A 68,762-nucleotide genomic window follows, 5' to 3' on the forward strand; every position below is an offset into this window, starting at 1 on the left:
TTGTAAAAAGCATAACAATCATAGTAATAAAATGAAACCAGAGATTCATTTTTTCAGAAGCATTTTTCTTCTAGGGTAAGGTACCGCCCTTGTGGACTAAATTAGTTAAATTACAAGTTAATATGCTTCTACCCATAACCCATTTATTATGTAGAAACACAACTAATTAGCGTAAGATTTAAGTCCAAAGTTATGCTGATTCCCCTCACACACTCATTATAAATATAAGATCTCCCCTCACCATATGATCACCACCCTCTTTCACCTTCGCTTCTAATTCTTTTCTGTGAAAAACTCTGCAATGTCTTGTCTGAATTTGAAGAGGCTGCTGCCCCACAGAAGGTTGTGGAAGGTCTTAACAAACAAACTGCCCCTCAAACTCATCACATCAAAGGTGAACAAGAAGCAGAAACACAGATCCTACAAATCATCCAAGAAACTTTCCTTGCCATCCCTTTCCATTCAGCCCAAGAAGTTCAAGAAACACACTGTCATACACCACAAGAACCATCACTGCTACTCCCAGAGGCGGCCGCCCCCTGTCTTCATCGACCACCTCTTCGTGCAACCTGTTTCTCTAGTTAGTGAGCATGTTGTTTCACCCGGACAAACAAGCAAGCCTTCATCCTCCAGCAGCTTGAACAAAAGCCAGAACCCCAATCAGACAACCTTCAACGATGACTGTGGCGAGCCAGAATCCGGTAAGGAAGAAACAACTACCAATGGTGATTATGTGTGGGAGTCCTTGGTGCTCAGGCCAGAATCCAGTAAGGAAGAAACATCTACTAATGGCGATGATGTGTGGGAGTCCTTGGTGCTCAGGCCAGAGTCCAGTAAGGAAGAAACATCTACTAATGGTGATGATGTGTGGGAGTCCATGGTGCTTAATTCACCACAAATGGATGGGATCGATGCAAGGGCAGACGAGTTTATAGCTCGATTTCGGGCTGAGATGCGACAGCAAGAAATTCTGGCACGCCGGTTGTAGCCTTCATTGTTATCTTAGGTTTTGTCATTTTAGCAACTAGGAAATGCAAATAAATTCTTGCTAGTATTTCTGCAGGAGTATATCAGGAAATTGAGACATCAATTCTTTAGAATTATGTATTGCACTACCCAAATTCTCAAGATCATTCTGTGTAAAGATAATAACTAACAATTCTCTAAAACTTAAAACGGCAATTCTTTCTGCTTGCAACCAAGTTTGGATTTGTGTTCTTCAAACACTAATTAATTCAGGAAATCCTTCATTGGATCGTCGTGATGGACCCTCTTCATCCTGAAAGCTTCCATATCTTCAGGTGTAACCTGAACGGCGAAGAAAGGTCAAAACCGGAAGAAGTATATATTACTATTATAGTTGACAGAAAGTTGATTGCATATGTATCAAAGTACCTCATCGTTCCACTTCACGTTGTATTTCCGTTTCCTTTCATCCCTCTCCTCTCTCTTCCGTTCATCCTCCTATCATAAGAAAAAAAGTTACAACCACCAATGAAATAACAAGGTACTACTAGAAGAAGAGCACAACAGAAAATGATTCAAGAACTGGACTGTTACAAAACATTATTGAATTAAAGAATTTCACCTTCTGAAGTGCCTCACTAAGTCTTTTCTGGTCTAGAACCAGATCGTCAGGTACCTCTGATCCCCATGTAGCAATTCTTTTCTCCTCGGCTGCTGCAGGTGCTTCTGCTTTCAAAAATAAACTATCAGATACCCTGCAATCTATATACATGATTCTAGACATACAAAGTAGCATGTGCAATAGCTAACTTCTTCGCTGTAAAGAACTCACTTTCTCCAGTACGTACGTTAGATAGATTTAATGAGAAATACTATCTGGTTTTGAGAAAATGGTTGGTATATGTTTTGAGTGGAAAAGGGTAATTACCAAGGGTCCCACTATGCAGTAAATATGTGATTTTTGGTAAATAAGAGGTGTTCATACGGTTGAAAGATAAAGAAGACTGTGGGGCCATGTTCTAAAACGGGAAGTGGTATACTTTTGTAGGACACCAAATAGAGTAATTGTTGCATAGGGCGATAGGGGGTAACATTTAAATTGCATTTAAACACTTCAAAAGAACTAATCCACTTGAACAATTTTGCTTGCAAAATTTTAGGCAGCTACACATTGAATATTGAAGCAGGCATTAATTGTTTTGGGTAAAGAGTTACTCTAAACAAGGTTGTGAAATATGTAACTCCATCTCAGATTATGACAACATTCAAATAGCTTAATGCAGTAATTAATATCGAAGTTATTACCTTCAGTAGCCTCCTTACGAGCTACATTAGCTTTCATAAGGTCTGCTGAAGCTTCAGCAGCCTCAATACCAGCAGCACCAGTACAATAACTGTTCCTTACTGTCTGGTGGCAACATTTGTAACCCCATTGATTATCTTTCCACCATGAGCCCCAAACAGTTGTGTGGTTGTTTATGTAAACATCTTCTTCATACTTGCTCTTTGGAAGAGCCATCTCCTGCAAATATCATGCAATCAACGTGTCATTACCACTCATGGAATGTATGCCAAGATAGTAAACAAAGTGAGCATAAAATTTTCTGCAGTCTAAGTATGGGGGCAACACAAAAATTTCATACTACTCAATTCACTTTTATCTCTCTCGATATGCAGTCACAATAAGAAGTGTCTACGAAATAGAAATCCAAGTGGAACACAGCAAATATACAATGCTACCAGATGAAATTCTAGTCGAAGGCACATGCAGGAAATATGAGGGGGAAAACACACATTGGATCATCATTACTGTAAAAAAAGAATTCACAAATAATTCCAAGAATCTAATGAAACAGCAGCATTTTGGGAGCAGTTTCAATTTCACTTTTGCACCACTGTTAGACCAACACAACATTTTGGAAAATAACTATGCATTAAAGCATCACATGACATAAGCAGTTACAATTTCTGAATGTTAAGAGAAAACTACAGAGACATGGAAGCATTTCAGGGAGAAAAGAGATGGCAACAACTCAACAACATCTTATCAAGGAGACAGAGGCACAGTTGGTCCTTACCTGGCCTTTTATGACCCTACCCGCACGATCATATTCAACCTCCCGCTCGCTTTGGCCCAGTAAAAGTTCTCGTGGAAGTACTTCGCCAGCAGCAGCATTACCATACTTCTCCATGATTTTGTCTTTAGTATGGGACTTCAACTTCTCCTTGTTGATCTTGAAATTTTTATAAAGCAACTCGGCTTGTGAAGGAGCAGCTTGCATATGAACATCATGACCTTTGTCAAATGCCTCCCAAGCATGAACATTCAGTTGTTTGAACTCCAAAGCTTGACCACTAACTCTATTCTGGTTGTCTCCCTATAATTTCCATATGTTACAAATTGTGTGAGCAAGAATCATCATGCAAGAGCGATAGCAGCAACAACATCTTGCACGGATAAGTAAACTTACAGCATAGAACTTCTCATTCGGATCCATGTCTGGAAGAGGGTCCTCACGCATAGAACGGGTCTTGGGGTCGTAGTGGGCAGAGTTAACATCAAGATTGAGAAGATATTTTGCAGTATCCTCTCTAATACGTAAATTCCTGATAACAAGAGAATGATAATCAGGTATAATTTTCAATTTAAGCTTCAAAGTGCTTGAAAACAGTTATTTCCAAGAACATTCTAGTTTCATCTCCTCAAGAATAATGTGAGAGTAGATATGTTTCTGCGGAGTAGATGCATATATGTGGTGGTGGACGAAAGAATAGACATATATACCTGACAGTTCCTGTGCTACCACCACCCGTAGTACGCACACGCTTCTCAACCTTTGCGAAGTCCATTTGCTTGCTCTCATCAACCTTGGCCTCATCAACTTTTAGATTGTCTTCATTATCCTCATCATCACTAACACCATCTTCTTTGTTTTGATTATTATTTTTCTCCTCCAACTTCTTGAGCTGTTCATCCTTCAAATATTTGCTTCTTGCTTCATCCTTGGCTTCATATCTCTGAATAACATGTTTATAAGATGCAGCATCATATCCATTCCATCGATCTCTCTTCCCATCATAATCAAGCTCAAAGGTCTCTATCTTCTCATCTGGGGCAATATGCTTGCCTGTCCATTTGGCTCCTAATTTCCGTGGTCTTTCCACACAAGCCTTCTTGTCGTGTGTTAAAGCCCCACAGCTGCAGCAAGCATGAAAGCTCAGAACCAGCATAACATTAAATTTGATCTAAAACTACAGTCACCAGTAAACTTAAACTTGTACATGCTTATTTGGTGTTCCCCATCACAATCATAAAAACAGCAATCCATGGTTTCCGTTCCTATCTATGGTGGCAAAGTCTAAAATGACATTGTGATATTTGTAACTAAAAAGTGGACATACAAAAACCTAAGAACACACAATGCAAAGTTCAACATGGAATTCCTGTTTTTAGACTATAACAATCTTTTCAATAACTATCACGGAGCATACAAATGGACACTTCGTTTCACTTACTTTTCACAAGCACCCTTCCTGAATTTTTCAGCTTGAAAAGTCTTTGCACCTCTGTCATACCACGACTTGGTATAATTTGGATCAGATTTCCACTTCCTTTGATGCTTCAAACTCTGAAGATAAAAAGAAGCTAAACAATGAGCACTCCATGAAACCACTCTGCCGAGTACAACAAAATAGGACAACTGCACATGACCACAGGACGTACCGGTCTCTCCGCATTGAGATACCAAGGGGCAGAAGACATATACTGTGGAATGTGAGGATTGATTTCCTTTCCATCTTCATCCACTTCAGCCGGTGCGAGCCCAGCCTTACGGGCCTCTTCTAGTTCAAGTTGCTTTCGGTGATCCTCCCTTGACTTAAAGGCCACTGTGATCCCAAAATCCAAAAACAACATTAACAACAAATCCAATAGGAAAATTTTGAAAAAAAACAATGACGATTAATCCTGAAAAAATGGGCAGAATCAAGATGCCCAAATAATTGAAGGAACAAGCAGTCGAAGAACAAAAGGCATGAACTTGATCGACATCACAGGTCACTTATGGAAAATCGATGAGTTGGTGTCATTTATTTCCGGTTAAACAAACAATCGAATAGATGGGGGAACAATCGATTGATGTAATACAGAGAGAAAAATCACGACATGGTGATGAATCAAAATTAGAAAGTGCAGGATGTACCTGACGCAGTCGCCATGATTTAGAGAGCGAATTGGGAACGAACTTGATTGAATTATGGAACCCTAGCAAGAACTTGGAGGAGGATTAAAGAGAATTTGTGGAATTTACAGAAGAGAAGAAAAGAGTAAAGGGTATTTAGAGGTCTCAATTCTATTAATTTCGTTTTCGTGAATATATAACATTATCCACCGACTTTACTAAGACACGGCCAAAGCTTTCCCTGATAAATTGATTCATCTCCAAATAAGATTAATACTTAAATAACTAAATAAATACAAATATTAAATATAAAGTCGAAAATCAAATATTAAATATATTTCATCTATAATTCATACTACATGAATTTTGGGCGTTACTAATCAATCACAATCCCGAGGATAGATTGAAGATTAACATAGTTTGGCATTTTTAAGCTTTATACTTGATATTTATTTACTATGAATTCAAATATTTAAATTACTTTTGTATTTTGAGACTCAATAATATGTGAAAATGTCATGAAATTCATTTTTCAACTCGCATTGTTGTCGTGGTAAAATTATAAGGGCATTCACAGTTGGGCGGACGATAGGTTGCCCGATGCCTCGGGCGCGCCATCGTCCGCCACTGTGGGTGCGCGGACGATAGACGATGCGTCGTCCTCGCCCTAAGCTTAGTCCGCAGACGAAGCGCGGACGATAGGGCATCGTCCGCACCATTGGCCGCCCATTGTGGACGACGCGGACGATGCAACACGTTTTTTATTTTTTATTTTCAAAATTTGTCTATTTAAACCCCGATTCTCATTCTATTTTTTGTACGAACATTTCTCGCATATCTCATCTCTCACATTTCTCCATCTCTCACAAACCAAAATGAACCACGACGACGACCGGAGTTCCTCGGAGGGCGGTAGTCCGACCTTGACTCAAGCCTTAAATGCAGTCGTTCAAGACGCAATGGCGGAATGCTTAGCTGAAATGCAGCGCAAGGAGGCGGCGGCAGCGGCGGAGCAGATCCCCAGGCCTATTCGACGTCGGACGTTTGTCCTCCGCGAACACGCCGCAGCTCACGAACGTCTAGTTGCAGACTATTTTGCCGAGCAACCACGGTAGGGCCCGACTGTTTTCCGCCGCCGGTTTAGAATGACTCGTTACCTTTTTCTCAGCATTGTCCAGACGTTGGAGTCACGTGATTAATACTTCCAGTATCGGGAAGATGGCATCGGCAGACCCGGACTTACGTCGTTGCATAAGTACACAGTTGCACTCCGTCAGTTGGCCTACGGCACCATGGCGGACATGTTCGACGAGTACCTCCACGTCGGTGAGACAACAGGCCGCGAGTGCTTGAAGAGATTTTGTAGGGGAGTTGTGGAGGCTTACGGCGACACATATTTGCGACGGCCGACTGCTGTAGATTGCCACGGTCTGATGAAGATGCACGAGACGGTGCACGACTTTCCTGGGATGCTAAGGAGCATCGACTGTATGCACTGGGAGTGGAAGAATTGTCCGACGGCGTGGAGAGGCCAATTCACTAGTGGATACAAGGGCAGCCACCCGACGATGATCCTCGAAGCCGTCGCTTACCATCGGCTCTGGATCTGCCATGCTTACTTCAGTGTAGCCGGGTCGAACAACGACATCAACGTCCTCAACTCATCCACCCTCTTCACCGAGCAATGCAATGGCAACGGCCCCGCCATCGAGTTCACTGCTAACAGGCACCAATACCACATGGGGTACTACTTGGCCGATGGCATATACCCAAGGTGGCCTGTTTTTCTGAAGACGATCAGCTGCCCAATGGGTGAGAAGAGAGTTTTATTTGCGCAAAAGCAGGAGGCGGCGCGGAAGGATGTGGAGCGGGCATTTGGTGTGCTCCGATCACGGTGGGCAATAGTGAAAGGGCCAAAGCGTCTCTGGTTCAAGGAAGTCCTCGCCGATGTCATGTATGCGTGCATAATCTTGCACAATATGATAGTTGAACACGAAGGTGGAAGCGTCACCGATTGGGCCGATGATGAAGGTGGGTCTAGCTCCTCCAGCACGGCGACCCCGCTCAAGGATTACCGACGGGCTTCAATGAGGTTCTATCTAGACAGGCCTCAATGTGCAACCAACAAGACCATGCTCAGCTCATGAACGACATGATTGAAGAAGTGTGGGCCTGTAACCGCCGTCGCTGAGTTTGCGTATTTTTTTTAATTCGTATTGTAATGTATTAAATGAAATGAAGATTTTTCCCAATTTTTGTAGTTATTTAAATATTCAAATAAAAGAAAATGCTTAGGGCGCGCCTTAGGGCGCCCCACTGCAGGTGGATGGGTAGGAGGATAAAATGCTGACGTGGCGGTGCATAGGGTGGGCTTTAGGGCGCCCCACTGCTGATGCCCTAATTAAACTTATTGAAAACTGGCCCAATCCAGGCCACTTCAGTTCATTCAACAGGACCTCTGGGTTGTGAAGGTATAGATAGCCAATTGGTAGCCCAATAAGGATTTTATATGACTACTTTTTTCATTATATATATATATATATATATATATATATATTCAAAAGGAGAAAATATGCAAAAAGGAAATGAATATATCCCTATATATATATATGATCCTTCCTAATTCAGGGACGGTGCAAATCTCATTTTCTCGAGATCAACTTCAAAGTTAATAGTAGAGTAGTAATATATTATGCGACTCACATCAATACTGCAGAGCTATAATATGTATTAACTATTTATAATTCTATTAACTTAATTCAAAATGATAGTTTCTGAATATTTATCATCAATAATTTTATTAGGTAAATAATCATGCAATTTGTCTGAAAATATCTCCCTTCACATACCAAGAAATTTCTAACATCATTGTACTAATAAATAAATAAATAAGTGACTCATTACAGAACCATATCCACAGAATCAATTTGATCTAAGCGATAGTGATTCTAAAATCTCCCACTGATGAACTATATGTACATAACTAATTCATCAGCTCTATTAAACACGTCCCGCCAAAAACTGCTATCTTCCATATGTAATTCCGGGTCAGCAAATTGAGGCTGTGCATCGCTGTTGCCACATGAGAAATCACTACTGCTGCCACTCCATTCCTCCGCCGTCAAAATCTCCGACCAGAAATTATTGTCCCACAAATCCGACATCAAAGCGTCGTCGTAGCCACCACCATGACCGTCATCGGAGGTGACGACGGATGAGACCTCACTGAGGGAATCCCCCGGCGATCTGAGCTCCACTTTTCGGGAATAATCAGATGAGTAATCAGCTTCTCCATTCTTGATTTCCGTTTTTCCGGCAACACGCTTCTTCAAGTGGGTGTGCCAAACATTCTTGATCTCGTTGTCTGTCCGCCCCGGCAATCTCGATGCAATCACAGACCACCTTAACAAAACAAGATTTAAAAATTCGTTAGAAAGGAATATCATTCGAGCAATTATTCGAATTTTTTATAAAGTAGTATTTTCACTGTCCTATAGAAATAGATTGAATTTCTTTTTCCGTTCATTCCATACAAATAGTCTTTATCATTTATGAATCATATCATTCACTACATTATTTCAATTATTTCACTTTTTATCCTTCTCTCTTATATTTTGAATTAAACATTAAAGTTTATGTCATCTCCAATCAGCCTATTTCTATTGGACGGAGGTAGTATATCAAAAGTGATTGAAAGAAATGTATAGTTTAATTCATAGTACTACATACTTGTTTCCCAATTGTGCATGCAATTGAATGATGGTATCCTCCTCTTCTCGACTAAAATTCCCTCTCCTAATATCGGGCCGCAGGTAGTTCATCCAGCGGAGGCGGCAGCTCTTACCACACCTCAGCAATCCTGAAAAGGGACAGCGACAAAGCCCGTAAGTAAAGCCCGTGTTTTGGTAGAAGAAAAATAATGCAAAATGGGGTCGTACTCGTACCGGCCCGTTTGGGAAGAGCTCGCCAATTGGGATGGCCATTTTGGGTGATGAAGTTGATGAGAATCAAATCTTCTTCCGCAGTCCACGGGCCCTTCTTCAGGCCCGTTTTTTGGCAACATGGAGCTCTCACCATTATGAGATAAATCAAGTATAGTTTCTTTTTTCTTGGGATTTTTTTCTTCTACTTTCTTCTTCTTCTTCTCCTTCTTTAATCTTTAGTAAGGAACTGTTTTGAGTTGAATTTATGCTCCGCTGATGAATGATGGAGGTGGAGAAATGGATATTTATATATGTGGATTAGGGGAAAATGGTGGACCCGTTATTAGTAACGACACTAAAGAAGGGTGAAATTGTCGATGCCCACATTTTCCACGAAACACAACTTATTCACGCCTCGGATTTGTTATTTGAATGGTCAAACCACACGTGGGGCCTTCTACTTGCAGATTTATTTTTATTATTGATATGATTATGGAGTATTATTATTAGGTGGCGGTGGGGGCAATTTTATTGTTATTGCATGTGTGTGGGTTTTTAAAAAAAATCACCATGCAAGGAAGTAGTACTAATTTGTAGACTACATATTGTAATGAACAAAATTGAATGTGAAAAGATCTCAGTTTGGTTTCTATTAAATTTTGCTACTTCACTTTTTTAGGAAATTAAGTGTAACTGTTATTGTATTGTTTAAGGGTAGTAGTTTGTCGACCTCAATTAACCATAATGTTGATCGTACGTGTTTGGAATTGTCCAACTTCTAGATTATATGTATTGTCTATATTTTCTACAATTTCTTAAAATTATACTCCACTACATTCATCCATTAAAAATAGTAGTCTTACTTGTGGACGCCACATATTTTAATGTGCAATGAGTAGTTCATGAAAAAGAAAAAAGAAAAATAGATAAAATAAGAAAGAAAATGACAAAAATTTGTGGAAAAGTTTCCATATATATAAACGGGACTAATTTTGATAGAAATACTAAAATGAAAAATAAAATTATATTTTTACTAACAGAAGGAGTACATGTTTGTCCGGGATATGGAATAAAAGGAAAGCTAATTAAGCTGAAAATTTCAGCTTCTAAGTTCTAATTAATTAATGATTGATTGTAACAATAATGTCATTTAGTATCACAATTTACACGCACACACACTTCGGATATAGCTTACATAAATACGCGTACATAAACATTATTTATACTTAGATCCATATTTAGAATAGTAAAATTAGGTTTTGTCAGAATAACTTTGTAATAATCAATGACTAAATCCGTTTAGAATGAGTCGAAGTTGCTAATTAGATACTTAGATTTAATTATGCTAACCCCAACTTGCTTTCATTTCAAATGACTCGGTAAAATTGTACTTATAAAAACTCAGTCTACAAGGTTTACAAAATAATCTTCTATTGATGTCCTAATCGCACATTTTCCAAATACTGGGTGAAAAGTTCGTGTATTCCCATGTTAAAACGCGGAGTATATTTTATAAATAATTTTATTAAGTGTTCCTAAATTTTAGTACTACATTTTATTTTTAAAATTATTTTAATATTTATAAGTAGTTAGTATGTATACGGATTTGTGGGAATATCCAATACTAGCCAAAAATGGTTAAGTGGGTGATTTATTTATTTATAATATGTAAAAATAATATATTTCTAGTCATATCTAAGGAAAAAACAAATATATACGTGATGTGAATCTTCCATATTTTCACTCCTTCCGATAAAAATACAACAAACAATCATAAATGAAAGACGAGATCAGGTCGAAGGCAAAAGATGTTGTGAATAGAAGACTTCCTCAAGACAAAAAAAAACCTCAATCGCCCCTACAAATTAAAGCTTCACAATCTAACAACATCAAGCTAATTTTGCGAACTTAATTATACATTGATTAACAAGCAACCATATCAATAGATGTTGAATTTTATGATAAACTTACAAAGGAGTTCAATTTCTAAAATCCAGCAAAAGTCTAGCCTCCAAAATAAACTGAAAATGGTATTTACTCAAGTGAGAAAAAACATGCGCATGAGGTCGTGCCACAAGGACACCCTTACGCTCGTCTCGTCGTATGCCACTTTGCAAGTTGCAACCCACATAGACCATGTGAGTTGGCTGACAAGGGTCGACGAGCCCTTTGTTCCAACTAACATTTGGTTTTGACTAAATAATGTCAATTGGGCATTTTAATAACTATAGATATATTATAATTAGACAGCAATGTGGATAGCGCAACACCAACAAACTCCAAAAGAAAAAAATAATTCTCTTTATCTAATTAGCAACAGGACAAACTCACTATTTATTTATATATTTGCTGAAAATATATTTCGACATCTGATGTAGCTAGATAGTCTATATTGCTAGTAAGTAAAACAGTATTCAAGCTGATGCAGCTATGGGGAAATGAAAAGTCAAACCAGACTTAATAATATAGAAAAGTCAAAACGGTGGATATATAAAGATAAGTCTTATGGTTGCGAGGATTATTATATGACAATGATAAGTCAATGAAATTGTTACTCAATCACTTTATTTTAATAGGATTCAAACCACATACCATATTGCAATTTTTATTTTTGCAAAATAAACTCCTAATAAAGGAGGAAATTACAAATGATGTAATGAGGGCTTGAACTCGTCACCTCTTACAATATACTACCTCCGTCCCCCAAAATTCGTCCCGGTTTGACCGGGCACGGGTTTTAAGGAATGTAATGGAAAGTGGGTTGAAAAAGTTAGTGGAATGTGGGCTTGACTTTTATATATTAGTTTTATAATAAAATGTGAGTAGGAATGAGTTAGTGGAATGTGGGGTCCACTACCAAAAATGGTAAAAGTGAAATGGGACAAATTTTGGGGGACGGACGAAAAAGGAAAGTTGGGACAAATTTTTAGGGACGGAGGGAGTATAATATTTAAGTTCCTTGCCGATAGGACAAAGACCTAGACAAACATACCATATTGCATTTAATAGTAAGAAGATGCATTAATACTAAATTTTGTGATCAAAGAGTTGAACACGATCCTCGTTTTAGATTCCTAAACATTTGTCATTCTCATCCCATCATATTCCTATACATATACATGGGTGTATTCATATAATAATCAAATCTTAATATAGGAGTATTTTATAATCATTAGATTAAAAGATCTAATTAATGAAGTATTTTATAATCATTAGATTAAAAATCTAATTAATGAAGGTAATTAAGACATGTGAAAATACTTTATTATTATTATTATTATTATTATTATTATTTTATTTTTTTTAGTTAGACCATAGGTATACCGAACTCCCATTTGGCGGAATCCAACTAATCCTGCTCGACCGGGTTTACAGATTAAGACCGAAAGTCTCTCAACGGGTGGTGGGGTTTGAACCCTTGACCTCAGCTCCATGTTGCCAACTGCGCTACGACCCGTTGTTAATACTTCATTATTATTAAAATAAAAGCAAAAGAGCAAAGAAGGCTTCAGTATGTGTGAATATGTATAGATGGTTAATTGAGTAAATAAATAATCAAAATTTTCATATAAAATAGGTTCCGATTAAACATTATACTCCATATTTTATGCGATTAATGGATTTTTCACTATTTATAAGATTAGAACTTTGAATCACCAATTTATTCATAGAACTGATGAATTCACCGCATAAATTTATGAGCTACATGGTTTATATTTTAATATAATAGATATCTAGAGTGTTTTGAATCATTAATCAATTACATAATGAGTTTTTAAATTAATGTGTATATAAATGATAGTGTATATAAATGATAGTTGTAAAAATGTACTTTCGTGCGTCTGTAATTAATAAAAGCACCAAGGTGAAATCTATATATAGTTGTACTGCCCCGTCCCAATTAAGTTGAGTCGTATTCCTTTTTTTGATGTCCCGGTTAAATTGAGTCATTTTATTTTTTAATAGAAAACAAAACATCCAATCACACTTATTTTATTCAAGCACCTACTTTTCTCTCTCTTCATATATCCTACTTTATTCATCTCTTCTAATTTTTAACATAATTTTTTAATTTTTGTGCTCAAAAATTTTGAGTCAACATAATTGATACTACTAAAAGACTAGCCACTAGTCAGCCTACTCTGAGCTTGCTATTCAAATTTTTTAGAATTTTGGGCAATCACACAGGTCAATAAAATAGGCGTCAACTTCGGATATTTCAAAATGTCATCAAATGCAACTTGTGCATGGGTTTTGTTCAGGCTTCGACGAAATTCGGAAATCTCAATATTTCAGAATTCTTTTTTAAGATATTTATGGAAGAGCTTAGAATTTGATAATAAAAGCTCTCTGAGGACTCCGGAATTTTAAATAAGTTTTTTATATATTATCAAAATAAAAGGCTTTAATATATTTAAATGCATTGCATTCGCTATTGGAATCAAGAATCTTTTATGATTGCACGCTTATTATCAATGTAAATAGTACGGAGTACTACTATTTATTACTCCGTTTAAGTTTTTCAATATTAAATTAGGCTAATTTCTAGTGGCTCCGCTCGTAGAAGAATTCCCTATGATCATTTTTGTCATTTTTCAAGCCGCTTTTTTTTTTACATTTTTTACGTAACGCCATTTCAGCTTTCTTTTCTTGATTTCCATTATCCTCCTCATTAGAGATTGACACACATTTCAAATGAATTTTGTTCAACTAGTTTGTCACATTTATTACATGATCTTCTATACTCCTATTACAATTTCTTTTTTTATATGTTTAAAATTTATTTATTGTAATATTACACACGTAAAAAAGATACTAAGAGCATCCGCATCAGTGCTCGATGCTAAGAGCAAGCGCCGTGCCGACGGCGCGACGAGTACCTTGCTCGCAGTTGTGCTCTTGCCAACGGCACGACCCTGCTCTTAGCATCGAGCACCGCCGTGCCGAAGAGCAAGTTGGTTGACATGGCGGGCTCTGATTCGCCAACGGAAATGCCGTTGGCTATTTTTTTAAAACAAAAATTCAAAAAATATAAAAAAATCAGATTTATAAAAAAAAATATTTTTCCACTTCCCAATAAAATATATACGTTTTTCTCCACTTTAGATTTATTTTTCATTATTTTTACCCAAAATTCACATTTTCATCTAAAAATACCCCTCATTTCAACACAAAAAATTACACCATATTTCTCTCTTGCAAAAATGTCCAGCTCCGGCGATCATCCCACCGACTCCCCCGGATGGAACCACGAATGGTTCGGCACATCGCAAGTCCCTTCGCCGGATACGAATATCTCGCCCCCTCCTCCTACCCAAGGTTCGCAAATTCTAGGTGGCTACCGGCCTTACCCGGTGGACGAGCAAGATGCCCCCTCGGGGCAATACGGGTGGGCACCCAAACAAGATTCGGGAGGAAACACCTCGACGCCACTGTTGTCCCAAAATCTGTAGGGCGCTTCCGGAAGTCGCGGCGCTCCTGCTCGTGGTGTCCGTGTCCGCACTCGTGGTAGTGCCGGTGACCCCAACATCCCCACCTCGTACACTCCGGGGGAGATGGAGAAGATATTCGAGGCCAATATGAAAATTTCCAAAGATGAGAAGGTAGGCACGAACCAAACCGGGGACAGGTACCGCATCACTCGCCAGTACAATGTCGGCCGACCGGCTGAACGGTGGAGCGCAATGAGAGTATGGTGTGCAATGTAATCGGAAGAGCCAACGAAGAAATCCAAAAGTTCCAGAGGTATTACCTCGAGGAACAACGGTTAGCAGGGAGCGGCACGAGCGAGGTCGACATCATCATGGCCGCCATGTCGACCTACCAATCAATGCATTACAAACCATTCAAGCATCTCAACGCTTGGCAGGAGGTGCGTCATCATCCGAAGTATAGGAGAGGCGTCTGATCCTCCTCCAGCAAACGGTCGAGGACGGTATCCCTATCCGACGCCGACGAGGACGAGGTGGCAAGCTAGCTTTCCGGAGCTCACTTGGATAGCCCCGACGCCGGTCCAAGCAGTTCCTAGTGCTGGCTGCAAGGAAGGAAACAGGCGACGGCCAGCCGCCATCGCGCCGCGACCCCAGCCGAACCGCCGGCTCCCGCTCCCGCTCCCTTTGTGCCGCCTCCACCTCCAACAACAGTTTATGGGCCATTTTGTATCAAGCCACTAACGCCAATGCATCTTGGATGATTCTTGAGTAATCTGATGCACATCATGCAATGATACGAGCTCTCCGACAACAATTTGGGGATACCGCCATCGGGCTAGTCTTCTTTAAATTTCTACGGATGTATTTTTTAGGATTTAATTATGTAATTTTTAATTTGTAGGATTTTAATTATGTAATTTTTAATTTGTAGTAATTTTTAATATTTTAAGCATGTAATTTTTAATTTTTATGATTTTAATTATGCAATTTTTTTTGTAATTTGTAATAGTAGTTCGGGTATTTTTAATGCATATTAATATTGTGAAAATGTTTTTGTTTAAATTGAATAATAGAGTGGTGGGACCCTTGAGCATGCTCTTGCGGAAGAATATGTATATGAGTGTTGTGCTCTTGCAGAAGAACAGAGAGTAAAAAATGAATAAAAGTGGGTTTGAGCCCACATCCATACTCTTGCCTAAGAGCATGGATGTGGATGCTCTAATATAGTAATCAATCCGCAAACACCAAATGATACTCCCTCCATCCCTCTGTAGTAGAAGCATTTCTTTTTGGCACGAGATTTAAAAAAAATTGTTTTGAATGAGTTAAGTAAAAGGAAAATAAAATAAAAATGAAAAAGGTAGAGAGATGGAGTGAGAGTAAAGTACTTTTTGGAGAAAAATGAAATGACTCAGCTACAGTAGGATAACCCAAAAAGAAATATGACTCAGTTATATAGGGACGAAGGGAGTACAACCTTTTGTCTACAGTAGAGAGATCTGTAATAATAATAATAATCCTAATAAAATCTAAGTATACGTAATAGTAGTCACTAATTCCATGATTATTGTTAGAGGAGGCTACATTTGTGTTTTTGAGATTGAAACAAAGTATACGTTCCAAAATTTGTGATTTTAATCAATATGCTCTTAAGCTCATGATGGCCACGATATTGTCCTAAGCTCGTGACGGTTGATTGCTATTGATTTTACATGAAATTTATGCATTATAAATAGTAGTAATATGTTATACTATGTGATTGTTATTATTATGATAATTGTTAGTATTCGGCGGTGCACGGCCGAACTCCATATTAATATGTTATTGTCTGATTTGAGCAAAATCCTTACAATTTTTGCTCTTGGGGTACTCTTCAAAAGGCCTTATACTAGTGGAGTTGGTAGGTCATACTCTTACAATTCTTACTCATTGTTCAATGTGAGATATAGTTTGCACCCCTTTATTATGATTATTTACGTTTCTATCTCACGCGTATGGATGGCAAGAGACAAGTTAAAGTCTTGCTATGATTTGTTAGTTTTTGATCTTGTATACACTTTAAATACACTGCACCGTACCGTAGCATTTATATTTCATCCAATCACTGATCAACAATCATCAAATTTCTCAGAATAATAAACACAAGTGATTATTATCGAATTTCATTCGATCTTCTAAAGACACAAGAAAATTATATTCAATCTTCTATGAAAATTGTAAATGAGAAATCTATGGATACAAATAACATATCTATAAAAAAAATTAATTGTATGTTGGGTTAAAAAAAATTCTACCGTGTGAGGTTCTATATTAGTAGTATGTTATTTGCAAATCAATTTATATAACTATGCCACGTGCCGAAAGAGCAATATATTCTTCATTTCCCGATTAGTTTTACTTATGTGCTCATTTATCTATCTCTGCTCCGCTATGATTCCATTCTTTGTGGGGTTTGTTACGAAAAACTTGTTATTATCATTTATTTGTCTTGTGTATTATCAATCTAGCATTTCATTTCTCCTGGTGAGATATCATTTTGAATCAGTCATTATCTCAGTAGTAGCACGCGCGTAAGGCAAATTAGTTAATGTGTACGTGTAGGAAATTGTATTTAGCCCTTATATATACCGTCCGCGAATAAGAGTCCCGTTTTACCATTTTAGTCCGTCCACTAATAGTAGTTCCGGTTCACTTTTACCATAAATTTTAATAGAGTCTCACCTTCCACTAACTCATTCTGCTCCCATTTTATTTAAAATTAATATATACAAGTGAGTCATCTATTCCACTAACTATTTTCCACCCACTTTTCTTAACATTTCTTAAAACTCGTGCCGTCCACAAATGGGACTCCTAAGGGCATCCACAACGCGTGTCTCCGCGGTGCCGCGTTCCGTGTCTGCGGAACGAACCGCGGAGACACGCGTTGTGGATGCCCGTGTCGTCCCCATGCCGTGCCGCGAGTCGTCGCCGTGAGACGCGGCACGACACGTCTCGCCACGCGCCGAGGCGACGTGGCGAGCTCCCAGTGCATGCGTGACGCCCACTCGCTGCCCCGAGAGTGGGTTTCGTCACGGTGACGCAATAATTTTTTTTTAAATCGAATTTAATTTAAAAAAAAAAAAAAAAATTTGCAACGGTAATTTTATCGTTTTTTTATCCGTTTTATAATTTTTTTTTAAATTTTTTAAAATTTGTTTACTCTATAAATACTCCTATTTCATACCCATTTCACTCACAAACACACATCTATTCCTCTCAAATTCTCTCTATTTCCACCCCAATTTTCATCTGAAATCAACTCTGTTTTTCTTCTCCCAAATTTAATCAAACTAATGGATCCTTTTGAACAAATGCGTCAAATAATGGAACAATCACTTGAAGAAGATCGACGACGGGAGGCAGAAGAAGCCGCACCGCCCCAACGTCGCTCCCGTACGTACATCCATCGTAACCGGGAGGAAGCCACCGCAAGGTTAGTACGCGACTACTTTTGCGATAACCCGGTTTGGGGAGATATGTACTTCCGTCGCCGTTTCCGCATGGGGAAACCACTATTTCTCCACATCGCGAATACTTTGGCAGCCCGGGAAGAGTTCTTCCAGGAAGGGTTCGACGCGGTCGGCCGTCCCAGCCACACGACGCTGCAGAAATGTACTGCAGCAATCCGCCAGCTTGCGACTGGACAAACCACCGACATGTTCGACGAATACCTCCACATTGGAGACACCACTGGGCGACTGTGCTTGCTCAAATTCTGCAAAGGAGTCCGGGCAGCTTTCACCGACGAATTTCTCCGAATCCCCCGGAAGCTCAACCGCAAGTAGTCCGCCTCGAAGTGGAGCGCATCCGTCTATACAAGAACGATTATCTATTCGTGCAAGGACACGCGACTCTAGCGCCCACACCCAACTCCAAGAGGATCTAATTGAGCACATTTGGGCAAACTTTGGGGGATGAAATTATTAAATTGTGTACTTTAATTTTTTAGGAAATTATTAAATTATATTTTTTTTACGAATTTTATGTTGTAAGTTTATTTTATGTAATGAAGTGTGTTTGTTTTAATTGAATTGGGTTGGAAATAAAAATAAAAAATGAAATTGAATGAATAGTAATTTAAGGAACGGTTAAGGAACGAATAAGAAACGGAGGGTTGCAGGTTCCGTTCTTTAGTTAAGGAATGAAGTAAAAAAGTACAGTGGAACCCGCAAATAGTAGTTTAAGGAACGGTGGGGGAACAGCGTAGTGGATGACTGATGGGGTGCGTACTAAACAAGCCCAACAGCAATGACGGCCCATCAGCCCAAAGCCCAAGGAGGAGTATGAGTTCGGCATTACCAAAGAGTTCGGCCTCAGCCTACAGCTCGGTAAAAGCCAACCTATCAAGCTCTGCTCTCAGGTCGGCATCAAGCTCTACTCTCAGATCGGCAACCAAAGCAGGAGTATGAGTTCGGCATTACCAAAGAGTTCGGCCTCAGCCTACAGCTCGGTAAAAGCCAACCAATCAAGCTCTGCTCTCAGGTCGGCATCAAGCTCTACTCTCAGATCGGCAACCAAAGCAGTTCGGTCTCAGTATTCGACCGAACAAGGAGTTAGTGGACCCATACAGGATGTCCAACACACCCACTACCACGTGGTGTCAACTCAGGCCACGATCGTAGGCCATGACCTACGCTACATCCACGATCTTAGGCCATGACCTACACGACATCCACGACTTAGGGTGGTGATGCAAGCCACGATCTTAGTTCCAGATATAAATAGAACTTAGATCAGATAGAAGAGGGTTAAGCTCTCTAGAGATAAAATACCATATAGCAAGTCTGTATTGTAAGCTGTAATCCCAGATCAAGCAATACAATCTTGCCCTCCCTTTTTCCCGTGGACGTAGATTTACTTCAGTAAATCGAACCACGTAAATTCTTTGTGTCTTAATCTTCATTCTCTACCAGCATTTACTAACATCAGAAATTCGCGGATCCATCACTGGCGCCGTCTGTGGGAATCCAAGAACAAAATTTGTGATAAAGCGAATTTTTGATCCATTTTTTCCACCCAAAAAATGCATACCAGATCGCAGAGTACCCGTATTCCTGCCCGTGAGAACCAGGAGGAAGCCAATCCATCCCATAGGTCTGGAAAACAGCCTAGGGATAAATCCACCACCAGTTCTCATGGCGAAGGAACAGGCCGCTCCAAAAATCGTCCCACTGAGTCTTCCCAGCAGCCTGATTTGAATGAGGCTGTCAAGCTGTTCTTGGCTGAGAAGCAGGATGAGTTCTTAGCCTTCCTGCAAAAGAGCCAAGAGCCGAAGACGAAAACGGAGGATTCTCCTTCCTCATCCAGACATGAAAGTCACTACCGCAGTAGTGCCGTGTCTTCCAGGAAGAAGAATCCTCAACCCCGACATATTCCTGTTCCTCCTCGGTACCGGAATCACAGGAGAACTCAATCTCCTCCATACCGACGAGATATCGGATTCGCCGTGTACGGAGCACTGAAGACTCCGTTCTCGGACGATATCACCCGAACTCCCCTACCACAGAACTACCGAACTCCGTCGATGACTTACGACGGGCTCGTGGACCCTCACGATTTCTTGGGGCGCTATCAATATAACATGGCGAACCAGGGTCTCAACGAGGTCCACATGTGCAAGCTGTTTCCCGAGCTGCTCATCGGGAACGCGAGAAGGTGGTTCGATAGCCTCCCCCAGGGCAGCATCAGATCTTACCGAGATCTAATGGATGTCTTCCACAGGAGGTTCTTTCAGAAAGCGGAAGCCCGAATCACTTCGGCTCAGCTGCTTTCCATTCGTCAAGGTCGCGACGAAAAAATCAGCGACTTTATGACAAGATTCCACAAGGAATGCCTGCAAGTAGACGATCTCAACGATCTGCTTGTCATCTCGGCATTCCAAAATGGAATCCTGCCCGGAGCTCTCTACAGGAAGCTCGTTGAGTGCGGTCCGCAGACAGCTCAGGAAATGTGGGACATTGCGGACCAGTACTCCCGGGCCGATGAGGCAGACCGTCGCAAACGGTCGTTAGACAGCTCATCGTCCCGAGGAGACAGGAGGAAGCCCGATCATAGCGATCAGGGACATCTTCGCCGAACTCCTTTTGGCGATCAAGGACATCCTCGCCGAACTCCTTTTGAAAGGATTCAAAGGACTCCGGTGCAAGACAGATTGGGACCCCGTCTCAATCCCGAGAAGCCGTCCGCTCAGTTCGTACCGCTGAACAAGCCGAGAGCGGAAATTTTCGAACTGCACTCTGACCTGTTCGAAAAGCCAAAGCGGATGACGAAATCAGCCGCGCGCCGACCCCAGGATAACTACTGCTCCTACCATCAAGACCACGGTCACGATACCGAGGAGTGCAGAAACTTGGCTGCAGGTATCGATGTTCTTGTGAGGGCAGGGACATTGCAAAAATACCAAAGCAAGCAGTCAAAGAAGAATAAGAAGCAGAGAGGTGCGAACTGCGCTCCTCAGGATCCCAAAAAGCAGCCGGATCCCGAAGACGATGACGAGCCGCAATATGATGGAGTAATCCTGACTATTGACGCTCTCCCTGCTGGGAAGACCAAGTCGTCCCTGAAGTCAGAGCGCAGAGGCTCCAATCGAGAGGAGCCAACGCATAAAAGGCTGAAGCAGGACGAAGTGATTACGTTCTCGGATGCTGATCCCGTCCCGGCCATCTCTCCTCACCAAGACGCCATTGTCATCCAAGCCGGAGTGGCAAACAAACTGATCCACAGGGTGTTTGTGGATACAGGAGCGTCGGTCAGCATTCTTTTTAAAGAGTGCTTCGACAAACTAGAAGTGGACCCAGCTCGGCTCAGTCCGGCTCCGCTTCCTCTGAAGAGCTTCGCCCAGGAGGACACCCGCCCTGAAGGTATTATCAGCCTTCCGATCACGGTGGGGAAAGCGCCTACTAGCTCCAGTACGATGATTGAGTTTTTCGTGGTGAAAGCTCGGTCCCCGTACAACGTCATCCTGGGAAGAGACTGGCTCAACACAGTTCGGGCCATTTGCTCCACTTATCACCTCACCATCAAGATCCCTACTAAAGGAGGGATAGCGGTCATCCGAGGTGACCAAAAGAGAGCAAAGGAATGTCTGCAAATTGCGCTTAGAAGTGCCGAGCATTCAGATCGGCACCACCAAGCATAGCAATCACAGCAGCCGGAGTCAGAGGCAATGACCGAAGTCATACCGGAGCCGAATTCGATGACAGTTCAGCTGTACGAAGACGATCCATCCAGAACGGTTAAGATCGGCTTCGCGGGAACGCCTCTACTTCGGGAAAAAACCATCCAGCTCCTCAAGGAGTACAAAGACGTCTTTGCATGGTCTCCGTTGGACATGACCGGAGTGCCCCCCGAGGTAATCACTCATCGTTTAAATATTGATCCTTCGGTCCGGCCGATAAAACAGAAGCAAAGACTCTTTGCGGCAGAACGAAGTCAAGTCATCCATGACGAAGTCCGTCAATTATTGAAGGCGGATGTGTTATTCGAAGTGAAGTATCCTTCGTGGGTGGCCAATCCTGTCATGATCAAGAAAAAGGAAGGAGGATGGCGGATGTGCATAGATTTCACCGATCTAAATAAGCACTGTCCCAAAGATTGCTATCCCCTTCCGAACATAGATAAAAAAGTAGAAGCTCTGATAGGCTTTGAAATTTTTTGTTTTCTTGATCTATACAAAGGATACCATCAGGTTTTAATGGATGAGATTGACGCTTCAAAAACGGCCTTCATTACTGACTTCGGCATTTTCGCTTATAAAAAGATGCCATTCGGTTTAAAGAATGCCGGAGCCACCTATCAAAGGATGGTAGACAAGCTTTTTCGGCACCTGATTGGAAAGGAGGTCGAAGTGTATGTTGACGATATAGTCGTCAAGAGCAAAAGCACCTCGGAGTACGAGCACAACCTCAAGTCCACTCTCAACGTGCTCAAGAAAGCCAACCTCAAACTTAATCCCCAAAAGTGTACCTTTTTGGTAGATTCGGGAAAGTTTCTGGGTTGTTGGGTTTCAAAAGACGGACTCAAGGCAAACCCCTCAAAAGTTCAAGTCGTTCAGAACATGGCAATGCCGAAGTCCATACATGACGTGCAAAGGCTAACCGGATGTCTAGCCGCACTGAGTCGATTCCTTTCCCAAGCAGCCGAAAAGCAACTGCCGTTCTTCAAGGTGTTGAAAAAGGCACCAAAGTTCGAGTGGGGAGCCGAGCAGAAAAGGGCCTTTGACGAGCTCAAAAGTTATCTAGCCGAGCTTCCTATTCTCTCTGCTCCAACCGAAGCCGAAGTACTATTCTTATACTTAGCGGCATCGGATCAAACCATCAGCGCGGTGCTTGTACGAGAAGAAGGCCTAAAGCAGCTTCCCATCTATTTTACAAGCCGAGCATTAAGAGGTCCAGAAACCAGGTATCAATCTCTGGAAAAGATTGCTCTAGCATTAGTAAATGCAGCAAGGAGACTGCGGCCATACTTCTATGCTCACAAGGTATGCGTCTTAACTGATCTGCCACTCCGGCAAGTGTTGACCAAACCAGAAGCATCAGGCAGAATCGCCAAGTGGGCTATAGAGTTGGGAGAGCACACAATTGAATATCTACCTCGGAAAGCCATCAAGGGACAAGCCTTGGCAGATTTTCTTGCAGAAGCCAAGTTCGATCAAGCAATTCCTGTTATTGCCGAACAGAAGAATTCTGCCAATGCCGAACTAGCACAGCCCTTGGAATCCGAAGTAGAGCCGCCGGACTGCTGGAGCGGATTCGTAGATGGAGCTTCAAACAAGATGGGAAGTGGAGCTGGTATTTTACTTGTCGCTCCCGACGGACACGAGGTAACCTACTCACTTCGTTTCCTATTCCCCACTACTAATAATGAAGCCGAGTACGAAGCCCTCCTGGCCGGACTCCAGTTAGCGCAAAGTCTGCTCGTCAAATCTCTCAAAGTCCATTGTGATTCACAAGTCATAGTAAATCACATGTTGGGTACAAGTGAAGCTCGTGACGAGAGAATGAAGAAGTATTTGGACAAAGCGCGAAGCATCAGCCGAAGTTTCTCCTATTTTCGGATAATCCGCATTCCTAGAGCGGAAAATAGCCGAGCAGATACCTTAAGTAAGTTGGCCTCAGATCCGAGCTCAAAGGCGGAAGAATTAATGCATCGAAGCATTGATGAAGCCGAGGTACATTCAGTATCCAGCTCGCCGAACTGGATGACGCCGATCTTGCAGTATCTGGATCAAGGACAATTGCCCGAGGATAAGAGAGAAGCTCGGAAGATCACGTGCCGAGCACTTCGGTACGAACTTCATGAAGGAGTCCTCTTTAGAAAGTCTTACCTCCAGCCGTTATTGCGGTGCGTAGGACCAGAAGAGACGGACTACATCCTCAGAGAAGTTCATGAAGGATCGTGCGGTAGCCACATCGGAGCCAGAGCTTTAGCTAAAAAAGTTCTGAGATGGGGATATTATTGGCCAACCATGGTACAAGAGGCAGTGCAGCTCGTCAAGAAGTGTACGAAGTGCCAAATTCATGCAAATGTCCCAAGGATGCCGCATACCGATCTATACACTATGCAAAGCCCTTGGCCTTTCATGCAATGGGGCATAGACATAGTGGGACCACTTCCTCAAGCTCCTCGGCAAATGAAATTCCTTATCGTTGCCGTGGACTACTTCACGAAGTGGGTGGAGGCCGAACCACTAGCTACGATAACGAGCTCAAAGGCATTGGACTTCGTCTGGAAGAACATAGTGTGCCGATTTGGCATACCCCACATCCTCATCTCGGATAATGGGACTCAGTTCACCGACAAGACGTTCAAGAATTGGTGCCAAGAGCTGAACATTCAACAACGGTTCACTTCGGTCTCCCATCCCCAAGCAAACGGACAAACGGAAGTAACGAACCGGATTCTGGTGAAAGGGTTAAAAGCTCGGTTAGAACAAGCCAAAGGACAATGGGTAGAAAATCTCCCTCAAGTCCTATGGTCCTACCGAACTACACCCAAAACCTCCAACGGTGAAACTCCGTATAGTCTGGTGTACGGCACTGAAGCCGTAATTCCGGTGGAGATCGGCGTACCCAGTCCCCGAACTCTAAATTTCTCCTCAGAAATGAATGACGACGGACTGAGAGCAGAACTAGATCTCGCCGAAGAAAGAAGAGAATTGGCGTGCATAAAAGCAGCCAAGTATAAGGAGCAAGTAGCCCGGTATTATAACCAAAGGGTGAAAAAGCTTCAATTTCAAGTGGGAGATCTCGTCTTGAGAAACAACGAAGTAAGCCGAGCAGAAAAGCTGGGCAAACTCGAACCCACATGGGAGGGTCCATATCGGGTGTCAGAAGTCCTCGGCAAAGGGTCTTATAAATTGACTCACATGTCAGGAGAACAAGTACCCCGAACATGGCACGTCTCCAACCTCAAGAAGTTCCACTTGTAAGAGACAAAAGTCCGGTCAGTCCGTCTTGTGTCTAGTTCGGTCATAGGGGTATATGTTTTTATTTGTTTGTTTCTTACTTGTACCTTTTACTTGTCGTTTTTAAAAAAAAAAAAAGGTTTAAAGTTTTTTTCCTTCGTCTTTTTCATTTTTTCTCTATGTGTTTTGTCTCTATGTGCTTGTCGTCTCTTACAAATGGTACCGAGGTATATCGTTCTTTAAAGACTGATCCCCTTTTTAGATCGATTATTAAAGACTATTGTGAGTCCAAGCTTCTAAGGAGGATATAAGACCACAATTCAGCTTAACAAGCAGTCCGTCTGAAACGAACTGCAATAAGCCAACGATTGTGAGTCCAAGCTTCCAAGGAGGATACAAGACCGCAATTCAGCTTAATAAGCACTTCGTCTGAAACGAACTGCAATAAGGGAAAGTCCGATCCACGCGATAAACCTCGCCGAATTAGGACGACCAAGTTCGGTCAAAGAAGTTTACCTCATAAGACCGGGGACGACCACGTCTAGACAAAGAGGTTTACTGCATAAGACCACTTCGGTTAACTGGGAAAGTCCGATCCACGCGATAAAACTCGCCGAATTAGGACAAGGGAAAGTTCGATCCCGGCGACAAAAATCGCCAAATTAGAACACAAACCAAGTCCGGTCAAAGATGTTTATTTCATCAGACCAAAGACGAGTCCGGTCAAAGATGTTTATTTCATCAGACCAAAGACGAGTCCGGTCAAAGATGTTTATTTCATCAGACCAAGGACCAAGTCCGGTCAAAGAAGTTTACTTCATAAGACCAAGGACCAAGTCCGGTCAAAGAAGTTTACTTCATAAGACCGAGGACGAGTACGATGAAATTTTTTCGCTAAGCTGTAAATACAGTGTTAGAAGCGAAAACAAAATTTCATTTTTCAAATCTTGTTCGGCATACAACTCCGCTACCCTACAAAATGGCGTTACGCTATTACAAAGGACTATTCTACTGTCCAGGGTTGCTGAAGTTAAGCCACCTATCTGCAAAATCCTCTGGAAGCCGAGTTCGGTTGTTCCGAGCAGATGAAGAATAAGCAGGTCGACGAGATGCTATCCTCGACCCAACGCCTCTTCCCCGAGCCCGAGAAGTCCTAACACCTCGGCGATGAAGAGTCTCTGCAATAAGCATCTGCTGATCTTGCTCGCTCATAGTCACAACTCCTCGGCGAATTTCAGTCCGTCTCTGTCTTGACGATTCCGGTTGCTCCTGAGCCCGTTCTCGTCTTGACGTTTCCGGCTGTTCCGGAGTTCGTTGTTGGCTGGGAGTAGGATTTTGAACAAGGGAACCAGAGGTTTGATCTGGAGTGCGAGCATCTGTCGGCGCGATATGCCGAAGGAATCTTTCTATGGAGGGGCGCCGAGAAAGAACAATGTTGTACCGAGAAGCCCAACGCCGCAGTGATGTCACAACTTGTTGGCAAGCCGGGCTCTCCAGCACATTGTTCATACGGAGTACATGATATTCCTCCCACAGTTCGTCAACTCGACTCTGAACATCTGATATGGTCATTCCCCCGCGCACACGGATGTAATCCTCATACGCAGTCCTCTCAGCAATGGCCGTATTCAGCTCGGCCTCCAGATCTTTCTTATCGGACTCTAAGTCCTTGATATCGGCCTCCAGCTTCACTAAACGAGCCAGAAGCTCGTCATTCTTCGTCTGATCGGCTATAGCTCTTCTCTCAGCTTCGTCCAAAGCCGAAGAGTACAGCCGTTTCCAGTGAAGTATCTCCATCTCCTTGGGTACAAAGCAGCTATATTAGTTCGGCAGCTGTACCGAGCAGATAGTAAAATACAACAGGAATAAAGGCGAGTACGAAAAGCTATACGAAGACAAGTGTAGAGAATTTTTCATTCACAAGGAAAATTTTTTACACTAGGGCTTCAAGGCCATTTTACAAGGAAGAAACTAGACTAAGAGAAGGGAGACGAAATCATACTCCGCCAGCTTCGTCTCCGGCTCCTCGGTCTGGTACAGCTTCTTTCTCCTGGGCTACCTCAGCCTCGGCCTCGCCTCCTGCCGGCCTCGCCTCCGCCTCCTGATCGGCTTCCTTCTCCGGATGCCCGGCCTGATCGACTTCGGCCTCCCGCTCCAGCAGCTCGGCCTCACCCTCTCCGTTGTAAGTCGAAGCGGGTGAAACGGGTCCCACGGAGGCAAAGATAGCCTCCAGGTTCTCGTCCCGATCAGCTCGACAACTCCGGACTCGGTCTGCAGAAAGCAGGACTGAGGATGAAGCGAGCTCCTCAAGGAGCGGCAGATTCTGAAGCCGAGCTGCTATCTCTCGGCTGTACAGAGGCAGCACGACGTCGGCCCCCTGATCGCCCTTATCGGTAATTAGCCTTACCAGACTACCGACGAAGGCCGAGAACTGGCTGCTCAAAAAGAGTTTCTCCGTGTAAACACGGAGAGCCTCCCCCTGGGCAGCCACATCGGCTGCCTCCTTCTGAGCCTCCCGGAGCTTCGTCTGCTCTCGCAGGATGATGAGCTGGTTTTTGGCTGACCGAGCTTCATCCTGAGCCGAGATCCTAGCAGCTCGGGCCCTCTCAAATTTGGCCTCAGCCTGTTCGGCCAGACTACGAGCAAGATGCAACTCCTTCTGCATCTCCTCGTAGTCGTGGGATGCTTTGGAGAGCTCCACGGAGACGAGCTTGGCTCTCTGAAGATGAACAAGAAAAAAAAAAAACTCAACAGAATGGCCATCAAAAAATGTGGAAAAGAAGCCGAGTCAGAAAGCTTACCTCCACAAAATTCGTCGGCCATTGAAAAGGCTCAGGGACGTGTTCCGGGATGTCTGCAACCACCTCGGAGATGACCAGCTCTTTCCCCGGCACTTTTGGGGACTCATGAAATTTCCCCTTCCCTTTAGCCGAAGACGACTCCGGCTCTTTCGGATCCGAAGAAGAGGTTCTTTGCCTCTTCGGATCCTTCTCGGCTTCAGACGCCGAGCGAGGGGCTCTCTGCCTCTCCGGCTCCACAAGCTCGGAGGACTTTCGGATAGCCTTGTTCAGCATATACACTGCCAAAAAGCAAGAAAGCAAGGTTAGTTTTCTTCGTTAAAGCAGTAGAGCATAAAGATAAAGAGAAATCCTCACCCTCGGCCTCTTCGTCCGAAGACGAGATGTCGAACACGACGTCGCCCTTGACGAGCTCAGACTCCGTGTATTGTTTCCTAACTACGGGAATCTTGTTGAGCTCGCCATCGAGCTCGTCCAACGGTTCAGGCCGAGGATGACGGATAACGGACTTCGGCCCTCTCCAGGGAAAACTAGGAGCCGCGGTCCTATCATAGTAGAAGAAGCGGTTTTGCCACTTCGGCCACTTCGTTTTACAAAAGGCCCTAAAGGGCTGTACAGGGATCAAGTAAAACCAAGACCCCTTCCTCTTAAATTGAAAGAATTTAAGGATCGCCTTCAAAGACAAATCCCTTCCTAACCTACGGAGTTCGGCAGCGAAGGCCGACAAGTGCCTCCAAGAGTTCGGAGTCACCTGGCCTAAAGGAAGCTGAAAAAAATCTAGTAAATCTATAAAGGCAGAAGGGAGGGGGAAACGAAGCCCGCATTCTAAGCAGGCCTCGTACACGGTGGCGTAACCCTCCGGCGGGGAGTCAGCCCTATGATCACCGTCAGGTACCACCACCTTCCCCCCAGGAAAAGAGTATTTTTCGTAAAGGGATATCACAGTATCCTTACTCAAGATACTGTGAAAATACTCTACGGTCTTCTCCCCGGATTCTTTCCGGCTAGAAGACCCCTTACCCCCTTTTCTACCGCTACCAGACTCAGACGAAGAAGAAGCAGACATGGTTCTTACTCTTTGAAAGTTTGAAGAAATCCTGAGGAAATTTTTGAAAGCGGAAGGAAATTTTTCACGCAAAAGATAGAGAGTGCAGAAGAAGCCAATAGCAAAGGTGTTCGAATGATGAAGAAAGGCGGTATTTATCAGATTTGGAAAAGATTTCAAATCATCGCACCGTTTCATATCCCACCTTTTCAGGATTCAACGGCCGGATTTTACTGTCGCATTTAATGCCGCATTTAATGCAGTCACGCGCAAGGCACGTCCCCTGACTTCAGCCTCCCCCGTACCCTTTTCCAGAATGCCGAAGTGACTCGCTTCGCCGAAGTGATTCACTTCGCTTTTCGGGGGGGTAGTGATGGGGTGCGTACTAAACAAGCCCAACAGCAATGACGGCCCATCAGCCCAAAGCCCAAGGAGGAGTATGAGTTCGGCATTACCAAAGAGTTCGGCCTCAGCCTACAGCTCGGTAAAAGCCAACCAATCAAGCTCTGCTCTCAGGTCGGCATCAAGCTCTACTCTCAGATCGGCAACCAAAGCAGTTCGGTCTCAGTATTCGACCGAACAAGGAGTTAGTGGACCCATACAGGATGTCCAACACACCCACTACCACGTGGTGTCAACTCAGGCCACGATCGTAGGCCATGACCTACGCTACATCCACGATCTTAGGCCATGACCTACACGACATCCACGACTTAGGGTGGTGATGCAAGCCACGATCTTAGTTCCAGATATAAATAGAACTTAGATCAGATAGAAGAGGGTTAAGCTCTCTAGAGATAAAATACCATATAGCAAGTCTGTATTGTAAGCTGTAATCCCAGATCAAGCAATACAATCTTGCCCTCCCTTTTTCCCGTGGACGTAGATTTACTTCAGTAAATCGAACCACGTAAATTCTTTGTGTCTTAATCTTCATTCTCTACCAGCATTTACTAACATCAGAAATTCGCGGATCCATCAATGACCTAACGGCGGACGGAGGAAGTATAGAATAGTACTTGTGTATGGATTTGAGAACAAGAGAGAGGTTTAAGTTAAAAGATTAAAATAATCAGGTTTTCCGACAATTGTCCAAAGATCTATGTTGTTGTTGCATGCTACATCCAAAAGAGTGTTGCTGGAATGGAACTACATCCAAGACACTGAAATGGAGCTCCATGTGATCAAGACTGGTGCGACTACTATAGACTTGGTTACATAAATCTGATTATTACTCATCATCACTAAATTTCCTACCAGAAAAAAAGGCAAAAACTCATTTAATTAAATTCATGGCAACAAAAAAGGTATGAAATCAATCGACTTAATTATACCTCATTTTCCCCACTTATTTCCTCCAAAGATCTGCCATTGGCCTCGGGCACCAAGAAAGTAAACAACATCCCACATAAATTGACTACACTGTTAAGGGTATTGATCCCTCAACAAGATTCAACGATAGAGGAAGTCGCGAGGACGTAGAACCTCGACGATCAACCGGCGATTTTGAGTAACTTGAAAGAATAGAAAGCAAGGGAAAAATAGGCAAATTGGTTATTTCATAAAACGGCAAAAGCGAAATAACAAGCCTTTTTATACTAGGGACCCTAGGGTTGATTCGACCTACGATCCGGAAAAGAATCAACAAAGAAAACCCGAAAAGGAGCTTAGGATTATGCTCGACCCAAAATAATAGTTAATTACCTAAAAGCATTAATTCTAATTGCAAAAGGAAAGAAAAACATAAATTAATAACTAAACAAAATCAGCAAGGAAATCTGGCTTCTTCCGTGCACGTCGAGGCCGCGAAGGTCTCTCCTTCGCCGGCTGATCTCGGCTCTCGGGTGTCGAACGACCCCACACTATCCTTCTCTAACTCCTTCGGCTCCTCTAACTCTGCAGGTATCGTGGATCGCGTATCATACACCCAAAACAATCAACGAATTTTCCACCCCAATTCCCGGACGATAGCCAGGATCAACCTTCTTGGGGTATTGGCTCTGTGCTAACAATTGAAACCCAAACGCCCCAATGATCGCCCCAAATTTCCCGGCTGCAGCCGAGATCCCATGGCAGGTAGATCGGAACCTAGCTGGAAAGATCTCAGCGGGGACTGCAAAGGTGGTGGCATTAGGCCCAAAGTTGGCGAAGAAGAAAGTTAGCGAGTACATCACCACGAACCCTATCATGTGCTCAGGTTGAGTCCAGTGATCGTAGGGGATGGTGAGGGCGAACATGAACACTGTCATGAAGAAGAACCCGACTAGCTGGATGGTGAACCGCGCCCGATCACGTCTATCAGTGCCACTGTGAACCAATACCCTGGCACAGTGGAACACATTGCGATGAGGGTCTGAGCCCGGGCGATGGTGTACACTTCACGGATGGCATTCATGGTCTTTGCCTTGGGGATCCACCCGATCGCGCTGAAGATGTCTTTCTGGGAGAGGTTCTGGCTGTAGAAGGCTATGTCGAGGAGGAACCACGTGCTGGTGGTGCGGAGGAGGTGGAGGCCGTGGCGCTGGAGGAACTCATTGGAGAAGAGGCCGTAGCTCCCCTGCCGGCTCACCATCGCCTCAGTCTTCTGCTGCTCGGCCTCGATGTCTTCATGGAGGACCTTGGCCATGTCGGCTGCGGCGCGCTTTGCGTCCTTGGCCACTACATACACTACATATACTTCATACATTTCACACAGTTCACACACTACACACACTACACACATTTCACGCACTTCACACACTACACACTACACACATTTCACACACTACACACAAAGAATAGAATGGAATAGTCATTCCATTCTCATCTCCATTCCATTCCCTCCTCATTCCATTCCATTATACCAAGAAGCCCCTCATACTACTACTCATTTGTTACTGTTTCAAATTGTATTCCATTTCCATTTCCATTTCTAGTATCACTCATGACACACAAGATGAAATGTCATCCTAATTAGTGGAGGATTATAATTTCTAACCAATCCACAAAATTCTTGTTATCATTCATAATCGTTACCATTTTCTATATGTAAAAAAACGAATAAATAAACTAAAATCAGATCTAAACAGGCAAAATCGCACTCCGAAACATTGCATGGAATCACATAAATGTAATAAGAGCAAACGAAAATTAACCCGGAACATATTTTGTAATAATAATCAGATCATGTATAAAGGCAGAATGTGTGTAAAACTTACGTGTTCACACGGAGAGAGTGAGTGTGTGTAGCAATTTAAAAAAAAAAAATGGAAATGATCAAGCTATGTGGAGCTGAAGTAGGGAAAGATATATTTATATATATGGGGATGGATACGGTAACTAGATGGGATCAGACCAGTATTAGTATATTCTCTCCTTTTTGGGTATGACCAGTCATATTAATCCATCCTTTTCGCTCAATTAGTTCCACTTTGATAGATTTAGTTTCTTTAATGTGTCATTCTTTTTATACACAACACAACCAGTTACTGATACTAAATCACATACTACGATATATACACGAGCAGCATCACGTGTGTTGGTGCAATGGTCACATTCTTTTTGTTTGTTACAACAACGATTTCCAAATTTTCTAGGTTTAATTTTGGTTGGTGGATTAAGAAGGCACCGAAGGAGAGAAGTCATCGAATGGATTATCTCTCTGAAGATGAAATCGGATATCAACTGAGCGGTTGTAACCAAAAGCATTTAGTAGAAGTTAACAATACGCTCACTTGTTACTTGTTAAGTTGGAGACAAATGGATGTATTTAAAGAGTGTAAATGCTGAGATGTTTCTCAATAATGAATTGAATACAATGCACTTTTTATCATACGGTACCTATTCTCTCGCAGCTCATCTCTAGCTCTCACACACACGACATAATCTATGCAGTTGTATGTAGTCAAAGATGGAATATTCTATTCATGTCTAATTGGTTAAGTTTAGTAGGAGTATAGGATAGTTAAAATGCATATAATCCACGCCTAACACCAATCCTACGTTATTAGATTTTAAAATGGATAGATGAGATTAAAGCTCACGCACTTCAATAAATAGTACTCCCTCCGTCTCACTCAAGATAGCCATATTTTTTAGTGACACGGAGTTTTAGGTGAAATAGTTTTTTGTGATAAAGTAATATAGAAAAAGTGATTTAATATTTTAATGAGAAGAAAGAAGAAAGTGATTTAATTCCAAATATAGAAAGTAAACATTTTGAATGAGACAAACTAAAAAAAAAATGTGGACATCTTGAATGAGACATAGGAGTAGATAAAATATCAAAAGGGTAGAATAGTCAATATAACATAATAGTTTATAGCTTTTTATATCAACATATTGTAGTATCAATATCAACAAAGTGACATGAGAATTTCAATACAACTACCCGAAAATATCAACACAGTTTTATTGATATTTTACATGCATTATATTGAAATTTTTTGATGCTTTTATTGATATAAAATCTACTTATCAACATATATAAAACTTGAAATAAAATTTATAAATTTCATCATCCGATCATCGTCGGAACATATACAATTGAGATCTCGTTAGAATCCTTATGAAATTACTTTTAATTTAATATATTTTTTAACGAAAATATAATTTAAATTGAGAGAAGTATGTAGATTTAAATTTTTATGATGAGTTGAGGAGAGAAAAAGTGGTTAGTCTTAACTATCATAGAATTGATATTAATATCCTTTAAGTTTATTTAATACTTTTTCTTAACATTATAATCCACCTGACATTATTTCAACTACTAGATCTTCTAATCTAATGGCTAAAATTTGGTCTTAATTTGATATTGTTAATTAGTTAGCCATTGATCACGAGGGACCCTTGAGTATATATTAAAGTATTATTGGTTGAGTTCCTTGAGTATATATTAAAGTATTATGGGTTGAGTTCATCTAGTGACATCCAATAAATTTAGAACAATATAACAATATAGAGAAAATTAGCATGACTAAATTGAGAAATATGCTATTATTAATAATTAATTACTTAATTACATTTTAAAAATATTAATTATATAAGGTTGGTCGGGCCTAGGCTGAGCTTGGGCCGGACTTTAGATGGTCCTAGGCTCGGCCCAAGCCTGGATTTAAAATGGCCCAATTGGAGTCCACTTCAACCAATGAGCCCAACGTAAGCCCGCTTCATTCTACTGATGGGCTGGGCCCAGGCCGAGCTCTACTTAGGAAAGAGCATGCTTCCATATGAAAGTATATTTGCATTTAAAAGTTTTTCAGTTATAATTTTCTAGTAGTTATTTGTGCTATAAGAATAATTATTGACGGGGGTAAATGTAGTACCGAAATATACTGCTCCATTTTCTATTAGTTCAAATGCTATTTCATACGATTTCAATAAAAATCGGTGTATTGTTGTTAAATATCTCTAGATATAAAGTATAAATAAAATTTTAAAAAAAAAACACATCTCAAGATTCTCAACTTGAAGTGTGGTGGCCAGTTTTGAAATTTCAGTAGCTCAAAGAGCCGGTCTTGACTCAGGGAAGATGAGGATTGTCTTCAAATCTACTTTATTTCATTTGTCAGAATTTGAATTCGAGAGTAGTCAGAAATGCAGAATAAGATATGAATTTGAATTTTATTTGTAAACTGTTTTTAAGTAATTTAAAATGTTGATAGAAGCTTTTGTCTAATGCATACTCCTAGTACTTAAAAATGGAGTAATAATTAATATACAAAACATCCTAACATACATAGTTTATAGCTCTCCTAACTACTTTATTAATTATGCATTAAAATTTATGTTTTTTAAAAAATCTCTATTTTTATAAGATGAAGGAAGTAAAATACTACTAATTCACATCTCTTAATTTTTCTAGTTTACTCACTTTTTTGCAATTGACCTTAATTTTGCACAACACCAAACGTGGTCTATTATTCTTTAATAATTAACATTGATAACAAAAAAATACTAGGTTTTTTCCCATTTACAAACTTTACTAAATACGTAACTTTTATTAAAACCTTGCATCATACCAAGGTATGTACTTTATTCTGCACTTTGTATTTTAAATAGCAATGGAAGAAGGAAATAGAGAATACCATAAATAAAATTTTTAAAAATTAATTACTAGTATAAATTTTCATTTATCCTTTCCATGATTTGAATTCCTAATTTATTTATTAATTGAAAAGAAAATGTATTAAAATCATGCTTTAAAGCATCCTCTCCTAGCTAATAAAACATGAGATTGAGAGGAATAATTTTATTCCATCAACTCAAGTTTCTTTTTTTACAGATGATAATAATTGTTTTTTATATTTTTTATACTAATTTAAATCTCTAACCTATTGATTAAACTATGCTTTAAAGTATACTCGTCTAGGTAATAAAGTACTCCTATGAGATTGAGAGGACCAATTTTATACCATCAACTCTTTTAAGATGATAACAATAATTTTTTATATACTGTATTTTTATTGTGATTTAAACCTCTAACCTATTTAATAAACTATTGAATGAACATAAAATGTCTAAGTTGCAAAATAAATCAAGGTTATAATAAAGGGCATGAAATATTCTTAATATAACAAAAATAATTCATCGATATTATTCTTTTGAACTTAGGTGTTTTCTGCGAAAATGATAGTACTATTGATATATGTATATTTTAAAATTTTCAAACTAAAAAAAAGTTGAGATTATCGATAATGATGAATTAGTGTAAATTAAGGTGACATTTGGAATAATTTAAAATTTCTCTACATTATTTTTCTCTTACTTTACTTTTTCTCCACTTTAACTTATTATAATTCATTCCCACTCTAAGGGACAAATTTTCCGTTTTGGGATGTCTTACTCTAAATAACATTTTCTAAATATTGAAACATCACTTTTTCTACTTTTTTTCCTCTATCTTACTTTATTCTCTCAATTTTACTCACAAAACAACACTACATAAAATCAACTTAGAGTGGAACGGAAGAAGTATCAATTTTCCAAAATGACTGTGAAAAAAAGAAGTGTGTCAAATAGTATGAGATAGAGGGAGTAAATAAATACCTCCATCCCAACTAAATTGAGTTGTAATATTTCTTTTTGGGATGTTCCAACTAAGTTTAAGTCATTTACTTTTTTGACAAAAAAACAAAACATCCAATCACTTTTAATTTATTCTATTACATACTTACTCTCTTTTTATCTTTCCTGCTTTATCTGTTCAAATAGCGGAGACATTTCTTTTCTGCACACGATTTAAGAAAAATTGTGTAAAGTGAGGTAAGTAAAGTGAAAAGGAAGTAAAAAATGAAAAAGGTAGAGAAATGAAGAGAGAATAAGGTAAGAGAGAGAAAAGTAAGAGAGAAGAAATGTGTTTGACTCAACTTATTTTAACACAAGAAATTCCCGCAAGTGTACGGAGCTAATGTAGCACAAAGCAAGCAAGAGTATCGTATCCCACAGAGACAAAATGTGTAAACTCAAGTACCACAGACCGATTTCAACTACTATCTAGACAAAACAAAGGTTTGGTTTTGGTAACTAATGAACATAAGCAAAGTAAAATAAGAGATAAAAGATAAAGTTTCAAATAAGAGAACGAGGTAGAGCTGTGGATCCGACTACAATACCCACAATGTAAACAACTCAACAACTTTGATTACCCGTTGAAGTCTCTAGGATTAGAAGGACAATCGCTATTCTAGGCAAAGCCCCCTCTCGAGTGCACTCTACCCGTTGCTTAACTATTAATACTGAAGTCTCCTTCTAATACTTCACAATTAACTCCTATACTCAAAAGATTCAAGTCCTCACCCTAGAATTCTTTCTCTCGAATGCAAATTATCTAGGTGTTGTTCATTCTTTTATCAATCCTAAATAGGTATCTCTCGATTACTCCAAACTAGGTCAATATATCCAATTGGTAGCTAGGCAATTGAATTGAAAGGCACAAGAATGAAACAAAATAATCACAAGAGCATAGGTAATCAAAAGCTATTGAATCAATCACAAGTATTCATTGTAGTCTTCACCAAAACTCTACAAAGGATTTAGCTACTCATATCCAACTCAAAAACATAAAAATAATCCACAGTCATTAAATTAAACATGAAAACCAATGAAAATACTCCCAAGAATGGATTGAATGGCAATTCGTCTTCGTCTTCAATCTTGTTGAAGATTGGGACTCCTTGTCTCACAAATCCGCTCTCCAAACCTTCAAGAACTGCAGTTGGGCGTGTATGATGTCTTGAGGTCGAAAACCTAGGTCTCCTTTTATACCCGGGGCGGAAATAATAGCAATTCAATCTCGCAGAACACATCGCCCGGCCGGGCGATTTTAAGTCGCCAAAACGCCCGGTCGGGCGAACTTTCTGGAGTTCGCGACCAAAACGCCCGACCAGGCGTTTTTCCTTTAAAAATCGCCCGGTCGGGCGTTTTCTCTGGAATCCTCTAATAGCATTGTCTTCGTCTTCGAAAGGGCTTCGCGTGAGTATCTTGCACGCCCCCATCGGAGTCCGGATGAGAGAGTTATAGCTATTATACGAAAGTCGCGCATTGAAGCGCGCCCGGTCAGGCGATTCTTCCTTCAAGCTCGTTTTCAAGTCATTTTCACCTGTTTTAGCTCCAAACACTCGACAAACTTGTCAAAACACTTATGTAGTGGATAATGGATGTAAACTCAAGTAGTATGCTACAAAAACACTGAAATGTTCACGTTAAACATCCAAAATACTTGCTAAACCACGAGTTTATCAGTGTTACTTTTACTAGAAAAATAAATGACTCCACTATTATGGAACGTACCAAAAATAGCAAAATGACTCCACTATTACGGAACGGAGGGAGTACTTTATTCATCTCTCCTACTTTTCAATACAATTTTTTAATCATCGTGGCCAAAATTTTTGACTCAAGTACTATGACAATAACTTTTAAAAATAATTTTCTAAGATAACCAAAATACAATTCATAAATTATAAAAATATGTAGTATTGTTATTTTACACTACTAAGCTACTTTAAGATACTACTTCGTACACGACTCCATTCGTCCCAACTAGGATGACATATTTTTTTTCGTATGTATTTTGGAAAAATGATAATATATAGTTAAAATAGAGATAAAGTAAAGTAAAGAAAGAACAATACAGAGGATAGTCTCTTATATATTATTCTCTCTTTTATTTTATTTTCTCATTATTTTAACTACTATTTATTACAAGTATTATTTTTATGAAATAAGTGCACAAAAGAAATATATCGCTTTAGTTGGGAATGAGCAAATTTGTTAGGAACCTTAAATGTTACTCCCTCCGTCCCTAAAATTTTGTCACATTTTTCTATTTATGTCCGCCCCACAAAATTTGTCATATTTCACTTTTTTATCATTTTTGGTAGTGAACTTCATATTCCACTAACTCATTCCAACTCATATTTTATTATAAAACCAATATATAAAAATATGACTCATTCTCCACTAACTTTTTCGACTCACTTTTCATTATATTTTTTAAAACCCGTACTCAGTCAAGATAAAATTTAAGGGACGGACGAAGTACTACATCTCATAAATATAATAAAAAATGGTAGTAGCTTACCTTGACCGCATAAGACCAAAAAGCTTAATGGCGACGCCAGCTTTGACTTAAAATGACTATTAGCCCAGTAGTTTTCTACCACTAGTTTACTGACGGAATACTATTACTCATCAATACAGTACTACATTTATGTAGTACTCCCACTTCTATTGATGACCAACGCAGATTTAATGAATAAAGTAAAATATAAGAAATAAATAAATAGAGTGAATATAATAAAAAAAATATGAATAAAGTAGGAGAAAAAAATAATAAATGAATACACTTTTTCATTTTTAGTAGTATTTCATAATACTAATGGCGGTTGGACAAAAATCAAAATATGAGACTACTTTTTTTGAACGAATGGAGGATAATATATTTTGTATACGAACAATAGTTTTATTTTGGTTTATCCATTAAAATTAATTTCTATTTATATTTATCATATAAATATCCAGAATAATTCTATATGATCTATGAGTTCAACAATTTTTTTCCTTTCTCTTATATTCCTCTATTCACAAAACATAGTCTCATCTTTCCATTTTTGTCTGTCCATCAAAATTAGTCTCATACTTGAAACGAAAACTTACTCTCAATTTTCTATTCACTTTTCCATTTTCTAATTTTCTATCTTAATTTATCTACTACTCCCTCCATCTGCGAATAAGAGTCCCGGTTCACTTATACTATAAATGATAATAGACTCCATATTCTACTAACTAATTACACTAACTTTTTATTTAAAACTAATAAATAGTACAAGTGAGACTCATATACCACTAACTTTTTTCCATCCATTTTTCTCAACATTTCTTAAAACTCGTCCTGGAAAGAAATGAGACTCTTATTCACGGACGGATGGAGTATCTCTTTCTTTCACATACTTATCAATTTCGCATTAAACTCGTGTCATCCACCAATGAGACTATTTTTTATGAACGGATAGTTTATATGTTAATCACTTCTTCTGTTTCTTTAATATACTTTAGAACATTTAAAATAGCATTATTATTTTCATGAATGGAGAGAGTATTAATTATCTATATTTATTATCTCAAATTAACTTTGAAAAGAAAAAGAGAAAGTTTGTGAAACACAAAACTTGTCACTACAATTTTGTCTATGACAAGTTTTTCTCTTTAATGACATAATTTCTATTTTTTATTAATAATAATTTAACTATTTTTCATTTTGATTTCTTATTTTCTTATTTTTATATTAGAATTTATAGTAGTATTTACTATTACTACCACCAAACTTACTTCGTTTCAAATTTCAACTGGAATGACCTAAGCCGCATGAAAAATGTAAATGATCACATTGACCTAAATGACTGAATTCCACTTTGCTTTTTGAGTATTTATTACTCCCTCCGTCCCATTTTAGGAGTCTCAATTAAGTTCGGCATGAATTTTAAAAAAATGTAAAAGAAAGTTGGTAAAAAAAGATAGTGGAATGTGGTCTTTCTTTTTTATATTAGTTTTATAATAAAATGTGAGAGGAAAAAAGTTAGTGGAATGTAGCCTAATACCCTTTATGGATTATTCCTATCGGGACTACTAAAATGGGACGGAGGGAATATTTAACTCGAATCCCATTTAATGGTAACTCTTTTCCCTTCTAAAAATTGTCTCTTTTTACTCTGACAATCAAAATTATTTTCCTTTAATTCTTAAACACTTATTTTATCACATAAAAATACATTATTAATTATAGAGTGAACTACATAAATGATCCATGAACTTTGTGTTTTGCACTTGAAAATATCTTGATAAGTCTTTGTATAAGATATAATCACATTCGTAGAATTCTTCACTATTCATCCTAAATTTATATCAAAAATACCCCAAAAAGCATGGAGGATATTTTTGAACTTTTACTTTTTAACGAACAATATAAGTATTTTTTATTTAATTTTGTAATTTTAAAAAATTTAAAAATAAGAAAAAAAAACATAATTTAATATAAAATGGGTAAAAAAGTGAAAACCGATAAATATCATCCTAGTCATTCAAACTATTTGGACTATATCGGTACAATTCTCATTTTCGGTACAAATGGTTCTGCGGATCGTATCATTATAAATAATACTCATACTGAAATTTACACGTGTGATTCAAAGAGAGTTACTACTTTTTGTAAATTTATTATATTTACATGCAAAGTGTTGAATACAAGAAAGAAAATGGAGCATGTAATAATTCAATTCGTGGGCTAATATTCAGAAATTTACTATAATTCCGTCTGAAATTTATTTGACTTCCAGTCAATAAAATCGAAGAATTCAAACCGCCACGTCTGACCTAAATAATTAATTGTTAATTCAGTACCGCTGTGTATAATGTATAAATATGGTATTTGCATGGCCAATACAAATCTAACTTCTCTTGCATTCATAAAATTGTCAGCACATATATAAATAGATAAAAGAAATAATGGAAGGCGGCCACAAGTATCGCGGCGTCCGGCAGCGGCCGTGGGGGAAGTTCGCGGCGGAGATACGCGATCCCAACCGGAACGGCGCGCGTCTGTGGCTGGGCACCTTTGAGTCGGCGGAGGAGGCGGCGCGGGCCTACGATAGGGCCGCGTATGCGCTGAGAGGTCGTCAGGCCATTCTCAACTTCCCCAACGACGGCCACTACGCCTCCCCCTCCCCCGCCCCAGCTGCTTCGTCTCATCACGCCGAGTCCTCGTCTCGTTCCGCCGCAACGGAGGAGGAACGAGTGATCGAGCTAGAGTATTTTGATAATGACTTGTTGGAGGATCTTCTCCAAACAAAGGCCCGAGGGCAGGATAGATCTAAGTAGTAGTAGTAGTAATTCATTTCATTACTCTTTTTTTCTATTTTATTTAATGAGAAAGTCAAAGTTAGGTTGGTGATCAGAATGCAAAAAAAACTACTATGTTGTTCACTAAATTATACTAGTAGTACTCTACTAAATACAGAATGTAATTAGTTTGTTTGCAATATTTCTTGTCTTCTTATTAACCACAAGTTCTGATGTAAGGTTGTTGAAGACAATTTCTGCTTCATAAGTTAGTGATTTATGGACTTAACTACACATGTTACAAATAATCGTTGATCAAATGTGCATAGGCATACCTAATGATTTTCAAAAGGGTTGTGATAAATGTACATTGATATCTTAACTGTAATAACAAGAAGTGCACTACAAACTTCAAAGTTCAAACTACAAACAGTACTGATCGAAAAAATCTTGTCAAACGCGCTTTTTGAATAAAATGTTGAAATTAATTACTCAGTGACTAATTCCAAGAGTACACCTCCTTATGGCGATTATATTATAGAGTGAACTACAAAAATGGTCATGAACTACGAGTTTATCTAGTCCATAGTCCTTAAACTTTAAAAATATCGTCAGACATCCCTGGACTAAGAGTTTATCTCGAAAATGGTCTATTTTCACTATTTTCGGTCGAAAATACCCTTTTGGGGGGATTGTGGGGTTTGTGCAATTTGGTCTTTTTATACTTTTAACATTTTAAATCTGATATTATTTCAGTTATGTACTAAATCTGATATTATTTCAAAATTATCATTCTTTTTCCCTTTTGTCATCCTTCACTTTGTTTAAATTCTGCTCGGATGCCATGTTAAAATAGGTTTTAGGGAATATTGTATCTCTCATTATCATTAAAACGAATACACATTTACATGCCTCTTTATAGGCTCAAGAATACAACTTAAGGTAAGTTTATTACCCTAATCTAATCTTCTATACAAGGAGGAAATCAATTACTATTTTTCCACTTATTGTGATTGCAGGAAATCAGCCTCTTGATTCTCCGTGATATTTCCTTCCAACACCCCACAACACCCTTCATTCGGCAGCAACAATTGGGGCGGGGCGGGGCGTCACCTCTGCTGGCCCGCAACATTCCAAAGGAGGCTCTCGAGCAGCGCTATTTGAGGCTCAACACGAGCAAGTCTTCCCGTCAGCGACAATTGAGGAAGTGATATTTAAATCTAAACCAAGTAAAACTATTACAGATGAGATCTTCGCCTTTATGAAGGCCAACGAAGAAAAGTACGACTATGGTGCCACCCATCGACGCAACAGTTGGAGGTGGCGGCTGCGCAAACAGAGGGCATGCGCGACGCTACATGGCTGCCCAAATGGGACTCCAAGAATAGATGGCCTAATGGTTGGTACTAGTTTTGGGTTGTAGGGATTCTGATTTGGTGTTAAAGCATACACGGAAGCTACCGATGTTGATCCAATTCTTATTAGTGCAAATAATTTAGTCATTGTTTCACAACTTATGTTTTTTGTTGATGTAATTTCGTGGAAAAATGAAGTAATATATTGTACTTAGACCTTAGTAATATGCACTAGACTAGTAATAAGATTGGATGAGCCGATTGTTATTTATGCCAATATTCCTTTTTTTTTTGGAAACACTTGCCCCATTATTATTGTTGTTATTTGACCAAGAGAAAATTAGTCTCACTACTCTAATAAGGTCTTTTTTAGAGAGCCAAAATCTTAATTAGCTAATGAAAAAATTTACTTATTGTAAAATTATGAACATGAAAAGTTAGCTGGACGGTGTATAACAACATGCGATGGTGTTGGATTATTTCAAAAATTATTTTGGGCCGAGCCCAATAATCATACCCGCGGAGGACCAAGAAGCCCGAAATAGGTTGTATGAAATGACTAAAGCACCCCTGCAGCTCCAAAGTAATTCCAGTCACAGCGAAACTACCGGAATCGAAGCGGTCGAAGCAACAACGACTAACTTGCGCAATAACCGCCTCTTCCTCTATTCCCATTTCGCTCCAATTCACCCACGGCCTAAATGTCGAAAGCAAAGTTCTTCACCAGCATGGGTAGGTCCTCTTCCTCGCGAATTTCGTTAATTCGGGATTGTTAAATTTGAAATGCATCTTCTTTTTTTTTGCGTTTCAGAATTTAGTAGGATAATACGATCGTTGAAGAAAGACGATCTGTACAAGAAATCCTCTTTCATTTTGAACCGTTTCCATTGGTCGAAAGCGGATGGCGACAAGTTGGAAAATAAATTGGAGAACAATCCAGCGAGTTGTGACTCTGCGGCGAGCAATAGCAGCTCGTCGCACGACGAGCTGAGCGGCTACAATAACAAATGGAGTCCGGAAATTGCGTGGCGTAAAGCTCTCGAACCCGCTTTGCAGTTGTATAAGTGGGCGGTTCCTACAGGTTTGATTTTCTGTTTTTTTTTCAGCTGCAAACTTGTGGAATATTTTGTGTAATTGATGGCTCTAAGTTGAGAGTTTGTTGCAATGACGCTTGAGTGGGTTAGTTTCAGCGGTTACTGTTTTAGCTTGTATTCTACCACTTTCGTTGTTAGGAAAATAAAGTATGCAGTGTAGTTGGATTCTAGTAGGTTTGGTTTGGTTGGTAGTGACCATTTAGTGGTTCTTGTTGCATCAATTTGATGCAACTCGAACTATGTATGCGATGTATAAAATGGAATAAGAAGGATTATAGAGTAATTGATATGAATTATATTGAAATGGCTAGGATCATAGGAATGGTACAATGCAATGAATTCATGCCCAAGCAATTCATAAACAAAAATTTCATGAATGAGTTACAACTTCCTTCTCCTTCCTTCTTATACTCTGCCTGATCGCTTAGCCTCTTCTGGCATACTCATCTAATCCTCACGATTTGAGTGCCTTCTAATCTCCACATAGCATGTGGTGATAGTTGCAGTTCCGAAGTAAATTCACCCCCTTCACTCAATTCCTGCTCTCTATCTTCCCCGGTTCCCCCTGAACCTCTTCTTACAACATGTGCATCACAAATCCTTGGTTCTCCTCTGATCCATTTCTTTTCTTGTAATTCTAGGGCCTGGTCTAGCCACCCCATTTCCCTTGGGAACTTTCTCAGTGTTCACAGCAGTTATAGGTTGCTTATAATTCGAAGTAGTTACAGATGATGTTTATTATTAGAGCTATAAGCATTTGCATATTGATTGCTAGTCTGAATATCTCTAATAGTTCATTCCTGCAACTTAGCTAACGCATATGCATCTGCTAAGGATTTTGGCCTAAAAGCATTTGCAACTCATCTATTAACCCTGACAAGAAGAAGCTCAATGCCTGATCTTCTCTAATTCCAGTCCGCGGGTATAATTCATCAAAAATATCTATGTAATGTTTCAGACTTGCAGTGAACTAACCTAACCTATTTGAGGTTCCTCAAATCCGCGAACGGATCTTCATAGGAATCCGCTCCTAATCGAGCTGCCAATGATTGCTCATATTCGCTCCAATCCTCATAGGTTTGATCCCTTGCAAGCTCGTACAACCTCGGTGCCACTGCAATGCTTTACCCTCAAGGTGCAATGCCGAAACTCGTACTCTCTCTGTCACTTGTACATCGGTTTCCTCGAAGAAGTATTCTGCTCTCGTTAACCATCCATTGAACAAAACCTTCTCTGTCGAATGTTTCCAATCGCGTCGATTTTCCCCATTTGTTCTTCAGATTTAGGTTATTTAAGTCCCTGCCACCGTTGGTCGACGCTGGTGATGTTTCATCCGATGCCTGTGTACTGATTCTGCAGGTTTATCGAATCGAGCCTCCATCCGCCCAACTTGAGCTCGGCTCTCTTGTCACAATTCCTGTGATTGCTTCTGAATCAATTCATGCCTTTGACTCAATTTCATTAACATCTCTCCCACATGCTTCTCTAGCTCATATGACTGATTGTGATTGCGATCTCGTCAACATGGCCAAGGGGAGAGAGCTCTGAATATCAGTATTCAGTTGATACAACTCTAACTATGCATGCGATGCATAAAATGGAATTCAGGATTATAGAGTAATGGATAGGAATTGTATTGAAATGGATAGGAATGATAATACGCAATGAATCTCTAGAATCACGCCCAAGCAATTTACACACAAATTTCATGAATGAATCACAATTGCCTCCTCCTTCCTTCTTATACTATGTGTGATCGCTCTTTCCCCTTTCCTCGCTCTTTCTCATGGCTGTTATTAAGTTAACTCAACCATCAATTGCTGATGTGGCTAGTTAGTTATCCAAGCTAACGTATTAACGTTCTATCACGCTTTTATTTAATCCACACTTCTTCTCCTTTCTTCTCTCTTTCTTCGACTACATGCGCTCTCCAACGTCGTTGCATGTTCCGTTCAAACAACATGCAATACCATTTCAGTGTGGAATCTAGCGACTCAGAATGCTGTTCTGTGAAAAGTTTGATTTTAGTGGCTATGTTAGTTGTGATTTTTTTGGTTATTTAAGAGCATCAAATTGAGTATGAAATAGAATGAATCGAATCTGTAACTCAGAATTTGGATTAGTGATTGATAATCGAGTGACAGCTAGCAGCAGCAGACTAAGATGAGGAATATATTCTGTATTTCTGTGATTGGGGTCAAGAAGGGTTTATAACAGAGGACAAAGACCAATGCTTGAGCCTTCCTAAAGCGATAATAGAACACTTCCAATTTCTGTGTTTGATTTACTCTGGAAGGATAATGACAAGGCAATGGTTTTTTTAATTTGTTGATCTCTTTGGTAAGGATAAGGATCTTGTGTTTATTCTGCAGCAAGTGGAACTGAAAACAAACCGCCGCCTACTGATAGAACTCTTGCGGAGATATTTACTAGTTTACAGCGGAGTAAGCTTGGACTGCAAGAGTGGAGTCTGAGCGATATTACTGTTGGCTTGTATCTCATCTATCTTCAGCAAGCATCCACGAATGTTGTGGAGGATGTGAAGGGTGAAATTATCACTTCAGAATCCATCGTGACTATCTATACCCTTCCCTTTTAAATTGGAAAAATTGTAAACTAGGACTAGATATTCTCTTATTTAAATAAACCAAGAGTCTCTTGTTATAATATTAAATGGAATTATCTAACAATCATTTTGGTGATTTAGGTTCAAGATCTCGTATACAACATAGAACTAGCAAAGGGCGCTTATAAAGACGATGCTGCTGCTCTAGCAAGGAATAGTATGCTCCGAGAAAAAAATTGTTGTGAAGTTTGTCAAATATTCTAGCGTGTTGAGGCCTGGATATTATATTGGACTACATATGCGGAAGAAACTTGTCATTTTTGGAATTCGTGGAACACACACCGCCTATGACTTTGTTACTGACATTATTACCACCGGCCATGAGGAGATCACATTTGAAGGCTATTCAACCCACTTTGGCACAGCTGAGGCTGCTCGTTGGTTTCTATACCTTGAAATTAATACCATCAGAAATTGCCTGGAAAAGCATAAGGTGACGTTATAACGTTCTTTTTGTCTCTTTCTTTGCTGCTGGTATTTCATGAATTTCAAGCCATTGTTGTGAGACTAATTGACAAACAGGGTTTTAGATTGAGGCTTGTTGGTCATTCCCTCGGAGGTGCTACTGCTTCTTTGCTTGCAATAATGCTTCGTAAGAAGTCCTTTAAGGAGCTTGGGTTCAGCCCTGATATAGTTACTGCAGTTACATATGGAACCTCTCCTTGTGTCTCCAAAGTACTTGCTGAAAGTTGTGCTGATTATGTTACCACGGTGGTGATGCAGGTTCTATGAGCTCTATCATTAAGTTTACTGTTTTATTTTTTAATTATTATATCTGTTTTCCTCATTTTACATGTTTAGAGTGAATTTTAGTCTATTGCAATCTGAAATTTCCATAATTTATTTTCTTTTATTTATGCAGGATGATATAATCCCAAGACTAAGTGTTGCTTCTTTAAAAAGATTGAGGAATGAAATAGTCGAAACAGATTGGTAAGCAAACCACAACCTTTTCATATTGGCCATTGACTTGATTCCCTGAGATTAGGAAAATCATGAACTTGTGTAAGAATCTGCAACATACCATGGATACTTTCTCAGTAGCACAACAATGATTTTGGTTACAACAATATTATTTGGATTTTACGCCTTCTCATGTTTTACCCTTCAATAATGATCCTTTTGCTTTGGTTGATCTGTAACCTTTGGTTTTTGGCAGGGTAAGTGTTTTAAGTAGAGAAGATTGGAGAGGTGTTATAGATGTGGTGACAAATGCAAAGCAAGTTGTAGCTTCAGTACAAGATGTTGCTCGAAAACTTGCTGAATATGCCAAGTTCAGAGGGGAGACAAAGTATCCAGGTATATCTCTTCTCATCTGTTTAGTGCTCAGTTTTTCAATTATGATAAGACCTCAGATTCGGAATCCTACATGGATTTTGCTAACTATAGCTCTACCAGGGATCACATCTTACTCATCAGCTTGGTTAAGATAATTGCATGTGTGCTTCAGTTTCTCGCATGTAATTTTGGCGTAATAAGTTGAGATGAAAAAGGCACCCATCCTTATTAAACCATTTGCTATACCAAATGCCAGAAATATTTTCATGGTTCCATCACTATCATTTTGTATATTGCTAGATAGCAATTTTCAAATGATTTGTTGATGATGTAATAACTACTGTAGTACTGTGATGATTTCACAGAATTGCCCATAAAGGAAGAAATTCCAACCGTTACAAGTTCTAGCCAAACCCCCAGTCCTCGCAACAAAAGCTCTGATCAACAGAATCTTGGGAAACCTGCAAGCACAGTAGCTGAGGAATTGTATGTTCCAGGCACAGTTTATTATTTGAAGAGGAATGTGGAAACTGAGAGCCACGACAGATGCATCGAATATTTCACCTTGTTGAGAAGACAACCAGGTGAGCATTCAAAGGATACTGCTTTCCAGCAACCTAATTTCAGCCCACAAATGTGATAGCCATTTTTATGCTCTGAGGGATATAATTAAAGGTATGCCTGCTTCTTCGGATGATAGAACAATCAGTTAATAAACTTACAACTTTTAACATACTGTACATTACAATATTATCAATGGAAAATTAAATGAGTAGCAAAAATGGCAAGTAATTGTAGTAGGCAGTTTGCTATACTGTGTGAAGATTTATGTTGATTATTCATGCATTACCTACTTGTTAAGTATTATCAATAGGGACTTCCCCTTGTTATTAAAGTATGGATTATACAGCCTAAAAAAAAAATTTATTTACATTGATGTGATTATATGAATAAGCCACTAATGCTATATTAATGATAGATGTGGCAAGTAATTATTAGCTATAAGCAGTCACATCATTTCTAGTGCTTGTAGCATCCAAGAAAAATTAGAAATAGCACATTTTGTAGATATTCATTATGGTATAGTTATGTTATCACTCATTGTTTTCTGGTTGTGCTTACTAGATAATTGAAGCTTTTCATTTAATATTGGGTGCTATGTAATGATAATTATGGGTTGACATAGCTATAATCCATGTGAAAATTAAGGAGCCCTTCATCCAACTACAGATAGTGGGATCAATTTAAATTTAACTTTAAAGTTCACAAATCATGCAAGAAAGAGAAACTATAAAGTCCATCATATAAATTGTCGAGTCATCTTAATGTGCATCGATATTCATTTACAAGCTCATTCTCCATCTCAAGAAGAAAAAATAGATACTCCTACGGTGTAAGCAATTATTATAATAAAATAATTGATTTGTGCTTTCCGTTGATCACTAGCTTTAACAGATACTGTTAATCAACAGGAAAAGCACATTTCCCTTTCTTTCTTTGGTAGTGTTATGTTACAAAAAAAAACATAATAATGAGTTGTAGCCGCTAATTAACCATGATTTCAATGTATAATGAAAATGGAGTGTAAGGTGATCCACAAAATCAGCCGCATTTTACCAACAATTTCCATTTCATCATTTTTTTATTCTTCTCAAATATCATGTATTTATTTAAATTTTAATTAATATATGAAAATGAAATAAATTACTAAAAGTTTAAAACTGCTTAATTAAAATTTGAAAATTGCATTAATAAAATATCAAAAGAAAATATTAACTAAATAACTAAAAGCACAATTTAAATTCCTAAATATACTTGATGGAACAAATTTCACTTTGTGTTTCCATATTTCTTTGATTAGATCTTTTGGAGATGATCACAAATTCCTTAGTTGTGGGTGGGAGCTTGTCGACACGAAAAATCTTAGAATTAAGGCGATGCACCCTAGGGGTGGCACGGTACGGTATACCGCACCGAGAATGTCATACCGCATACCGTACCGCAAATTGCGGTATGAGAAAATGTCATACCTATACCTTATCGAATTTTTTGTTATACCGCATTGCGGTATACCGATAATTCAGTATGATTATTTCCTATACCGTTACCATACCGTATTGCGGTATACCGTACTTTCACGTTATCCCGAAATAAGGTATGGTATACTGAGTATGGTATACCAAAATAAGGTATGGCATACCGTTATACTTGTGTTTCATACCCAAAAAAATTCTATTATAGCCAAATATTTAAAATAAAATTTCACCTATTTAAATAATGTCCAAAAGATTAAAATTACACCACAATCAAATCTATACAGTGGACTTGATTTGCATCTCCGCGTGAGTGTGTTTGGGGTTGGGAGCGGTTGAACTAAAATATGAAAGTAGGGTTAGGGATTTTAACATATTAACTATTTTTTATATAAATTTTAAATACAACATATATATCAATTTTTTGGCAAATATAAATGCGGTATATTGCGGTATACCGCGGTATAGGAAATCTATAACTTTACCGTACCGAAATCTATCGGTAAGGTATCATACCATACTGCAACTTGCGGTATACCACAAATTCGGTATTTCCGATATTTTTTCGGTACGATAAGTGCGGTATTTCGGTATATTTAGTCAGCCCTAGAAATGGGCTATCACGGGCGACTCCCAGGATAGATTCAACTTCATCTTCACCCCAGGTTGTTGCGGTTTCTCATTCGTCTTTGATATCATATTATGCAATAGAATACCCACATCCATTGTGTTGGCGATGTTGGTTTATACCACATACGTGTCATACCTTTGACTATCGCTTTACGTGCTTGGAGCACGCCAAAAACCCTCACAACGTCCTTTTGCACAGCCTTTTGCCTTTGACAAATACTGATTTCTTTGATTATTTGGATATGTAATCGACTTCACGAATACCAACCATGTTGGACAAATGTCATCTGCATGGATGACAATATATTCGATAGTTCGGTGCCCTGCTAGCACATAATTCGGAAGATAGAATATCGTTAGGACGTTGATGTCATTGTTTGATCCCGTCATGCCAAAGAATGCATGTCAGATCCAAAGTTGATGATCATAAATCGCTTCAAGGATGATTGTCGCCACGCCATTGTAGTCACTAGCATACGTACCTCTCCATGTCGTCAAAAAATTCATCCACTCTGCACATATATTCTATGTTGTCTAGCATGCCGTCGAAAAAAATCACATTTGAAGTGTCTCAACTAACTATTTGCCCTTGAAGCCAAGGGTATACAAGTCATTTTATTTATCTCCTTATTACTTTCTTACCCAATTGTCATATATAGAATTAACAAATGTTAATTTTTCATCATGACATTGTTTTTCAATCATTATTTAATACCACAAAAAAATAGACGAACTACACACCATTAAATTTAGTTTTTGTGCTACTGAAAGTTTGAATCCACCCCCAAATGATCACATTCTTCTGTCCCACAAGATTTACATCAATCCCTATTTTAAGGTTTGAACATTGAAGATTTGCCTACTTTTCAAACTACATTTTAATTTTGTCTATGCATTTTCCAATAATAACTGCAAAAATATGAAAGTAGAAATGTTTAGTTGGAAATGAAGTTCCCTAGTGTTGTCTATAGGTGCCCAAGGTTCCGGAACCGCCGGTTACGGTTTTGGAAATTGTCGAACCGGAACCGAACTGCGAGGGTGTTTCGCGGTTACGGTTTCGGTTCCGGTTCCAAACCGGCGGTTTTTTTACGGTTTTTCACGATTATGAACCGCTGGTTTTTTACGGTTTCGGCTTGGTTTCACGGTTTTTCGCGGTTCCGGTTTGGAACCGCCCAGAACCGGCAATTCCGACATGGTTTCGGTTCGAAAATTTTTGAACCTGAACCGAACCACGGTTCAAAAAGCGACGGTTTCGATTCGAGTAAATTCTTATAGTTTCGGTTCAGAACCATAACCGACGGTTACAGTTTCGGTTTTAACCGCCAGTTCGGTAAACCTGGGGCAGGTCTAGTGTTGTCGTTTTCAGTAGTAGTCAAAGTTATCTCATTTGGGATTGAAAATTATATTGTACTATGTCCCTAAAATTTATGCCCAATCTTCACTAGCGGAGTATATATTTACTTTAGTACATGTGTCATAGTTTGGTGACCATTTATAAAATTTATCCTAGTTACTTGTACAATTACAATAAAATAACTATCCGCTTTTATGGGTATAATAATGTTTTTTGTATTTTTATTATTTAGCAAGTAGGAGTATACTCCCTCCTTTCACCATTTAAAGAGTCATTTTTGACTCAGCACGAGTTTTAATAAATTGTTTGATTTTGTGAAGAAAAGTAAAGGGAGAAAGTGAGTGGAATGTGAGATCCATTTAAAGTATTAGTTTTATATTGGATTGTGAGTGTAAAAAGCTGGTGGCATGTGAGATCCGCATACTAAACGTGGAATAAAGTAAATGGTTCTATAAATCGTGGATAAATCAAAATGGCAAAATGGTTTTTTAAATCGTGGACGGAGGGAGATGGAGTGTATATATTTTTACATATTTTCAAGATGTCGGATCATTGAATCATAGTCCGTGCGGACTGATTTAACAGTGAGTACACAACTTCTTGTTACAATTCTAAATTATTTTTATATCTATATATCATTAATTGATGTGATTCGTTTATTTATTACTATAGTAATGTTATGTAAGATTCTAACAAGTAACATCAATTGAATATGTATACTCAAGTGTCTCGGTATATGCATGAGCTACGAGATTTCATATGAAAATGTGATTTCAGAAATATATAAAACATGTGTGTTGGATGTTAGAAATACACTACTAGCATTGCAAATTAAAGCTAGACATGAGCAATCATCGTCACACGTGTGTTAGACTCACGTGTAACTGTTTATATATGTATACGACACATCACACATTATATCAACTACTCCATCTTTTAAATTTGTTTCAACCAAAAAAATCTCTTAAATACCTTTATTGGTCAAGACAATTTTGCATATATATGTGTGCAAAATATATATGCAAAATTTGCAGTTTATTCTAACAATGTTTAACAAAATTATTAGCTGTCAGCATCTAGAATAACAAACTAAATTATGCGAGATTGCGAAGTGGTCTCAAAAAGTTTGAACAGGAAACACAATTTCACCTTAAATCAAATGTTTGCTAGAAAAGGTTTGCAGCTTCAACATAATTAATGTACATGTAATTGATTAATACTTCGTTGATACTCTGTGTTTTAGGGAATACATACACTGAATGAAATGATTGAATCATTTTTATAAGTTTTTCTTTCTGCCCTGCGCATATACACACCTATAAAATACGTATAATTAAATTTTATATTAAACCTAAAGTCTAAATTAGAGATCTTAGAATAGGCTGTGTCAAACTGTCTAAATTACACTGGCATATTTATAAAATTTATTTTTTACAGTAGAGATAAATTATGGAATTAATCTTTTTGTAGTTATGTAATAATTGACATTGTTGTAGATACATTTTTTTAGTGTCATAGATGCAATGTATATAACGAATTCGATGCATTAGCATAATGCTATAGACTTTCTGAATCTTTAATGAAACAGACTAAATGTCAATAAGCAATTGCCAGTCCTTATATACATTAAAAACTTAAGTTTTATAGTATACAGTAGCTCTCTAGATTCAATTGTTTTTTCACATACCATATTAAAAGTAATTTATGAGAATTCTAACAAAATCTCAATTACATATATTCAAAAGAAGGAATTTGCACGACACCAAAAAATATAATTTGTATCTATCTATGACGATCTATAGAATAATATTGTTTTTCATTGCAATATTATGATACATCATGTTAATGTACATATATAGCGACCTACATTAAATGTATATAATGCTGAAAAAGTGTAGTGATAAAAATGATAACTATATTTATATTCCAATAATTTGTATATAATGAAGTTTATTGTAGTGGAATAATGATTAGTATTCAAATACAATGTATATAAATGACCTAAGTTAAGTATATATAATGCACAAAAAATTTATGTATTTCTTAATTGTATTACATATTATACTCCCTTTGTCCAATAAAAAATATAGGCAATGGATATGGCACGAGAATTAGGACAAAATTGGTAAAGTAAGAGACATGAGAAGAATTGTATTGTAAAGTAAGAGAGAGGAGGAGAATGGTAATTAAAGTAGTGTTAGTGGATAGTGAGACCTACATTATTAAATTGATATAATTTTTCAAAAATGGAATGCACATATTTTTATGGGACGGACGGAAATGAAAAGTGCACATATTTTTATGGGACGGAGGGAGTAATACATACAACACAATTATCAGTTAGTGATGTTCATATATATAATATGAATGTCGATATGATGTTAGTGTACACCATGAGTATGAACAATAGTTAATGTGCAATGAATATAATGTAATAAAATGTACTTATTTTTTAATAAAATGGGAAGTCAAGATACAACCCAGTCAAAAATAAAAATTTCAAACAAGCTAAGAGCATCCACAACCGTGCTCTTGCCAGCGAGCACGGTTGTGGGCCCGGACTCACTTTTTCTGCGTGCTCTCTGGCAAAAGCACAACACCCACAGCTGTGCTCTTCCGCTAGGACGAGCACAATTCAATTTAAAATTCAATTAAACAAAAATATTTCCATAATATTAAAATTCATTAAAAAAACCTAAATAATATTACAAATGACAAATAAAATAAAAACGACATAATTAAAATCCTAAAAATTAAAAATTACATAATTAAAATACTAAAAATTAAAAATTACATAATTAGACTCCTAAAAATTAAAAATTACATAATTAAAATCCTAAAATTTGAGATTGAGAGAGTTGTTTGGTATAGTGTCATTTTTTGTGTTTGAAATGGGACTATTTATAGATGAAAGTATAAATTTTGGGGTAAAAATAATGAAAATAAATAAATAATGGATATATTTTATTAGGAAGTGGGAAAATATTTTTTTATTAATTTTGAATTTTTCAGATTTTTTCGATTTTTAAAAAAAAATGATAAATCAACGGGTCAATCAGAACATGCCACGTCGACGCCTCGTGCTCTTGCCGTTGGCACGGACGTGCTCTTAGCTAAGAGCACGTCCGTGCCAGCGGCAAGAGCGCAGCGGCGGCGGAGCTCGTCCTTGCCAGCGGCACGGACGGACGGACGCCGTTCGTCCACCGTTGTGGATGCTCTAAGTAACCAAAAAACAACAAAAGCACAAAAAACTATATAAGACGCTGGCAAAAAACACACTCAAACCAACGAGACCGGACTAAAATAATACTACTAACTAACAAACGCAACACCCAAAACTCCAACTACCAGTGATTTGTCAATTTTTTTAGGCCATCTTCTAACTTTGAACAGCTCCTCATCCACTTAATTCGGTAAAAATGAAAAATTCAAACCCCAAACTTTAATCAACGATCTCAATCTCTAAAAAATAATTTTTTTTCTCAACGTTCCAATTTGACTAGTCTTAATTTCTATCAAATTTAACACGTTATGGGTATAATTGCAATTTATATAATTTTTAAATTTTATACTACAAAATCCCATGAAAAAGATATATCGGGATCTGTAATAAACTAGTACAACCACAATTTTTAAAGGTCTTCTACAGTGTGAACAAGGAGTGTGTACATGCACGAATGGTTACAAATTGTTGAAAAAACTATACTTGTTTTTTAGCACTTTTCTAGTTGCTGTTTTTGTCTTCGATCCACCCCACCTCTATAATTGAGATATTGAATATTCGATATTTATGTTTCAAATAGTTTTAGTTAATTTCCTTCTATCCTAAGGTAGTTGATTCATATTCCATTTTTCGAATTATCTAAGAGTAGTTTAGTGATTTTCTTTTTCACCAAAAGACTTTATTCTCACCGACTTTACTATTTTTTTCTCTCACTAATACTTTTTTCTTTCTTTTACTTTTAACATTTAAATATCCCATTTTGGATGAATGAGTAATTGAGTTGCAAATATTACTCTACTTATTTGACATAAGAAATGTGGAGCAGTGCAAAAGTGTATATCTCATAGTAGTTAAATAAAGAAATAAATAAACTATTAAAAATAGTTTTACACATAGAATATAACTTCGAAAGGATGCACCTAAGCCAAGAGTATTTATGGAGTAGTTTTTTATGGAGTAGTTTTTAAGGTTCACTTTGCACGTTCTCATCATCGCGTGACATCCAACCTCTCTAATTAGCTTGCTTTCTTTCTTTCTTTCTTTCTTTTATATTTATGAAATAATTGATAATTTGATATAGTATTAGCATTTTATAACAATTCGACGTTCAACCTGTTTAATTAGTTAGGTGCACTACCTTTGATAATTATATTTATACTACGTGCCACGTGGATGTAAGTGACACATATAATAACCATTTACAAGTTGGATAGAATCTCTAATTTCTACTAGTAATATATTACTATAGTTAAGTTCAGACAGAACATATGTATGTATGTGTTGTGTACCAATCAATTAATAACAAAATGGAAAACCAAGTCACTGTAAGTACACCATTTGAGCAAGGTAAGGTCTACATGTTGGTGGCTTAAAAGCAGTGGCAAAGTTGAGTAATTTATAATGCTAAATTAAACAGCATCAATTGTTTTTATATTATTATTATTCTGCTTTTATTGCTCGACAAGCTATGCCCTCCCCACGCTTAAAGAATACAGAAAAAAATAAAAATTCCCTACTTTAAATCTCCATGTTATATGCTTTCTCAATAGCATGTTCTTGTGTTCTAAGTGTCACTATCTTTTGTTTCATTCTGTATTGGAATATGCCTCTCTTTATTAATTACTTTAATTAGTTGTGTGAAAATTGAGGGTTTTATCATTTGAAATTCGAATGTGATGATTGACAATTTATAGCTCCACTTTGTTTTGTAATGTGATTCACATATGCAATATTTGTTAGCATCGCTGACATGTTCTCCACCTTATTTAGCATTTTTGTTTTCATTTTATTAATTTCCCCTATATGCTTCATAAATTATCATCTAATTTGCAAAATTACATCGTAATCAAAACCTATATTGCTACTTATATTCCTCACCTTTGAAGTTAGAGGGAAGCGGAGATTTAATATAATTTATACTAGTAGTAATTAAATTCGTTACTTCCGGTCATAATGTTAGGTTGATCAGATAAATAAAACGAAAAAATTAATAACATCAACTGCTAGTTAGCGGTGACTGCAGCTTATCTCAATTTAGCTTAAACAATATCGTTTCACTTTATTAATTTAATGATTTAATCTAATCATAGTTTAATCTAATTTTAGCAAATAGCTAGGTTGTCTATTTGGCTTTGTAATTTGGGCCGCTCAAAAGGTAAGACAATTGACATTTGACAGCAATATAACAACTAAAATCACATAAATACAACTTTTCATCTAAATATTGTGAACATGGATTTACATCATTATGTAGCCATGTAGGTCTGATGTGATCTAATAGATGCTATAAAATGTTTAGAACTCAAAATTCTAACCTTTTAAGAAAAATACTTATAACCATATATATGAAATTCTCTCTCATCCATATTAATCCTTTTCATATAGAAGAGAAGATCATCATTTAATTTGAAATTATTTACTCATTCCAAGTGAATTTAAAATTCATATATAATTTAAATTCACTGTTTAAAACGATAGAAACCACATTTCTATTTTAGCGGAACTAACATAATTTAAGATATCACATCCTTGATTACATTTTAATTATATCTATCACGTCGTTTGATTAGATTACCAAATTTTTATAGTTGTAAATGTATGCATTCGAGGAAAAGAAGAAATTGCCCCATGCTTCATATTTTGACAAGACTTTTGCTTGGGATTAACGAAGAGCGCATGCAGAAATTTGTAGGGTGAAGAGCTAAGAACTTTGATTATTTCTGATTAATTGCAGAATCATTCGGAGCATTGGTTTTTGTATCGATAAAAAAAATAGATAAATCTCATTGGAACTCCAAAAATTGATTAAATCTACAGATCCCTATAAGCAAAATGCTAGGAAACCTTCATTTGTTCATATAGCAATTCTTCAACTTTTGTTCATATATATATATATATATATATATGTCTCTCTCTCTCTCTCTCCAAGTCGGCAATGGACAGAAGGCCGAATAAATGAAATTCATGTTTCTTACTTAGTATGGTTCTGATACGATCCTAACTCTCTTCTATTATAATTATTTTGTTTAGATATCATAAGGATTTAGCATATCTTCTTTTATTATTTTGTTTAGATATTATAGGGATTTAGCATATCTTTTTTGTATTCACACATATTATAAATATGTGTGGAGTCTTCCATAATATTCAATCAAGGAAATACAATATTAATCTTTTGCCCAACGACGAGTTGAGAATTATCTTTTACATAGATTCTGCGCTGCCCGACGGATAGGTCTTCCGCGCACAGCCAAATCTTCGCCTCCGCCGATCCTACGCAAGGACGCCGGAGAAAAGATACGAACAAGGTTCGTATCAACTGGTGCTTTCATTGGACCTAAATCCCTAACGATTCGATAAAACGGACAATAACGAGATAAAGATAATCCGGCGCCCGTGAGGGTCGGCGGAGATAAAGATCTGGGCGGCTGTGCGCGGGTTCCAACCCGTCGGGCAACGGCTACAGATCAGATATACGTTCCGGCTGTGCGCGGAGACCTTCCGTCGGGCAGCAGGTAGCGTAAGGAATTAGGGATTCAAAGAATCACACGTGGACTTGGCCAAAATAATATTGTATTTCATTGAATGAATATTATGGAAGACTCCACACATATTTATAATATGTGTGGATACAAAAAAGATATGCTAAATCCCTATAAATAAAAGAAGATATGCTAAATCCTTATGATATCTAAACAAAATAATTATAATAGAAGAGAGTTAGGATCGTATAAACTCCCCCACGGTTGAAATCCACCTTGTCCTCAAGGTAGGAACCATAAAACCACAAAGAGAGTTGAAAGTAGAAGCTCTGGCGAGGTATCTCCTCCTGGATCAAACGCCCACCGAATAGTTGTGCGTCTCCCTTCATCATTTCTACCCAAAATCACCAATAGAGAACCGTGTTGGGTATAAGATATGGTGGACACCCCCGCCATATTGTTGTCGTGACAATTCAACGCAAAAATGAAAAGTTTTGCCACACCTCCATGAATGCTCAAACACGGCGTGTCATTTCCCGGAGGAATCAACCTTGCATCGGCGGCGAGCGACGGTAATCGAGGATTCATACTTGTAACATTACTGACATTCAAATCCACATAGACACAAACAAGTGCTTGCGAACCGGAGTGAGCATCACCTGTCTTACCCAATTCTTCTGCTTTTAATTTAAGCTCATCCTCAAACAACCTTTGCTTCTCTTCCATTTCCTCTTGACTGTCCTGTTTTTTCATATCCAATCCAGCCTCGATGCCATCAACAAGGCTCTGATTCTCCATGCTCTCTCTCTTGTTCGGCTTCTCACTCAACACACTGAAATCTTTTTCTTTCTGCTCTAAACTAGATCGAAGGGCTTCGGTTTTATTTCCTTTCTCCAGCAAAGTCGCTACATCATCTTTCATCTCCAATTCCTTATGTGTTGGAACACTAATATCATCAATCTTCTCATCATATGCCCCGACAAGCACTTGCAGCGGCGTATTGTTGGTCTTGATGATCTCTTCCAGGGACTCGTCATTTGGTACAACAAGATTAGCACTCCCATTGTGAGCAACGTTGTCGGGAACATCCTCAGCTAGATTATCGTCATCAATATTCTCCTCAAACAATGCATTCACGCAGGCGAGAAGGGCGGCTTGCTCCAATCTACAACTACGTAACTTCTCGTTGAAATCACTTACGGCAGCTAGTTGGGCCGGGTAAGGCGAACGAACCTTGAGACTGGGAATATTGGGCAGACCACGCTGCTTCCCCGAATCAATAAACCTGCTGGACCGTTGAGGCGGGTGCGTGGCAACGGCAGACAACGGAGCTGTGCGGTGACTCAGCGGTCGTTCATACTTCGTAGGCTGCAAGGTCTGCGGGCAGCGATAGTCGGGTGGATCCCAACGACTAGGCGGACCCAGTGGTGGCTGATCATAATTCGAATATCCTCGCGACGGTTCCCAACAAGAGGGCTGCCACGACTGTGGTGGGTCGTCACAAGTGGCAGGCCGACTAAACTGCTGATCATACCCGCCTATTTGTTGACGATGTTGTTGATATCTTGGTGGGTCCCAACATGAACCCCTATGATTTCTCCCCTCGCGACGATATCGATCTCGCTGCGGGTTGTCATGCGTGCCAAAATTAGGGTTTCTGGGGCGAGGCCCCCTCTCCCAATTACATTTTCGTCGTGCCCCGTCACCATCAGAATCATCGTCGTCATACCATGTTCGTTGATCATACCTGCGGTGGGGGTTTGGTTCAAGATTATCGAACCGGCGATCCATTTCATCCCTCCAAGAATCCCATCTGTCGAGTCTATCTATCAAGCGATCCAATTTATAACCCACGGAATCATCGTGGTTCGCATCCTCCGTTGGGCGACCCTCACGGTCCCCCTCGTCGGTCTGCTGTCGGTTGAAACCGACGTTGTCTCGGCGGCCAATGGCGTTATCACGGCGCGACGAGCCATTCGGAAAGTAGTCGGGTCGGTTTGCGCCCCAACCTTGCCTACCGTTGTTGTTGTATCGTCTCATGAGTACACAGATGAAAGCACCAGTTGTTAAGGACCTAAATCCCTAACGATTCGATAAAACGGACAATAACGAGATAAAGATAATCCGGCGCCTGTGAGGGTCGGCGGAGATAAAGATCTGGGCGGCTGTGCGCGGGTTCCAACCCGTCGGGCAACGGCTACAGATCAGATATACGTTCCGGCTGTGCGTGGAGACCTTCCGTCGGGCAGCAGGTAGCGTAAGGAATTAGGGATTCAAAGAATCACACGTGGACTTGGCCAAAATAATATTGTATTTCATTGAATGAATATTATGGAAGACTCCACACATATTTATAATATGTGTGGATACAAAAAAGATATGCTAAATCCCTATAATATCTAAACAAAATAATAAAAGAAGATATGCTAAATCCTTATGATATCTAAACAAAATAATTATAATAGAAGAGAGTTAGGATCGTATCACCTTTTTTCTATTAAGTATTAATTAGTTTAGATATATTAGAGATTTGCATATCCTTTCTTATATTTGTTTCTTGTTCCCTAAGCTAGTATTCTAGTATTATAAATAGGAGAGCTTGTTATCATATTTAGGCATCCAACAATGATTCAATGAAATACAATATTATTTTGGCCAAGTTCACGTGTGATTCTTTGAATCCCTAATTCCTTACGCTACCTGCTGCCCGACGGAAGGTCTCCGCGCACAGCCGGAACGTATATCTGATCTGTAGCCGTTGCCCGACGGGTTGGAACCCGCGCACAGCCGCCAAGATCTTTATCTCCGCCGACCCTCACGGGCGCCGGATTATCTTTATCTCGTTATTGTCCGTTTTATCGGATCGTTAGGGATTTAGGTCCTTAACAACTGGTGTGCGGGAATCCTTCCCGTCAGGCGTTGCAGAAGTAGAGTTGTCCGGCGGCTAGAGCTCGGCGGACAGGCGGGACTCGACAACCAAAGCAGTTGCTGTGCGCGGAATGTTTCCGTCGGGCAGCTGTGTAGCTTCGGTTCGAGATGGTGGGAGGGTGAGATCAAGATGAAAGCACCAGTTGTTAAGGACCTAAATCCTTAACGTCGATTTCCACACAAAATCAAGAAACGAGATGTCGTCGTTGTCGAGCGCCCAACGTTGGGTCGTGACTTGGACGGCAAAAAGGGGCGGTTGAGCGCGAGATCAGCCTCGTCGGCAACCTTAGGAGATGTTTCTTGTTTGCTACTCAATTGAGCCAAAAGAATGATAATTTCATATATTGATTGAATTGGGGATGATACCTCGCCAGAGCTTCTACTTTCAACTCTCTTCGTGGTTTTATGGTTCCTACCTTGAGGACAAGGTGGATTTCAACCGTGGGGGAGTTGATACGATCCTAACTCTCTTCTATTATAATTATTTTGTTTAGATATCATAAGGATTTAGCATATCTTCTTTTATTATTTTGTTTAGATATTATAGGGATTTAGCATATCTTTTTTGTATCCACACATATTATAAATATGTGTGGAGTCTTCCATAATATTCAATCAAGGAAATACAATATTAATCTTTTGCCCAACGACGAGTTGAGAATTATCTTTTACATAGATTCTGCGCTGCCCGACGGATAGGTCTTCCGCGCACAGCCAAATCTTCGCCTCCGCCGATCCTACGCAAGGACGCCGGAGAAAAGATACGAACAAGGTTCGTATCAGGTTCTCTATATGTTTGCAGGAAATTGTGTTTTTTTTTGTAATAAAAACAATAATGACGTAGAAATACCTTTAAAAAATTATATGTTCTTTAAAGGTATAACCATTATCAAAAGATTCAAAACCCTGCTTTTCTAGTGATCCTAATATTATTGCGTTATATGACTAAATTAAACAACTTCCGTCATGGGAACTATAATGTTGCAAATTAGAAATTATATGTATTCGCTAAATGCGTTTTAATCGTATACATTTATTTATATACAATGTTAGAAAACATAGTTTAACTTTTTTTTTAAAGTATCCATAAATATACACTTCTATTCTCAGATTAGAATTTTCCTGACAGTAGAAAGACAAGCCCAGACAATCAAATAATCAATATACCAGACAAATGGGTTTGGTTTATGTTAACTCTTTGGTTCTTTAAGAAACCTGAAAGGAAAATATATCCTAATTAAATCATGGAGTATGAGATTTAGGAAAAAGTGTTCAAGATAACATTTTTCTCAAGTTAAAAAAATGAAATTGGACTAATACTGCAGCCCCACAAGGGAACCACTTGTAATAAACTACGTACATAAAAAATATGATCCTCCTCACCCTTCTGTTGTTTATAAACAATGGTGTGATCAAGCTAAGAACTTAAAGCAAGACCTTATAGTATAACAAACATAAAAAGGACCTTCAAAAATTCTACTCTAAAAGGCTCTGAACAAGAAGGAATTGATAGCGACATGACAGGATCTAGCTCCCCCTGTGGCGCTTGCAAATTCTTGAGAAGAAAATGTATCAAAGGTTGTGTTTTTTCGCCTTATTTCTGCCATGAACAAGGTGCTACTCATTTTGCATCTATTCATAAGGTATTCGGAGCTAGCAACGTGTCAAAACTCCTTGCTCACCTCCCGGTCAGCGACCGGAGTGAGGCCGCCATCACTCTCGCCTATGAAGCTCAAGCTAGGCTTCAAGATCCTATTTATGGCTGTGTTTCTCATATTTTTTCCCTCCAACAGCAGGTCTATATATTTTTCAATTTTTTTTTTCAATTTTATTTCAATTTATTAGGGTTATAATTAGGCTCTAACCCTAACTTTTTTTCTAGTACAGGTTGTGAATTTGCAAGCCCAATTGGCTTCACTCAAGCAACAAGCAGCTCAGTGCATCATCAACAACTCCAACTCCAGCAGCTCTGCAAACCCTAACCCTAATGATCATAAATTCTACGGTGAAAACAACTCTCCACCGCAAGATCTTCATAGCTGGTTGCAAAATCAGATGGAAACTCCACAATTTGATGCAAACAATACCTACAACTACGGTGGAAGGATGGACTTGAGCGCGAGCGCTTATGTAAAACACGAAAACTCGAATTTTGGAGAGCAGAATCCCTCCTATGGAAGCATGGATTCATTTGAAGATCAACAGTGGCCGTACCAAGATGCTGGTGATGATCTCCAGTCAGTGGCTTTTGGACACCTTCATCTTTCTTGTTGAAAATTTAGTTAATTAGCTAATTATGTTTAATAGTAATTCTCTGTCATTCATGATTTGTCTGGAAACCCTAGGAATGTTCTGCTGTCAGAATAAACCTATTTTATGGATCCTATGATTGGTTTTTAGGCCTGTGTAACCTGGACATACTTATGCAGAATAACAGCACATTATTAACCTTGTCCTTTAATTTGATATATTTGTTTATTCCCCCAACTGATTATATATAGCTTTTCAGACCTAAATCCTAGAAATAAATGAGTTACTTAGGCCATCCACAACGCTGTTCCTATACCGTTCCTAAACCGTTCCTTAAACCACTATTTGAGGGCCCCACTGTACTTTTTTACTCCATTCCTTAACTAAGGAACGGAACCTGCAACCCTCGTTCCTTAACCGTTCCTTAACCGTTCCTTAAATTACTATTCATTCAATTTCATTTTTTTTTAATTTCAACTCAATTCAATTAAAAAAACAAACACATTTTATTAAAAAACACACAACATTAAAACAAAGTTACAACTTAAACTTAAAAAAATAAAAAGCACACAATTAAAATCATAAAAAAATAAAAGTACACAATTTTAATAATTTCATCCGCCAAAGTTTGCCCAAATGTGCTCAATTAGATCATGTTGGAGTTGGGTGTGGGCGCTAGAGTCGCGTGTCCTTGCACGAATAGATAACCGTTCTTGTATAGACGGATGCGCTCCACTTCGAGGCGGACTACTTGCGGTTGAGCTTCCGGGGGATTCGGGGTCGAACCAATTTCCCGCCTCGGGTCCTTCGTCTTGGACAATCATGTTGTGCAAGATTATGCACGTATACATGATGTCGACCATGTTCTCCATGAACCACGTACTCCCGTCGTCGATCTTCTTCAAGTGATTGTTCCAATATTTGACGCATTTGTTCATAAGGATCCATTAGTTTGATTAAATTTGGGAGAAGGAAAATAGAGTTGATTTGAGATGAAAATTGGGGTGGAAATAGAGAGAAATAGATGTGTGTTTGTGATTGAAATGAGTATGAAATAGGAGTATTTATAGAGTAAATAAATAAATAATAATAAAAAAAAACGGCTATAAAATTAACGGTCTCATTACCGTTAATAAAAAAAAATTTTATTTTTTTTTTATTAAATTCGAAATTTTTTTTAAAAAAAATGAATTATTGCGTCATCGGGACGAAGCCCACTCGCGGGGCAGCGAGTGGGCTTCACGCGTCGAATGGGAGTCCGCCACGTCGCCTCGGCGCGTGGCGGAACGTTTCGTTCCGCGTTCCGGAGGAACGAAACGCGGCACGGCATGGGAACGGTGGCGGCACGGAATGGCGACGGAACGCACGCTGCAACGCGTGCCGCCGCGAAACCGTTCCTCCGGAACGGCGACGGCACCGCGTTGCGGGTGCTCTTATAGTGTTATTCCAATTTTCAACCCTAGCTATTAGTTTATGTTCTTTTTGTGGCATTCCCGCCATCACTTTTTATACCTTATTATCTTGTGATTATCCATTTGGAACGTTGTGAGCCTTGTAGGTTTTTTCCATATGTAAATTGTTTGAAGTTCAAGCCAATTTCAACAGCAAGATCAGCCTAAAGCTATCATGCATTTAGTATATATGTATGGGTATTGGGCACAGAATATTTCTTTCTGGAGATATGTATTTTCAATTTTTATACCGCAACTAATTAGTGCTCTATCTAGATATATATACACTTTGGAGCATATCACATCCATTCTACCATAAATGATCAAAACCCATGTTCAGCTTTGGCCGTTCATTTGCGTTATTAGCATTACTTGATGATATAATATTGTCCAGCTGGCTAAAAACTGCTAATGTTTTTCACTTGAGGCTCAAGTGTTTCTGTATAGACATTTTTTATTTTTAATATTTCTTGGTTTGATGAGAACATTTTGAACAACTGAAGCTAAAAGTGTTCAGAAATGACTTTTTCACAAACTCAGCCTCAAAATGCTATTCTGTATCACTGTATGTGTCATGCTTAATTACATACAATAGTAATCACCCATACACTTCAACCTAGGACAACTTGGAGATTACTGAAATTGAAATTAAATCAGCATATATAATGCTGGTATATTAATTGTTTAGTTTATGTATTGTCTCAAATGATCAAGTGAAAGGGATGAAAATATAAATCTTCAAAATAATTTTCACTCCAAGGCAATTCTTTAATCAAGTAATTTTATGTGAGTCTTTCCTGTCTTGTATGTGTTTCTCTAACCTTTCTTGTTTAAGAGAGTGAATGTGCTAACTTATGATTTTTTCCATCCTTTTTGTAAGAAAGGAAATAGTACTATGTCAATACTACCTGATTAAAATAACTGAATTAAGATTATGGGTTATGAACTGGGCCTGCTTGGCTGAACGTTTTTTCTTAACTATAATGTTGTCCATTAAATTAGGGCCTAGGCCTTACACTTTATAAGGCCTATATATGAATTCATATTCATGAATAAATATTGTTTAATGTGTTTTCAAATTTCAATACACTTCATACTTATATGTTGGTGTTAAGGAGAAAATCGAAAATGGACCTATATTCCTTTACACAAGAAACTAAAGTTATTTGATTAAAGAATAAAATTGCCTGTGGACAAAATTAAGGTAAAATGTTTTATGTTCAAAACATTTTTAGCCCTAAGTAGACGCAATCTTAGACACATTGCCTTATATTTTACTAAGAATAATGTTAATACTAAGATTCAAATTTTATTTTGTCGAATCTTCGTTTTATCTATACATTTCTCACCGGTTCAGTGACTCAGTCTACCTTTCCCTTTCCAAGTTTGAATTTGATTAAAGCTTTGTCACTGACAACCCCGGATAATAAATAGTTTTAAGATATATATTAGTCATTTTAAAAGATTAAAGTGATGAGATTCTTGATCAACACTCAACCAGATAAATAATTAATAATTTCGATATCATTTCATTTTTGTATGTCTTTTCAAATTGTAAAAGGGTTTCAACTCTGAAAGGGGCCACACGCCGCTAGCTAGCTTGACTAAAAAGCTCTTATTAGCTTGCAAAATTTATGTTTACATACAGTTATATATTTGTACATAAATTAAATTATAAAGTTTAAACGGATTAGTTATTGGTTGAAAGTCTCGAGTAATCAAGTGATCGACTAAATTTTGAATAGGAAAAGCCTCTACGACAAAGAAATTAATTAAAGTAATCTTTACGACATAGGATTATGATTTTGTTCAAAATAAATATAATCATCAAAGCTGTCAAGTTACTGTTTTACCCTCACAAGAAAAACTAAATGCATAAGGATTCATGTGCCCTTTCTACGATGAATAAACGTGGATGTTCAATTTGTAGCGACAGCAGGTGATCAATCCAAAATTAATATTTATCCCAAAAAATATAGATAAAAAATTAAGTAGAGAGTTCAAGTCACAAAAGAGGGTAAATAAAAAATTATACTAATTATTTTTTTTTAAAATCTTAGTTGTAGATCTTCTAACACATATCTAAAACTAAAACTGAACATGGTCTAATGTCATGAATCTATCATTATAAAAAAACATACTTTTAAGGACACAAAAATTGAGACGCAATCACTGGCGTTAGAAATTTTCAAAATAACAACAATTTAGGATGCAAAAGAAAGCATCCCTAAATTAAGAACAAGTTAACTTAATCTTTTGCTTTTTTTAGGACGCTTCCATTTGCATCATCTAATTTTAGTTGGGACACCAACAATAAGGACGTTTTTTGAAGTGTTGGTGGTATATTTAAAAATATAACTTAATTAGCGTCCTTAATTGCATTAAAAATAACCTTTAACGGTTTTTTTAAGTGCATCCTTGGCATGTTGAGAATTGAATCACTTGCAAAGAAATTGATATCAAAATATGCATATAATTGAACAAATATGTAGTACTGTACATATATAATTACTGAATGCAACGTTTTTTTGTCCCTAGAACTAGAGGAACAAAACTTTGAAAATTTTAATTTATATATATGACCCTTCAACTAGTTAATTATCTATGTAATATTAATGGTAATAAGATAAGTGAGATGGGTACTCTTAACTATTTGATGAGCTAATCTACAATTAACTCTCTAAGTATGAGGCAACTGCACTCAATTAGGGGAACATTTGGTCTGCGTATTTGAGAACAAGGTTGTACTAATATAATTAATTAGAATTGTATAATGAAATACATTAGGTAAACCTACTAACAATTAGGCCATAAACCCTAGACAATGAGCCCACTTAGGATTAATTTATAGAATTACAAGCGTGTGTTTGCTTCAATAAACATGATGGCCTTCACCTTTTTTTGCCGATCCCAATGAATAAAAAAACAAGGACGATGAATATCAATGTCATACATAGTTTGCAATCAAAACGTATGGATATTCTTGTTTCCTCATATGCAATTAATCCGAAAATCAAGCGTGTGCTAGATTGTGAATATGTGTCAGAAACTATTTTCATCAAATACATTACATTTAAAAAAAAAACTTAGTACTATTTGCTAAAAAAATCTTCCGATATATATGTACATCTGGAAACGCATACGCAATGTATATTATTGGTTTGGGATGTTTTAAGTATCACCCACCCCAAATACCAAATTAAATGAAAAGTGTTTTCTTAGTTAGTTAGTATAGTGAAAAAGACAAAAAAGAATTCAAACATATCTCAATAATGCAAACTTAATCTGCTAAATAAAATAATTTAAGAAGCCGTTCGTGCCATTATAATATACACTTGTCCCATAAGGGACAAAAAATAACAAATTCAACTCACATTCCAATGCTTCTATTTCAATATCTCAATAGGATTTATCATGGGCTGTCTTATAATTATTAATATCGCGATGTTATTAACTAGTACTTGCATAGTTGGAAAGTTTGAAAATATAGTATCACCTTAGTTCCGAAGTTAAAATCGTGATTTTATTGTCTCTAGAAATTAGACTATTTTATGGCGAATTATCAGTCTCCCATTGACCAATTATGTATCAGTGTGATTTGTTCTATTAGAACAATAGATGTTTGGAGAAAAGTTTTAACATAACGCAATAAAATCGAGTAGTTTAAGTCTATTTGAGTTTATATATCGTTAACTATATACCATAAGATATATCGTGTTTAAAGCTTTTTTAAATAGCAATCCTACGTGGTAAAGTTAGTTTATCGAAAATGAGCCTAACACATATACATTCATCCAATGTTAAAATAATACTATATAGTTTGATTTATTCTTGTGTTCAGTTTTTACATGTAATATTAGCTAGATACTATATGTGAAAGCAGTGGCGGATCCAGGATCCGAAAATGGAGGGGGCGGAATATATAGTATTAGCTTGGTTTAGTGCGGACAT

The 68,762-nt window shown here is 38.3% G+C and overlaps 4 protein-coding genes and 2 pseudogenes across 4 annotated transcripts; 3 read left to right on the top strand and 3 right to left on the bottom strand.

Moving 5' to 3' along the window:
- Nucleotides 1–1,068: 1,068 nt before the first annotated feature.
- On the bottom strand, nucleotides 1,069–5,329 carry LOC121794411 (pre-mRNA-splicing factor SLU7-like). Its single transcript, XM_042192562.1, has 10 exons — nucleotides 5,169–5,329; nucleotides 4,691–4,854; nucleotides 4,483–4,595; nucleotides 3,752–4,165; nucleotides 3,438–3,573; nucleotides 3,045–3,344; nucleotides 2,272–2,488; nucleotides 1,589–1,692; nucleotides 1,396–1,464; nucleotides 1,069–1,308 (listed from the first exon to the last, which is right to left on the bottom strand). Exons 1-10 carry the CDS (start codon nucleotides 5,182–5,184, stop codon nucleotides 1,231–1,233), a joined length of 1,611 nt encoding a protein of 536 aa, XP_042048496.1. The 5' UTR covers nucleotides 5,185–5,329; the 3' UTR covers nucleotides 1,069–1,230.
- Nucleotides 5,330–7,993: 2,664 nt separating this feature from the next.
- Nucleotides 7,994–9,627, bottom strand: LOC121793796 (transcription factor MYB14-like). The gene is made up of 3 exons (XM_042191828.1): nucleotides 9,092–9,627; nucleotides 8,877–9,006; nucleotides 7,994–8,549 (listed from the first exon to the last, which is right to left on the bottom strand). The coding sequence occupies exons 1-3, from the start codon at nucleotides 9,222–9,224 to the stop codon at nucleotides 8,117–8,119; spliced, it is 696 nt and encodes a 231-aa protein (XP_042047762.1). The 5' UTR covers nucleotides 9,225–9,627; the 3' UTR covers nucleotides 7,994–8,116.
- A 20,493-nt stretch (nucleotides 9,628–30,120) lies between these two features.
- On the bottom strand, nucleotides 30,121–31,478 carry LOC121795587 (annotated as a pseudogene).
- Nucleotides 31,479–40,753: 9,275 nt separating this feature from the next.
- On the top strand, nucleotides 40,754–41,244 carry LOC121794414 (ethylene-responsive transcription factor ERF098-like). Its single transcript, XM_042192565.1, has one exon. The coding sequence runs from the start codon at nucleotides 40,775–40,777 to the stop codon at nucleotides 41,144–41,146; it is 372 nt and encodes a 123-aa protein (XP_042048499.1). The 5' UTR covers nucleotides 40,754–40,774; the 3' UTR covers nucleotides 41,147–41,244.
- Nucleotides 41,245–43,059: 1,815 nt separating this feature from the next.
- On the top strand, nucleotides 43,060–48,242 carry LOC121794413 (annotated as a pseudogene).
- A 14,385-nt stretch (nucleotides 48,243–62,627) lies between these two features.
- Nucleotides 62,628–63,384, top strand: LOC121795590 (LOB domain-containing protein 29-like). The gene is made up of 2 exons (XM_042194123.1): nucleotides 62,628–62,906; nucleotides 62,998–63,384. Exons 1-2 carry the CDS (start codon nucleotides 62,628–62,630, stop codon nucleotides 63,382–63,384), a joined length of 666 nt encoding a protein of 221 aa, XP_042050057.1.
- Nucleotides 63,385–68,762: the final 5,378 nt, after the last annotated feature.

The sequence above is a fragment of the Salvia splendens genome, chromosome 3 (genome assembly GCF_004379255.2).
Source record: "Salvia splendens isolate huo1 chromosome 3, SspV2, whole genome shotgun sequence".
Classification (NCBI taxonomy): Eukaryota; Viridiplantae; Streptophyta; class Magnoliopsida; order Lamiales; family Lamiaceae; genus Salvia; species Salvia splendens.

Bases quoted from the DNA above. Each gene is read 5' to 3' on its own strand.
- LOC121793796 (XM_042191828.1), bottom strand. From the start codon at position 9,224: ATGGTGAGAGCTCCATGTTGCCAAAAAACGGGCCTGAAGAAGGGCCCG. The intron at 9,007-9,091 runs GTACGAGTACGA...GTCCCTTTTCAG, and splicing joins AGCTCTTCCCAAACGGGCCG to GATTGCTGAGGTGTGGTAAG. The intron at 8,550-8,876 runs GTATGTAGTACT...TGTTTTGTTAAG, and splicing joins CATGCACAATTGGGAAACAA to GTGGTCTGTGATTGCATCGA.
- LOC121795590 (XM_042194123.1), top strand. From the start codon at position 62,628: ATGACAGGATCTAGCTCCCCCTGTGGCGCTTGCAAATTCTTGAGAAGA. The intron at 62,907-62,997 runs GTCTATATATTT...TTTCTAGTACAG, and splicing joins TTTTTTCCCTCCAACAGCAG to GTTGTGAATTTGCAAGCCCA.
- LOC121794414 (XM_042192565.1), top strand. From the start codon at position 40,775: ATGGAAGGCGGCCACAAGTATCGCGGCGTCCGGCAGCGGCCGTGGGGG.
- LOC121794411 (XM_042192562.1), bottom strand. The intron at 4,166-4,482 runs GTAAGTGAAACG...TGCTTGCTGCAG, and splicing joins AGGAAGGGTGCTTGTGAAAA to CTGTGGGGCTTTAACACACG. The intron at 1,309-1,395 runs GTACTTTGATAC...TTCGCCGTTCAG, and splicing joins ACGTGAAGTGGAACGATGAG to GTTACACCTGAAGATATGGA.